This window comes from Schistocerca piceifrons, chromosome 1 (genome assembly GCF_021461385.2).
Source record: "Schistocerca piceifrons isolate TAMUIC-IGC-003096 chromosome 1, iqSchPice1.1, whole genome shotgun sequence".
Taxonomy (NCBI): Eukaryota; Metazoa; Arthropoda; class Insecta; order Orthoptera; family Acrididae; genus Schistocerca; species Schistocerca piceifrons.
Genome location: NC_060138.1, coordinates 313,010,746 through 313,082,834, shown reverse-complemented (window position 1 = coordinate 313,082,834; position 72,089 = coordinate 313,010,746). Strand labels below are relative to the sequence as shown.

At 42.9% G+C, this 72,089-nt stretch overlaps 1 protein-coding gene across 1 annotated transcript; it reads right to left on the bottom strand.

The window, feature by feature from the left end:
* Positions 1–37,798: 37,798 nt before the first annotated feature.
* LOC124714814 (cuticlin-4-like) lies at positions 37,799–65,244 on the bottom strand. The gene is made up of 6 exons (XM_047243055.1): positions 65,239–65,244; positions 64,587–64,857; positions 52,248–52,522; positions 51,281–51,661; positions 44,124–44,720; positions 37,799–40,099 (listed from the first exon to the last, which is right to left on the bottom strand). The coding sequence occupies exons 1-6, from the start codon at positions 65,242–65,244 to the stop codon at positions 39,740–39,742; spliced, it is 1,890 nt and encodes a 629-aa protein (XP_047099011.1). The 3' UTR covers positions 37,799–39,739.
* Positions 65,245–72,089: the final 6,845 nt, after the last annotated feature.

Here is a 72,089-nt window from a genome sequence, read left to right as displayed (position 1 = left end):
AAAAACAGTCTATTGGCACACAGTCAACATGGGTTTAGAAAACATCGTTCTTGTGAAGCACAACTAGATCTTTATTCGCGTGAAATGTTGAGTGCTATTGTCAAGAGATTTCAGATCGTTGTCGTATCTCTGGATTTCCAGAAGGCTTTTGACACTGTACCACACAAGTGGCTTACAGTGAAATTGTGTGCTTATGGAATATCGTTTCAGTTATGTGGCTGGATTTGTGACTTCCTGTCAAAGAGATCACAGTTCGTAATAATTGACAAAGTCATCAAGTAAAACAGAAGTGTTTTCTGGCATTCCCCAAGGTAGTGTTATAGGCCTTTTGCTGTTCCTTATCTATAAACGATTTGGGAGGCAATCTGAGCAGCCGTCTTAGGCTGTTTGCTGATGACGCTGTCGTTTATCAACTAATAAATTCATCAGAAGCGCAAAACAAACTGCAAAACTATTTAGAAAAGATATCTGAATGGTGCGAAAATTGGCAGTTGATCCTAAATAACAAAAAGTGTGAGGCCATCCACATGAGTGCTATAAGGAATCATTTAAACTATAGTTACACGATAAATCAGTCAAATACAAAGGCCGTGAATTCAACTAAATACCTAGGAATTACAATTACGAACAACTTAAATTGGAAGGAACACACAGCAAATGTTGTGGGTAAGGCTAACCAATGACAGCTTTTTATTGGCAGGACACTTAGAAAATGTAACATATATACAGAGGAGACTGCCTACACTACGCTTGTCCGTCCTCTTTCAGAATACTGCTGCGCGTGTGGCATCCTTAGCAGATAGGATTGACGGAGTACATCGAAAAAGTTCAAAGAAGGGCAGCACGTCTTGCATTATCTCGAAATATGGGAGAGAGTGTCACTGAAATGACACAGGGTTTGGGCTGGACATCATTAAAACAAAAGCGTTTTTCGTTGCGACGGAATCTGCTCACGAAATTCCAATCACCAACTTTCTCCTCCGAATGCGAAAATATTTTGTTGACGCCGATCTTCATACGGAGAAACGATCACCACGATACAATAGAGAAATCAGAGCTTGTACGACAAGATATAGGTGTTCGTTCTTCCTGCGCGCTATACGAGATTGGAATAATAGAGAATTGTGAAAGTGTTACGATGATCCCTCTGCCAGGCACTTAAATGTGATTTGCAGAGTATCCATGTAGACATAGATGTAGCTGTAAATCTATTATTACCAACACGTATTTCGAGAAAAGGGACTACGGAAACTGGCAGAGGGAGCAGTCAAACTGGACTACGCACTGTCTTCTCCTTAGGTGTTTCGGTCTGTAAAGAATTCGTGTTAGTATTTCATTTCACGGTATAAGATACAACTATCTTAAATATTTAAGACCCTAGCGAAAAAATAATATCACAACAGAAATGATGGTGGAATTCTAGTCTTAATTCAAGTGTAATACCGGTGGTAGCCTCCCCCCCCCCCCTCCATGAACCATGGACCTTGCCGTTCGTGCGGAGGCTTGCGTGCCTCAGCGAAACAGATAAGCGTACCGTAGGTGCAACCACAATAGAGAAGTATCAACTGAGAGACCAGACAAACGTGTGGTTCCTGAAGAGGGGCAGCGGCCTTTTCAGTAGCTGCAGGGGCAACAAACAGTCTGGATGATCGACTGAACTGGCCTTGTAACATTAACCAAAACAGCATTGTTGTGCAGGTACTACAAACTGCTGAAAGGAAGGGCAAAGTACAGCTGCAATTTTTGCCAATGGCATGCAGCTTTACTGCCCTCTTGGGTAAAATATTCCGAAGGTAAAATAGTCCCCTATTCGGATCTCCGGGCGGAGGCTCTCAGGACGTCGTTATCAGGAGAAACAAAACTGGTATTCTACTGATCGGAGAGAGCCCGTAATCAGGCAGATAGATCAGAAAATTTAAAATGGGAAATGGATAGGTTATAGTTAGATATAGTAGGAATTAGTGAAGTTCGTTGACAGGAGGAACAGGACTTCTGATCAGGTAAATACAGCGTTATAAACAAAAAGTCAAATAGGGGTAATGCAAGACTAGGTTTAATAATGAATAAAAAAAATAGGAACAAAGATAAGCTGCTACGAGCAGCATAGGGAACGTATTCCACCAAGCCCACGCCTACCACAGAAGTACAAGTTTATATGCCAACTAGCTTCGCAAATGACGAAGCAATTGAAGCAAAATATGAAGGAATAAAAGAAATTATTCAGTTAGTTAAGGGAGACGAAAATTTAATGCTCATGGGGGACGAATTCGATAGTAGGAAAAAGGAAGAGAAAGAAAAGTAGTGGGTGAACGTGGACTGGGGTAACAAATGAAAGAGGAACCCGTCTGGTAGAATTTTCCACAGAACGTAACTTATTAATCACGGCCAATACTTGGTTTAAGAATCATGAATGAAGGTTGTATACGTGGAAGAGAGATCTGAAGACAGCGGAAGGTTTCAGATTGATTATACAGGGTGATTCAAAAAGAATACCACAACTTTAAAAATGTGTATTTAATGAAAGAAACATAATATAACCTTCTGTTATACATCATTACAAAAAGTATTTAAAAAGGTTTTTTTTCACTCAAAAACAAGTTCAGAGATGTTCAATATGGCCCCCTCCAGACACACGAGCAATATCAACCCGATACTCCCAACTCGTTCCACACTCTCTGTAGCATATCAGGCGTAACAGTTTGGATAGCTGCTGTTATTTCTCGTTTCAAATCATCAATGGTGGCTGGGAGAGGTGGCCGAAACACCATATCCTTAACATACCCCCATAAGAAAAAATCGCAGGGGGTAAGATCAGGGCTTCTTGGAGGCCAGTGATGAAGTGCTCTGTCACGGGCTGCCTCGGGTAGTTTGGTTTTCAGCCTACTCAACAGCGCCTCAAGCGAACAAATGTACAACTAAATGAAACTTTATAGCTCCCTTAATTCGCCGACAGATAGTGCTTAGCTCTGCCTCTTGTCGTTGCAGAGTTTTAAATTCCTAAAGTTGTGGTATTCTTTTTGAATCACCCTGTATAATGGTAAGACAGAGATGTAGGAAAGAGGTTTTAAATAGTAAGACATTTCCTGGGGCAGATGTGGACTCTTGACCACAATCTATTGGTTATGAACTGTAGATTAAAACTGAAGAAACTGCAAAAAGTTAGGACTTAAAGGAGATGGGACCTGCATAAACTGAAAGAACCAGAGGTTGTTGAGAGTTTCAGAGGGAGCATAAGGGACAAGAACAGGGGAAAGGAACATAGTAGAAGAACAGTCGGTAGCTCTGAGAGATGAAATATTGAAGGCCGCAGAGGATGAAGAAGTAAAAAGACTAGGAGAAATCGTTGAGAAACACAAGAAATATTGAATATAATCGATGAAAGGAGGAAATATAAAAACGCAATAAATGTATAAGGCGAAAAGGAATACAAACGTCTCAAAAATGAGATCGACAGAAAGTGCAAAATGGCTAAGCTGTAATGACTAGGTGACAAATTAAAGCATGTGGACGCATATATCACTAGGAGTATGATAGATACAGCCTACAGGAAAAAGTAAAGAGACCTTTGGAGAAAAGAGAACTGCCTGTATGAAATTCAAGAGCTCAAATGGAAAACCAATCCTAAGCAAAAAAGGAAAAGCAGGAAGGTGGAAGGAGTACATAGCGAGCCTATAGAAGGGTGATGGTACTTGAGAGCAATATTATGGAAATGGCAAGAGGATGTAGATGAAGATGAGATGGGAGATACGATCCTGCGTGAAGACTTTGACAGTGCACTGAAAGACGTAAGCCGAAACAAGGCCCCAGGAGTAGACCACATTCCATTATAACAACTGGTAGCCTTGGGAGAGCGAGCCCTGACAAAACTCCACCATCCGGTGAGCAAGATGTATGAGACAGGCGAAATACCCTCAGACTTCAAGAAGGATATAATAATTCCAATCCCAAAGAAAGCACGTGTTGAAAGGTGTGAAAATTATCGAACGATCAGTTTCATTCTTTACAGACGAATGGAAAAACTGGTAGAAGTCAACCTCAGGGGAGATCAGTTTGGATTCCGTAGAAATGTTGGAACACGTGAGGCAATACTGAGACTTGGAGAAAGCTTTTGACAATGTTGACTGGAATACTCTCTTTCAAATTGTGAAGGTGACAGGGGTAAAATACAGGGAGCGAAAGGCTATTTATAATTCTTACAGAAACCGGTTGGTAGAGATAAGAGTCGAGAGGCATGAAAGGGAAGCAGTGGTTGAGAAGAGAGTGAGACCGAGTTGTAGCCTATCCCCGATGTTATTCAATCTGAATATTGAGCAAGCAGTGAAGCAAACAAAAGAAAAATTTAGAGTAGGAATTAAAATCCATGGAGAAGAAATAAAAACCTTGAGGTATGCCGACGACATTATAATTCTGTCAGAGACAGTAAAGGACCTGGAAGAGCAGCTGAACAGAATGGACAGTGTGTTGAAAGCAGGATATAAGATGAACACCAACAAAAGCAGAACGACGATAATGGAACGTAATCGAATTAAATCAGGTGATGCTGAGGTAATTAGATTAGTAAAGGAGACACTTAAAGTAGTAAATGAGTTTCACTACTTGGGGAGGAAAATAACTGGTGGTGGTCGAAGTAAAGAGGATATAAAATGTAGACTGACTATGGCAAGGACCGGCAGGTGTGGCCGTGCTGTTCTAGGCGCTTCAGTCTGGAACCGCGTGACCGCTCCGGTCGCAGGTTCGAATCCTGCCCGGGACATGGATGTGTGTGATGTCCTTAGGTTAGTTAGGTTTAATTAATTCTAAGTTCTAGGCGACTGATGACCTCAGAAGTTAAGTCGCATAGTGCTCAGAGCCATTTGAACCATTTGACTATGGCAAGGAATGCGTTTCTGAAGAAGAGAAATTTGTTAACACCGAGTATAGATTTAAGTGTTAGGAACTCTTTTCTGAAAGTATCTGTATGGATGTAACCATGTATGGAAAATGTAACATAGACGATAAATAGTTTAGACAAGAAGAGAATAGAATCTTTCGAAATGCGTGTGCTACAGAAGAATGCCCAAGATTAGATGGGTAGTTCACGTAACTAATAACAAGGTACTGAAAAGAATTGGGGAGAAGAGGAATTTGCGGCACAACTTGACTAGAAGAAGGGATTGGTGGCAGGACACGTTCTGAGGCATCAAGGGATCATCAATTTAGTATTGGAGGGCAGCGTGGAGGGTAAAATTCGTAGTGAGAGACCAAGAGATGAATACACTAAGCAGATACAGAAGGATGTAGGTTGCAGTAGTTACTTGGAGATGAAGAAGCTTGCACAGGATAGAGTAGTATGGAGAGCTGCATCAAACCAATCTCTGGACTGAAGACAACAGCAACAACCGTGAACTAATCAAAATTAACACTGTTCATAATAATCAGTTTTAAACCTAATGAGAATAAAACCACTACAGGAAGATAATGTAGTCTATTTTCTAATACTGACGCTACACATATTTTTATGAAATTTATTTTGCACTCAATCGAGTTCTTTCGGCCAGAATCAACACTACGACTCAGAAGTCCAATTATATTGATTTAATAGAAAATCTGGAGCTGTTTTCGGTAGTGCTGTTTAAGTGCTGCTAGTTGACACATTTTTCGTTTAAATCCGTAAAGGCATTTCGATATTATTACTAAGTAATATCGTCAGACCAGATTCTAAAGTACTACTATATCCACAGAGTGAGTTTTTAGACGTGTTTGCTCGTCTCATTTTTCTCTTTCACGTGTTGCCATTGCCTGTTCTTCATGTTTACTAATATGGATTTTAGTAATGTGGTTATCGTGAAATTACTTGTGTCCCTGAGTTTCCACCGTAGTGGCACTCACACTCGTACGAGGAAAACCACACGCGGTTACCCTTCAGGCCAATGCCAGTGTACTAACCAAGCGACATAAGCAGCCGCTTGTGGCGCTAAACTGAGAGGGGCGCCCTGATCGAACAATTTGCACGCAGGGTATATCATAATGAGTAGCGAAAAGAACCTATTTCCACGCTCACTAGATTTATATTTAATGTAAAAGTCTTTCGGGGCACCCAAGGAACGACAACTAACGTATGAAGCAGATAGGAAAGGGGAGACGGTAAACGATGCGTCGCTTGTGTGGTATAATGCAGGGGGGGGGGGGGGGGGGGGCGCCAAATGATACGTCGTTTTTATGGAAAATTGTTCTCAAACCATTCCTGCCACAGATGCCTGCTGGTCAGACGGACAGTTCCAGTCTACACGCTACGCCCTCGTGTTTCGGGATTCACGGCACATGCGTCTAGCTGCGGCTGTTATTTGACAAATGCATCAGTTAGTTTGCAATTAGGCCTATAGCACACCTATTCGGTGAAAATGTGGCAAAATGCTGGCCATTTACATTAATCTTAAGCTACTTTTTTGGTATTTCAAGATGGCTCGTGATTAGACACAAGGATTATACGTAATTTGCTTATATCACATTTGCCTGTATTTTTGTTGTCTTCATGTTCTTTTTCTGATGTATTTTTGTGTATTGGATAGAGGCTCCACAATTTCCGAGTCTGACACACAGGCTGTACCACATAAAATAGTAAATGAGTTACGCTATTTGGGAAGCAAAATAATTGATGGTGGTCGAAGTAGAGAGCATATAAAATGTAGACTGACTACGGCAAGGAAAACGTTTCTGAAGAAGAGAAATTTGTTAACATCGAGTATAGATTTAACTGTCAGGAAGTCTTATCTGGAAGTATTTGTATGGAGTGTAGCCATGTATGGAAGTGATATGTGGACGATAAACAGTTTAGACAGAAAGAGGATAGAAGCTTTTGAAATGTGGTGCTACAGAAGAATGCTGAAGATTAGATGGGTAGGTCACGTAAATAATGAGGAGGTACTGAATGGAACCGGGGAGAAGAGGAATTTGTGGCACAACTTGACTATAAGAAGGTTAGTAGGACGCATTCTAAGGCCTCGAGGGATTACCAGTTTAGTACTGAAGGGAAGTGTGGAGGGTAAAAATTGTAGAAGGAGACCAAGAGATGAATACAATAAGCAAATTCAGAAGGATGTAGGTTGCAGTAGTTACTAGGAGATGAAGAGGCTTGCACAAGATGGAGTAGCACGGAAAGCTACATCAAACCAATCGTTGGACTGAAGACCACACAACAACAATCAATAGTAGTGATAAGTTTAATACAATTTTTATTCGTCTTGAAGATCGTAAATAATGAAATTGTGTTAGATTTAGTGGCAAAATGACAATCAAATAGGCATTGTTAACAGCTCATCGGAATCAGCGTGCAGTGAGAGTTTAGATACGTAAGCTTATAGTAATATCCACAGTATATGTCACTCTTTGAGTTTTGCAGCGACAGATTGAAGCTGTGTATTGGAAGTGACACTGTTGGCCAAGATCAGTTCCCTTGGAGAGGCTCATGAGAGAAGACATGAGCTGATGAGCAACTTATGTGTATTGTTGAGAATGTTTAAATTTTGTTGGGTGAGCAGTCTAGCGAATCTTATAATTTCTGCTGGAGTTCTGGATATTACAGAAATTTTTCAACAGTCGCACTCATGGACTTTAGCTCTTAACTGCACTGTCGTGTTTCAAGACTTGCGAAATTTAACCACAGGCATGGACTTTGAAAAGTTGTCTATAACCAATTTTTAGAACTTTAACTTTGAACAGCTTTGTGGTGAACTGGACTTCCAGATCGAGTTTGCAGCTCAGTCTGTCACTGAACTCACAGGGTTCCAACAGGAAGTTCAGTCAGCACACATTTTGGAAGAAAAGAGCTTTTTTCGAACAAATTCACTGCGTCGATAAACAGATTGTAAGTTGAAACTTTCTTAGTGGTCCTTAGGTAAAAGAGAACAACCATACCATTATTGCAAACGCAGCATTTAAAGCAACTGTGCTATGGGCTATCATTAAAGTGCAGTACTTGAGAAAAATGACATAACGTTGTTGCAGTTACGGTGAATCAGACAAGCACTACACGTTACAGTGGGATGAGCTGATTCAGCAGCTGCCGCTGCGAGACACAAAGTAGGTGCACAATTCCAGTATCTCAACTGTCCTCGAGTGTTTCCTTCCTTTCTTATATATTATTGCTTGGCATGTCTTTGACGCCGGAAATGTTGTAAGTGGAACACAAGCAGATGTGTTAGTAAATAGCGCCACAATGTCGAAGGACATTCTCCGGCAAAGTGTATAGGGGATCGCGAAAACAATCAGCTGGTGTCGAAGAGCAGTCTTCTTGACCATGAATAAAATTTTTTTGATTATAGTCCTTCTTTCTTGATCCCACTTGATCAACCGCTACATTATAACCACCCAAATAGCAGAGTAGCTCGCGTTTGAAACACGAAATAGCAACAATTCATCCTGCCCGTGGACTACAAAAGTAATTGTTTCGTGGATAGAGATAGATGGTTCCAGATGTCAATACACTGCTTGCAAATCCTATAGGCTACGAAGAGATGATCTACAAGCTCTAAGCTGTCGCTCGTAGGGTTTCCAGCTTTGTTCAATGGGATTCATACACTGTGAACTTGGGCCTCCAGCACCTACTAGAACTCCTAATCATGTTCCTCGACCGATGTTACCGCGATTGTAGGTGTGTTTTACTTATTTACATATTTTACATCACTTTTTTTAGTTTGGGCAATTGTTCTGCTAGGAAGTACGATGTTGGGTACGGATGGCATCAACCACGAAAGGACTCAAGCAGTCATTAGTGATAGCCACCAGTCCACAGCAAAGTGGGAAAGTCTGTAACAGGCACAGGTTTCAGGAAGCAAAGATGTGTGCTAATCATATCCTAAAACTGCCATCATCACTCTATGCATGTGTCAGCATCAACATACACACTCCTGCAGGGAACTGTACCGTATATAAGAGAGGGTACTTCGTACCAGTATTATCGATTTTCTGTTCTGTCCCATTTTGGTGCAGAATGAAGCTCTTTATGCACCCTAATCTCTCTTATCTTACTTCCTTGGCTCTAAGCGACAAATACAACAGAAGCAGCAGAATTGTTGTGCAGTCTACCTCGGATATCGTTTCATTAAATCTTACCCAATATGACACAGCGAGGAAAAAATCGCACTCCTTTCAGAAAGTTTCATTGATGCTCCCTGATCATCATTGTTACACATTCTAATCGACAGTATCGAATTGTTACGATCCTAGTAACCCATTTCGGTACCGTAATTTGTCCGCTGTCGGTTTTACTTGCAGTTTCCTGTTCTTGAGTAGTACGCTAGAATTGGTCGCACTAGTTTTTTCTATGTGTCAGTAGTTTCCTTAATAGATACATTACGGTTATCCTTAATAGTTCTCCCAAGAAATTTAAGTCCTCATTTCTAATTCTGTACTACTTATTACACATATTTTCTGCATTTCATTTCGTATCACAGTAATACTCCAAGATATTCCACCCTGGAACCCAATACAAAGGATACTAGTATACTTCATCAGTTTTTTATCTCTGTAAATTCCTGAGGGCGCTGTAGGTTCGTATTTCACGTAAACTCGTGCGCGGCTGTGTGTGTGTGTGTAATACACAGGGTGTTACGAAAAGGTACTGCCAAACTTTCAGGAAACATTCCTGACACACAAAGAAAGAAAATATGTTATGTGGACATGTGGCCGGAAACGCTTACTTTCCATGTTAGAGCTCATTTCATTACTTCTCTTCAAATCACATTAATCAAGGAATTGAAACACACAGCAACAGAACGTACCAGCGTGACTTCAAACACTTTGTTACAGGAAATGTTCAAAATGTCGTCCGTTAGTGAGGATACATGAATCCACCCTCCGTCGCATGGAATCCCTGATGCGCTGATGCAGCCCTGGAGAATGGCGTATTGTATCACATCCGTCCACAATACGATCACATTTGGTACCGGGGTTGCGTAGACAAGAGCTTTCAAATGCCCCCATAAATGAAAGTCAAGAGGGTTGAGGTCAGGAGAGCGTGGAGGCCATGGAATTGGTCCGCCTCTACCAAACCATCGGTCAACGAATCTGTTGTTAAAAAGCGTACGAACACTTCGAATGAAATGTGCAGGAGCTCCATCGCGCATGAACCACATGTTGTGTCGTACTGGTAAAGGCACATGTTCTAGCAGCACAGGTAGAGTATCCCGTATGAAATCATGATAACGTGCTCCATTGAGCGTAGGTGGACGAAACTAAAATGAGCTCTAACACGGAAATTAAGCGTTTCCGGACACATGTCCACATAACATCTTATCTTTATTTGCGTGTGAGGAATGTTTCCTGAAAGTTTGGCCGTACCTTTTTGTAACACCCTGTATATGGGGAAACGAGACAGATGGAAAAAGTAAGTAAACTGTTTATTATTTCAAAAGGAATCTCAATAACTGTTAATAACCTACATTTATTCCATTGTGAGACAAGACAGCCAGTGTCTTCCTGGAGCTTCCATAGCTTTTCTAAACGGGTTCAGACGAATGTTGAGAAATTCTTACAGAAAGGCGAAACATTTTCCGCCCCATCTCCAGAAACCTCAGACTAACCTTTCTTACTTATACATTTACCACTAATGGATTATTTCCTGTGACAAGGCCACATGTGTGAGGCAGTCTGCTGTGGAAAACCATCTGCAGGTACTCGTGATGAACCTTGTGGTACGCTATAATTCTAGCTTCCTCAGCGCTGAAGTACTGTTTCATTTGAAGCATAGATTATCTTTTCTTTTACATTACAGGTACGCATGGTCTTGGGAAAAGTATTGATATCAAATAGCCTATTGGCTGCTATCTATTCCACAATCATTCATTTTTTATGTATAATAGGGACACACAACTGAAGAACCTCGTGAACCACCACAATCTGCTCTTTGTTAAAGTCACTTGGAGTAGTGGAGCAATGGGGATACACGCACAGTGTATAATATCGTATACATCGTTCAATTACCCTACACATAATGATTTCATAAAGGGAGGGGGTAGTCCAATTGTCATATGTATAAAAGGACAGAAAATTCAAAATAGTCCAGTTGCCTTACGTATAAAAAACGGGAAATATTCAAGATGAGTAGTTGTCATATCGGCTGTAAATCCAAGAAAATGAGGCATGAAGTGCCTTCAAGTACCTAATTTCAACTACTTTTCAGTTTCAGCCAGCTATCCGATTTCCTTTTGAAGATCGCTATCCAAAGACACTTGTAGATTACTATAAATATGAGACTTTCAATGTTTAAACAGTTATCACTGTGTGTGTGTGTGTGTGTGTGTGTGTGTGTGTGTGTGTGTGTGTGTGTGTGTGTGCACATGTTTGTATTGTAGGATAGGATATGACAGTATGACAGGAGCTTTTATTTATCCAAACAATAATGCCAAAGCCCCAGCCGCTCTGCTGGCAAGTGCTGACAAATACCTCTGCAAGGGGTCGGTCACCATCTGTATGGGCTCGATGCATCAACGCTTGACTTGCTCTGTGCTGCTGGGCTTGGGTCAGCACTGGAACCGCCTCCAGCCAGCAAAAGCATACACTGGTCACCACATCTTGTTGTCTCAGAGATTCAGAGTGCAATGGCTATAAGACTACAGTTACTTGCTTTCACTCCATGCAACATACATCGGGACGTTCTGTAGTTGGTATTTGGGCAGATGCCAGTCACCTATTTTCTATTTTATGGTACGGGCAGTGTGCACCCCCCCCCCCCCCCCAGACAATGTGATTAGATTTAAGAAATAGCTTTCACAAGAATTCTTAAGACTATATGATTTTATACTGTAAGACATCATGGTCTCCTGACCTTCATTGCTTACATATTCCGCTCTCACAATCATATTCCGCACATCAAGACGCTTCATTCGAACCTGAACTCGATAAGATAAAGTCAATGTTGTATGAATCCATGTAAACGATATGCAAATAACAAGTGCGCACTGGGGTGAAATACTCGAGGCTGGCGTACACACATACATTCCAGACATGACGGTCACAGGAGCTTTTAGTTTGAGAGAGGCAGACCACACAGTGGGAGGCCGGTACCTTCTGAGGATGAGTCAACCTCGGCCGCCCGTGGAGCAGACAGCATGCGCCTGAGTGAAAGGGGGAACGACCCTGTGTTTGGCTAAAAAGCAAATTCCACTACATTGTGTGGGAGCATCCAACCTATGCATTATTTACACATAGCACGCAGTTTCAGAGATTTTCACAGGGAGACAGCAAACACCAAATGCCGATACTAGAGATTTACATATTGGTCACCTTAAACGAAACATCATTCTTCCATTTTAGAAGAGCAATGCTGATTGGCAGACGATGTTTCTGACGCCTTGAGCTGAAGGGGTAATGGAAGAGACCGAAAGATATACCCCTTCACATCTGGCGTGGAGAGGCGCCGTTCTGTTGTTGCTCTTGGAGCGAGGAACAAGTCTCTTCTCAGTACTTCACTGGGAGAGCACCTCTGTTGAGAGCGAATCGAGGTGCGACTCTATATTGAGTCCTTGCGATTAAGCGTTGTTCACTGCGTTGCCCGACACAATTACTGTGCGGTGTGAACGGACAGAGTTATAGTTAAACGCCTGTGAGCGAATTTTTGAGTGGAATCGTGGTTGACTGGTTATCTGACTGGTGTACCACGCCAATAGTTAGACTAGAGGCGAATAGGAATCCTTTACTTCATCAAGGCATAGGGAGAGTTTGATTGGCGAAGTTCAATCCAGATAGAATGAGAGTTATCTGATTTGTCAGCAGCGAGCGGCGCAGACAGCAGTCATCGCAGCTTATGGTATTGTGTGCTACAGCTATTGCGAGCCCCATATTTCCTCCACAACAGTACACTTCACTGCATTTCACATGCGACAGCCTCGACTGTACTAGCAACATTCTAAAGGATAATTATTCAAGTTGAGTAGGCGCGCCTCTCAGCCATTCTGCCAAGTCAATAACAATCTTAAACTTTGTATAGAAATTTTTATTAGCGGATCCTATCCTTGAGAGGTAACTTCACATTCTGAAAAGAACCAGGATATAACTTGTTCACTTCATAACTAAAAGTGCCATTGTGATTTCCCAGAATTTTTGCAAAATAAATAATAATTTTCGTTAGTTTCATGTTTTTCTTACACTAACTAGCACTACTCCAGTACCCAAGTATCCCACTAGTTACGTAAGAAATTTTGTGAGTTTTTGTGTCATTTCCTTACAGCGGACGACTGCAGAAGATATTTATTGCCGAAAGTTTTTCAGGCATTTCTCTTTAGAACGTTAGGAGCGTCTGTCTGACTTCTGTAGTAGTGTGGGGGTGGAAATTGCATCTTGCAGGAGCCACAGGGTAAAGGGTACATCTCAGATTAATTCGTTGCGCAGAATAACAGAATAGCAGATCAACCCCACCCTCACAATACTTACATATAATCTAATTTTATAACTGGACGGTTTATGATCTTTTAGTTATCTGGATTGTGACATTGTCAACTTTCCAGTGTAGGAAATCTACTTCGAACTACTGATATACATTCGCTTAGCAAGGTTCTCCTGCATAGAGCTCCACACATAATGCCAACAAACTTCAACAAGATGAAAATGCTGTTCAGTACCTGCATAGCACTGCAATGACCAAATACTGTTTTTATATATGAGAGTCTAATTCTTTAATTAACGTTGATTTTGATTGTTGAGTGTAGGCTTTTCATGAAATAGAAATTTCTCAATACTTGTATCGAAGTAGAGTTGTAGTTGGACAGTCTGGTTAGTGCAAGTGAAGTTCCACTAAGTAGTGCATTGGTATGCATACATACAACGCCAACTCTGTGTTACACACAGGCCCTTGATTGTTTTCCAGACGTATATGACGCCCAATGATTACAAAAGTCGTATGATTCTGGTTCGGCAACTGCGGTATTTTTTTTTTTTTGCATCCTTCCAGTAGAATGAATGTTGGTGAAAGTCCAAATTTAAACACTAGCATCTACTGCTTTTAGGGTCTCAAGGACGAACAGAACGAGCTGGGTTTTGCATAAAGGTAAGAAAAGGTTTCAGCTACCTTTTCATGTCACCCAGCTACCCAATTTCAGCTACATTTCAATTTTGCCATCGAAAGACATGTAGATTTTCATAAATATGAAATTTTTAATGTTTAATCAGTGACTGATAAATGTGGTTGTAAGATATGATAGGACAAGAATGTTCATTTATCCAAATAAACACCATTCAGGTCTCATCTATCTGTGCGCTGAGGCATGTGGAGAGATCACTACACACCATTCTCATCAGATGTCGCGTACATTGAATAATTGCAACAGCCGGATGCAATCCTACAGAGACGCCCTAAACATAGCTCAACACTGCACACGTCATACTGCATGTTATCTCCTTCTACACCACCAACTGAAGAAATGCGAACCATATTCACATTGTAATGTCACAACTGTCGCTCAGCGGAAGCTGTAATGCAGGCCACAGCTACATCGCTACAGGTCTGCACTAATTGCACTGCCCCAATATAGTGAATACACTGATACAAGCCAGAGTAACGCAGACAAAACGCTGTCAGGCAACAACTGTACAAGCAAGTGACAGACTACAGATCAGAGGGTCTCAGTTTTCGATACCGTGTCAGTCAGTCGTAGGATTTGTATCGACTACTTGCCAAGTCTTTCATCTCTGTTGATCTTTGCTTGTGTAGAGTCATAAGCTTGTGTACAGTTACAAGTTGTAATTTATTACCACGTTCTCTTTTAGCTGGGAAATGTTACAAATTCCATAAGGTTTCATGACATTCGCAAATTAATGGTTGTCTGCCAGTTTACACCACCATAGAAGCTTATGGCAGACCTGCGTTGTAAATACTGCATGTTAGGCTACTTACAATTTGTACGGAAACCAGATGGCAGTTATAAGAGTCGAGGGGCATGAAAGGGAAGCAGTGGTTGGGAAGAGAGTGTGACAAGATTGAAGCCTCTCCCCGATGTTATTCAGTCTGTATATTGAGCAAGCTGTAAAAGAAACAAAAGAAAAATTCGGAGTAGGTATTAAAATCCATGGAGAAGAAATAAAAACTTTGAGGTTCGCCGATGACATTGTAATTCTGTCAGAGACAGCAAAGGACTTGGAAGAGCAGTTGAACGGAATGCACAGTGTCTTGAAAGGATATAAGATGAACTTCAACAAAAGCAAAACGAGGATAATGTAATGGAGTCGAATTAAGTCGGGTGATGCTGAGGGAATTAGATTAGGAAATGAGACACTTAAAGTACTAAAGGAGTTTTGCTATTTGGGGAGCAAAATAAGTGATGATGGTCGAAGTAGAGAGGATATAAAATGTAGACTAGAATGGCAAGGAAAGCGTTTCTGAAGAAGAGAAATTTGTTTACATCGAGTATAGATTTAAGTGTCAGGAAGTCGTTTCTGAAAGTATTTGTATGGAATGTAGCCACGTATAGAAGTGAAATGTGGACGATAAATAGTTTGGACAAGAAGGCACTAGAAGCTTTCGAAATGTGGTGCTACAGAAGAATGCTGAAGATTAGGTGGGTAGACCACATAAATAATGAGAAGGTATTGAATAGAATTGGCAAGAAGAGGAGTTTGTGGCACAACTTGACCAGAAGAAGGGATCGGTTGGTAGAGCATGTTCTGAGGCATCATGGTATTTCCAATTTAGTATTGGAGGGCAGCGTGGAGGGTAAAAATCGTAGAGGGAGACCAAGAGATGAATACAAAAAGCAGATTCAGAAGGTTGTAGGTTGCAGTAGGTACTGGGAGATGAAGAAGCTTGCACAGGATATAGTAGCGTGGAGAGCTGCATCAAACCAGTCTCAGGACTGAAGACCACAACAACAGTATGAAAAATGCCTAGCAGACCCATAGAATTACAATTAACAGGCATTATTTGGGCATTTAATTCGCCCAGTAGTGATGTCCTGTGCTGAGTACCTAGGCTGATGTCAGGAGTGACTGTCCCATCACAGCAAACACCTCCGAGTGCTACACTTCAGGTGAAGTGCATAGCTATGACTTAATTGTTATAAGGAGATGCTATTTGTGGCACTCTTAAGTTTATATCTATGCCATCTCATCCCATTACAACATGGATCCATTTCATGATAGGAAAACGAATCCATCTAACAAGCACTTTGGTTTGTGGTTATTATTAAAGAAGTTGGTCAGTCTTGTTACTGATAATGACGGCACAAATCACGCCTAAAATGGTGTGTTCTTTAGCAAGAAGAAGAAATTAAATATGTTACAGAGCTGTTTTGTGATGATACTATGGTGTTTAAAACCTATGATCAAGTGGAGTGCTGCGAAAAATTAGGGATGGGACTGTCTGTCATTTTAAAGGAAGAAATATGCATGGTATGTTTAACAGCTGTTTACGTGTTAAATTCTCCAAGTTCATTGTGCGAGAGAGAGAATCAAGGCTGAAACATCATTTGTCTTACATGGGAATGACAATGTGATAGCAAGAGGAATACTCGCTGAAATTAGCAAAGAATCATCTAAAAAACACGTGGACATTATAATTGCCTGACAATAAATTGGGTATGTTTGGTGGTAAAAATGTCTGAAATACCGCGGTAGCTCTTGGTTCTTTGATGTACAGGTTAAGCTGTAGCGTAGTAGCATTCCAATATTGCCTTACCTATTTACAGTCTGAGCACTTCTCATGTGGACTTATATTCATATGGTTCCCTATAGGGTCTTTTTCATGCTTTTGTTATCATTCTTTCCCTATAGCCTATTATCATTTTTTCTTAGAATTTCAAACTTCTGTCCGCTATCTTGTCATAAATCCTATCATTTTACGGTCAAATGCATTGCAAACTCCTTGCACCACTGTATGAATGTGATAGGAAGATTCCCAATAATTGTCAACTCTTAGATGAAAATGCCAGCAGCTTTACTACAAAAACCCTTTGCTCTGGAAGTTCATGACGGTTTTGGATATTATTTATTAAAGTACTTAAAAATTTGTTCTATAACATTATAAAATATATATTACGCCATTACTACTGACATCAGTTACGAGTTAAAGCACACTTATTCACAACTAGCTTATGCTGCCATACGACAGATACTACATAACAGTTTGAAGAAATAGTATGCTGAACTCTAGTAATACACATTTTTATAGGTCAGAAATGAAGACTGGTATGCTTTCAACTACCCACCCTAACGTTTCATTGATTCTAAGCTAGGATTTTAACTTTATCTTGCAGTACAAAACGTTCGTCATCTTCTGCTGATAATGGTAACTTATGTTATCGTACAGTGAAGACTACGTGACAATTTGCCCCATTCATCATCATCTACAGGAAAATTGTAACAAAATGCTTCATTTAGCGCTAGGTAACGCCAAAAGTGTAGCTAACCGCCCCAAGTTACAGCAATATTATAACAAATTACTCCACATGTTTTCTGCAGTTCCTGTCTCCTGTTTTCATTCACACCATCCTCTAGACGTATTTTTGGCCTAGCCAGCAGCTTGTTGGTATAGACCAATCACAATCTTCTTTATCACCATTCTGTGTCTCTAACTAAATTTAGTTGTTCTTCCTATATTACGTTTAGCATATAAATTTTTCCCATGATCATTGTATGTTGTAGCACTTCATGTAGTAAATTTAGTCTGTAGTAGATTTGGGAGGATTGTCTCTCATTTGCCCTCAGTCAGAGACTGTTAGGTCCGATATTAAAGATAGACACTGACGGCTATACGACCAAATTTGTGGCTAAAATGTATCAGAAATTACACTCCAGAGAAGAGATTGACTATGGTCATTTGGTGGATAAAACTGCAGGAACCAGTAAACCTTTTGTTTGATGACCATGCGTATACATATTGACAATAGTCAGTTTTGAGAGTTCTTGATAACGCTACTCAGTAAGCATTATTCTATATGTATATGACCTTTTTTTTTTTTTTTGAGTGGTTGGAGTCACTCCTACTGGTGGTGTTTTTCTTGTAGCCTGGTGTTCACCTCCCTTGAGCCAGCACAATTTCAGCATAAGAACTGCATTGTCATTCTTCCAAGGAATTTTGTTTCAATTCCCAGAGCATTTCTGTTACGCTTTCATAAGGGTATTTGTTATTGCCATGACAGTACATTTTGTCCTTGATTCCCTGCAGTTCCTTGCAATTTTCTGAGAGTGATACTTTCCTCTATACAATAGATCATCGAACAATCTTACAGTGCTTCTGATCCTATCTGCTGTATCATTTACTTATAATGAGATGCGTAACATTCGCCATATAGTAGAACACACTGTCTGCCATTACTTAACTGTCTCTCAACTGAAGACGTAAAATGTTCTAGATAGGATGCTTCAAGCTACCTCTGTATGCTGCACACGGAAGAACAATTGCATTTGAGTGTTTGAGACTACACCATAAGATTTTTTTCAGCCTTCTGTGATGTGCTTACATGACGAACCACAGAGGCATGGCAAGCTGTGGCATGAAGACATGGGACGTCACTGGTCCAGTGCTGCTAGCATGTGACGTCTGATGTGCTGCTGGTGCCACTGAATAACTTTGTTGGTTTTGCTGGCATGGAGTGCTGAGACAAAGCTGTTTGTACTGCAACTGGTAGCTCTGGGACTGATGATGCGGCCAAATGGAACTTCCGCTACTTCTGGCTTGAGGCATAGGGCGTAACTGACAGCACAGTCCAGTGTTGACTTAAATAGTTGGGCGCAGATGGATATCTGCATGGTGCTGTGAGACCACGTAACCTGGCGTAGCAAAATAGTAGCCCGCTGACAGCGCGCTCTGCTGCAAACGGCACGCTGCTTTTCAGCGAGGTTGCCACCCCCAGATAATGTGGGGGTGACATGTAACTCGTGGTAAACAGCCCAGGCCATAGAAAGAAAATATCTCAGTTTTGGTGAGGATTGTTTACACACGTCATCCTGGCAGGGCAGCTGCCTGCCTGGTGTTCAGAGGAATTAGCTACATGGAAGATACAACAAATAACATTAAGTTTTATTGCTAGAAATAATTCCCATGACAGTTATATTGCATTCTTTGAGAATTAAGACTGCTATCCACTTATAAAATAGGAACTGTGGAAATAAATTGTAGCTGTAGAAATGTCTGTGTTGTAATTGGGAGCGCGAGCTTAGATCTAAGCTTAGAGTGCCGGAAGTAGCGTCACTTTCTAGTGTTATGCATTCAATCTGATCTGCAGCTGTTGGAAGTGTTTGCTGCGGTGGGATGGCCGCTCCTGATGCCAGCCTAGTCTCTAGCACAGAGCAGCACTGTTGAAGGAGGGCTGAGTTCCGAGACAGTGGCCGCCATTGATAGAGAGATAAGTGTACATTGTGGCTCGGTGAGACACTCGATGTAGCGACTGTGCACATAATTGAAATAAAGCATACAAATGAATAAAACAATACCCTAATTCCAGAATAAACGCCAGCCCACATCCCCACCCTACTGCGTACAGAGGCAGTAACACCATAAATGTTTATATATAACGTGATATAACATTTATGACTAGGTAACCATCTTGTCAGTCTTATAAAATGTACTGACATGTGTCGTTCAGACAAAAGAACATGCAGTTAAGCTGCTTTTTATAACTGCATTATGGCGTTAGGCATTTTTCATACTAACAGACAATATTTACAATGTTCCCCATGCCATATGCTTCTATTCTAGCACGAACTGGCCAGTAGCTTATCGTTAGCTAAAGTCATAAAAACTTTTGGTCTGTACGCTAGAATGTTGCGAAAGGAATTGGTAACGCGATCCCAAGAAATTATGTGTTCTGTCCACTTATACTTTTAATTGTTTTCCTGTGAACTAGGTGGCTACTCCAATGCTATTATGATTTGATAACCATGTTATTGATTATATAAAATGTCCCAACTAAAGAAGAATGTGGTCTGAACCTACAATGTTTGACCTTACACAAACAAACATTAACAGGGTTGAAAGACATACTGACAGACATAAATCCTATGAGTGGCAGACATGGGATCGACAACGAAGACCTTCCTATCCATAGGCTGACATTTGCTAGCACATTTGTCTGGTGGTGTAGCTGCACTGTTGTTGCTGGGAGCTATTCATAGGCATACATCTTTGTGACCGATATGCTGGTGCAGCAAAACTAGTGTGGACTTGCCATGGGATGCCATACATTTTACACAGAAAAGCAGTCATGGCAATGGAATGTGAATACAGTGCGCGCTTTGTCCAGTATGCAGCGTTGAAGTGGCTGATGCACCACATGTGGTCTGCCAACATGGCAAAACCAGCTCTTGTGCTGCCGCTGCTTTCAGACCCATGATCGGGGTGACCTCGTGTCTGCACATCGATTGATGTTGCGGTTGCTGATACCCCCGCAGTTTTTAAATAAATATAAAGACGTTCATATCTACTACACACATAATAAAACAACTTCAGCAGTGGTGTGGAGCTCTGCGGTGGTTGACGCCAATTGTAAGCAATCTTGCCACACGTCTTGACATGCGGGTGGCTGAGGCCCATGTGGCAATTGTTCAGATAAATAAACGTTTCTGTCCTGTCGCATAACAAACAAAATTTGGTGATTGTTTACACTTTAAAAGTCTTGTACATACGATTATCTACATTTGCCTTTGCATGTCGATCTTGAAGATAAGATAAAAGCGAATTTGAATAGTAGTTGAAACTGCATGCCTGGTTTCTTACCTATAAGTGAAATCCAGATCGCTCGGTCCTGTCTCGAGACTCTGAAGGCAGCGGATACCATTGCCTTGATCGATACTTTCGCCAACGACCATTCTGTCACAATGAACGAAAACACACACACACACACACACACACACACACACACACACACACAAATGGACTCAAAACTGTGCTCGTACACCAGGTCATCCATCTTGAATCGCCATTTTCGATTGTGATGTCACAGACGCTGTTCTCATTTCTTTAGGTCGACCGTCTTAGATCACTGTCTCGGATTGTGACATCACAGAGCTGTGCTCGTATGCTGTGCTCTTGGATAGCCAACCGATAGGATAACTGCCCATCTTGAATTTCTCGATATTTTATTTGTAAGACAACAGGACTATTTTGAATTTCATGTACAGCAACTGACAGATCTACACGACATTTTAGATTGCATTTGCATCTCAGCACCTACACTACTACTTTCCCTTCGTTTCCCTATCACGCCGGCCGGGGTGGCCAAGCGGTTCTAGGCGCTACAGTCTGGAAACGTGCGACCACTACGGTCGCAGGTTCGAATCCTGCCTCGGGCATGGGTGTGTGTGATGTCTTTAGGTTAGTTAGGTTTAAGTAGTTCTAAGTTCTAGGGGACTGATGACCTCAGCAGTTAAGTCCCATAGTGCTCAGAGCCATTTTCCTTATCACGTGTCGTACTCCAGTAGTCTTCATCCGTGGCCCCAGCGTGCTCATTACGACTAAAAAGTAGTAGCCATAAGGTTCCTATATGGTTTTCCTGCATAAAAGTTGTATTAAGTATCTGTCTCGAATAAATCGTATTGTATTAGGTAAGTGTGAGATTCAAATATGTTAGAAGGTGCCAACGAAAGTCCCTGAACTACGTCAGTAGCTTGTGTTGTTGCTAATTGTAAGATCAGTGTGTCTTCTGCAGATATACAGGTTATAAATACAGGCTATGGATTTCAGAATAATATGTGTGACGGCATTTTGCATAGTGATTCAGTATCGATTTTGAACTACAATCAAGGAGCTCTTTATCGTCTTGTTTCTTAATCCAGTTTGCAAAAGTTATGTATGAAATATATGTATTACCTACATAAATCACTCAGGTTTTAGAAGCCCCGTACTTTATATCAACAAAGCATAAACTCAATCCCGAATGCAGTATCGGATACAACTAGTGCACGATTTACGACGCTGCAATAACGTCTGACATTTGTATCTAACACTCCACTATATTCCCTCCAGTTTACTAAATGGCGACATGTGTGCCTGACACAACCGTGATCAGTTATGACACTTTTAATTTAACGTTTGAGCAACCGTCTTATTACACGGGTTACATATGTACCGTGTCTGCAGTAGTATTATTAGCACACATTCTTCGGGAATTCCTGCACGGTATCCTGTTTAGGACCCAGAGAAAATGGCATGCAGTCCCTTTTGTTTTATTACAAGTGGGTAAATTGTCAGGTAGCATGTAGCCGTAACGAGTAACATTGTTAATAGTAATCACTCCTCCAAGGCGATGACGGAGTTCGGAACGTGTAGTTGTCAAGAGAACGCCATAGATAGCGCCGCGTAAGTAGTAGGACTAAATGGCAGTAAGATTTGCTTCACAATTTCGGCTATGCTGTAACGTCTTCCCCATAATCGTTTTGTAAGGGTTAGATAAGTGCAAAGGAGTTGTGGAGTTTCTTTACGAGAGCTGTCATGTAATTACTGAGCGGTTGAGTTACTTAATAGTTGCAAGCGACGCCATTACATTAAGTAAATGAAAGTGAAATAGGGAATTATCAGTGAATTAATGTCGTAATTATTTCTACCGTCGTGAGGCTGCCGCTGTGGCGATTGAAACCGAAAGCTCAGCGGGCACTTTCTATGTAACAAAATCTTATATCCGGGCTGTGTATTGTTTCTTCTGCGCATCTTTTCAGCGCTTTACCCATGATTTCTGGTCCAAAGTTATTGCGACCGCTATTGTTCGGATTACTTCAAAAAACCTGTCCGCTTTCTCTGAGGTCTTTTTTTTACTGTTTCGTGTGATTTTTTTTACTATTTCGTGTGGTGGTCCCTCCATATTTCCTACCAAGTTGTAAGGTAGCAAGAATTTCGTTCGAAAATGGAACTGATGGTAGCTCCTTTCTGACCGTCTGACTTTCAATGATTTTGTCAATTTATGTTTTCCGTAAGATGTGGAGATGTTAATTTGCGCCCAAGTTTAAATTTCTTAAGATTATGCAGAGCGCCACTTGAAGAGTACAGCAGATCGTATAGCAGCAAGAGTGATATCTGATTAGCTTTGGGATGTTTGCCATTTCCGAAGAAAATATTTTTTATATTACTTGTGTTCATTCAACATTTGTCAACGGCTTTGGACCAACATCTGTTAGTAACTATGTTTACATCTACTTTTGTGAACTTTTTATTTACTGGTAATGTTTACTTCATTAAACTTTTTTTGACATTGTTTAACATTATTGTTATAAGCGTCTTTTTCGACTCGTGGGGAAACGAAAAAATGCTGTAGCAGCGTGTTGCGAAAAGTTTGTCATTAATGTGTCATTTCGACAACAAGAGCATATTTATGCGGTCTATTGATTGCTTATGTTATTTGTTCGTAACAAGGAAACAAACAATGAAATAAAAGTTTTAGCTTTCGAATTATATCTTTAGATAAACATCACAAAAGTGCAGTTCTCGCTTTTATGTTGGTAATGACCACTTTATGCTAAATTTTTGAAGGTAGCTATAGATTTCAAATGATAGAAGTAAAGGGTCCACCCAGCTTACCAAAAAAGAAGGAAATTATAGCTGCACCTCAAGTAACCGTCACTACACTCGGCAAGCTGAGCATAGATGAAGATACAGGTGATTATGTGGAACTTTGCAGAACATGGCAAGCACCGAAACCCGATTACCTAGAGATTTTTTGCGGAGGTTGAGGGGTGAAAGTAAGCAAACATGTGTCTCGGCTTATCCGTAGTTGTTGGACCGTTCCTAAGTTTTCAGCTTACTTCAGGCGTCTATTAAGAGTGTGACAAGCTCAATGAAGCGAGGGTGAAGCGGCTAGTGTCGCGGATTCACATGTTTGCGCCCAGACATCGAAAGACGATTATTGTATTTTTTTTTTCATTTATCTGCCCACGTCCGCAGAAGATTACTACACGAATGGTTTCTTCCCAATGTATGCTAAAATAATGCTATTATTATTCATGCATTAATTGTCTGTCTAGTGAATGAATTAAAAAAGTGAATGAGAAAATTATTTGGAACTGTTTTCGGTGAAATTCCTGTGGTGCGTCTTGTCAGTAACATTGGTGGCGTGCTTGTTCCGGAGAATTGGGGTTTGGTCGACGAGCAAGTACATCCGTTTATATCTGCAGCCTCCAAGGAAGGTTTTGTATTAAACCGATTCTGATCTGCGCAGCTGGATTTGTTTCCTTGAGGGAATCAATAACGGAAATACATCATTATTGAGTTAGTTCCAAAGCGAACAGACAGCAATGTAGCCTCCTGCAAAATCAAAACAAAGGAATAATGAAACCGAGCCCGTAGTGGGGCCCTCGGAGACCGATCTTTAGGACGAGAGTAATACGGAAGGATCTGTGGATATTGTAAACGAGTGTGACACCGTTAGCCCTGAAGCAATAAATGACTGGGTTACTGTACTGCCTTATTGTACTGAACTGTTAGAGCAATTGCATATAATTAAGACACAAACAATAAAATCCAACCGATTGAAAATCTTGGACAAAGAAATGGCGAAAAAGTTATAGATCTTCTCAACTTCGGGGTGTTTGCTGGTGGAACAGAAATCTTGACTGCAGAAGAAATTGTAAGGAAGCAGGTGGTTTTTGCTGCACATACAGTCGTCGAAGAAAAGCCTTCCAGCTGACCAGTAAAAAGTGAAGACAAACAAAAAATTGACCCAGTCCCACTAGAATTGAAGATAAATTTAAATCTATATTTTTATAATTGTATTTACAAGACTTTCATGTAATGTTAAAATTTTTGGGCAGGAACTTCGTGTGATAAAATACCAGTTTTCCATTTTTAACTACAGTTAAAGGCAGTAAGACTTACCGAACTTAAGCCAAAATGAACAATGCAAACGATTGCGTGAAAAAGCAAGCGTAAACTAAATAATAGTAAACAGCTGTTACGATGGAAGAACAAAATGAAGGGGGTGGAACAAACCACGAAAAATATAAAATCTGTTTGTTGTTTTACGATCGTTTTTAAGAAGCTGTAACCTGATTACAAACCGAATGTTGCGGCAGTGAGCGATAACGGTTTCATTATAATCCGAAGATTTTCAATTTAAAACATCGCAAACGTGTTGTGTTAGCTTCAAGAGAAAGCAAAAGATTTGGTACCGACATGTAATTAAATATGTCAAGACAAAGAAAAACCGTGCATTCTAAGAATTACTACAAATCGCACAGACGTTTCAACGTCAAATCTCGACTATAATTCTACACTTCGATCTTGATGTTGCGATCAATATGGATGATGGTTCAAATGGCTCTGAGCACTATGCGACTTAACTTCTGAGGTCATCAGTCGCCTAGAACTTAGAACTAATTAAACCTAACTAACCTAAGGATATCACACACATCCATGTCCGAGGCAGGATTCGAACCTGCGACCGTAGCGGCTCCAGACTGCAGCGCCTAGAACCGTGCGGCCACTCCGGCCGGCCAATATGGATGAAACAATGCAACAAACATGATTAAATGTGTCATTTTGTTCAGGTGTTTCCCAAATTACATGAATCACGGACTAATTTTGTCGTTACTAAAAAAAGGTAACTCGGAGATTATTGAAAAACTGAGCAGTTTACGAATTTTGTTGTTGCTGAGTAACAGCCGTACAATAATTTTTAAATGAACACTCCGCCATTTGACTGTACTGTTGTTTATTTAATTAACACCCAGGTTTCGACCTTTCATGCCGTTTACAAGTGACTGAGTTTATGTTATTAACATATACTACAGGACATTAACATATACTACAGGACAAACTAAGAAAAGTATTCGCTCCCCAAGAAATGCCAGATGTAAAAATCATTATCTTGTAAAAAACTCAATAAATAATAGTGGGAGCCCGTCATATTTAATAAAAATAGTTTTACTTGAGTAAACCTGTGTTTCAGACAAGGGGAAAAAAGTTCTCTTTGCCTATGACAGCAATATCATAGTCCATGATAAAACATCAGAACTCTTACTAGAGAAAGCAAATGAAACCCCAAGGATGTTAACGATAAGGTAATACGTAATAAATTAACATTGAACGTAAACAAAACAAAGAGTATGCACTACAGCACAAGTCTCTCCTATTAAGCATAGACGGTAAACCTCTATATTGTACATCAAACATAATTTTTTTAGGGATGAATGTTGATTGTCAGTTAACATGGAAATAACACACAAAGTACTGACCAAGAGAGCGCTATATGCATGTTACGCTCTTAAATTCTATCATAAATTTATGAGAGCCAACGTCTTTTGCTGAAACATTGTTCCTATGCACTCCCAAATCTTAGCTATGAAACTCTTTTTCTGGAGACCTAAAGCACAGAACATGAACACAGTTTCTGAACTTTAGAATAATAACTAGAAGACTGGAAGTAGTAGTCGGGCTCAGTGTAAAGAATTATTTAAAAATTCGGTATCGGTGCTGCACAAGAGTAAAACAAATGAAATGAGCGTATGGCATCGTTGGCCAGGAGGCCCCTATTAGGGAAAGTTCGGCCGCCAAGTGCAAGTCTTATTTCATTCGACGCCACATTGGGTGACCTGCGCGCCGGAGATGTGGATGAAATGATGATGAGGACAACACAACACGCAGTCCCCGAGCGGAGAAATTCTCCAACCCGACCGGGAATTCAACCCGGGCCCGCTTGCGTAGGAGGCGAGCACGTTACCACCCAGCTAAGTAAGCGGACACAAGTTCAGTAAATCCACAAGTATATTGTGCATATCAGTGAAAACGTTACTAAATTTTTAAGTAATATTGTATATACGCTCAAGGAAGAAGAGTCAGTTTGGATTTACATTTACCAAGAAAAACAAACATACAATCAAAACAGTTTTTTCTACCATGGAATAAAACTGTTTAGTAAATTGCGCAAGAAAATTAAAAAGAGTACTAAAATTTTACCTGTTTAAAAAGGCATCTAAAACTTGTATACGACATCTGAAAGCTACTTATATGACTCAGATTAGTGGTTGATAAATAAAACAGGCAACATGGGCATCCTAACACATTTCAATAAATAATCACAGTGTAATGCTTTTACAAGAAAATCATGTGCCAAGATCTTAGTGCATGATATTAATGTCTTGTCAGTGTCCTGAACTCAGCATATCATTCATCAGCGGGCCATTCTTAATCAGTTTTCCACGCCGTCTGAGGGGAGGACATAAAGACGTGCTTGGGTACTATCGCATACTCGTATTCATGGGCCTGAAGTAATTTTTCGTAGCATACTGTGGGTGTGTCAAGGGGCTTAGCGGCATGCTCCTAGTCCAGCAGTATGTTCGTGGTCATGGAGTCTTCAACGGGTGTCCTTAGTGTATGTCGTGATGCGGTGTAAAACTATGTTTTATAAGTTTTTTGTGCAAATAGCTTGTAAATCAAAGAACATTGTGCAGTATGGACTAACCGATCGAGGCTGTGCAGAGTTTGAAACACTGCTCTCATATTGGGGAGGATGGAGTTTGCCCTGATCGCCGATCCGCTTTCCGTAGCTTTACTAAATGATTTCAGGCAAATGCTGAGATGCTTCCTTCAACAAGGCTACTGCCGACCACCTGCGATATCCTAATAAAATCACACTTTTATGTTGTATGTATATTTTGACCTATTTATTTTCACTGTATTATGATGACAAACCTTGTATCATTGGGAGATGGTCCCTGGATGAAGAAACAAATTAAATCAGGAATAAAATGCTCATGGTGGCACAAGTGTTTCGAAGGACACCGTTCAGCGAACATTGTAGAACATGAGGTTCCGCAGCAGATGACCCCTACGTGTTGACCTAACGGTGTCAGTTATGATTGTAGTGGCCACAATGTCATCGAGATTGGGCCGTGAGTCTGTGAAAACGTGTAGCCTGGTCTGATGAAACACGCTTCTTGTTACGCCCATGATCCTGTCGGAATACGCTGTCATCCAGGAGATCGGCTGCTCGAAACTTCCACCACAAAATGGATGAAGGCCGGTGGGTGCAGTATTACGCTATGGGTCATATTCACGTGTTTCTCCATGGAATCTGTGACAGCAGTCGAAGGTACAATGACGGCTGTGGTTGATGTCTTGACAGTCAACTTCGCCTGATCTAAACCCGATGGAACACATCTGAGTTAGTATCAGGTGGCAATTTGGCACCCATAAACGACCGCCCTGCAACTGCGTGACTTGTACATAAACATCTCGTGCCACATCCCTCTAGAAACCTAGGAAGAAATTGTAGAGTCTATGCTATGCAGAATCGCTGCTGTACTGCGTCTCAGAGTTGAACCAAAACGCTATTAAGTAGGTAGTCATTATTACTTTTTGATCATCGGTGTATGGCACGGAAGGAAATGGAGTGTTATTTTAGACATTTGTACTTCCGTATACAGAGTGTTACAAAAAGGTACGGTCAAACTTTCAGGAAACATTCCTCACACACAAATAAAGAAAAGATGTTACGTGGACATGTGTCCGGAAACGCTTAATTTCCATGTTAGAGCTCATTTTAGTTTCGTCAGTATGTACTGTACTTCCTCGATTCACCGCCAGTTGGCCCAATTGAAGGAAGGTAATGTTGACTTCGGTGCTTGTGTTGACATGCGACTCATTGCTCTACAGTACTAGCATCAAGCACATCAGTACGTAGCATCAACAGGTTAGCGTTCATCACGAACGTGGTTTTGCAGTCAGTGCAATGTTTACAAATGAGGAGTTGGCGGATGCCCATTTGATGTATGGATTAGCACGGGGCAATAGCCGTGGCGCGGTACGTTTGTATCGAGACAGATTTCCAAAACGAAGGTGTCCCGACAGGAAGACGTTCGAAGCAATTGATCGGCGTCTTAGGGAGTACGAAACATTCCAGCCTATGGCTCGCGACTGGGGAATACCTAGAACGACGACACCTGCAATGGACGAGGCAATTCTTCGTCCAGTTGACGATAGACCTAATGTCAGCGTCAGAGAAGTTGCTGCTGTACAAGGTAACGTTGACCACGTCACTGTATGGAGAGTGCTACGGGAGAACCAGTTGTTTCCGTACCATGTACAGCGTGTACAGGCTCTATCAGCAGCTGATTGGCCTCCACGGGTACACTTCTGCGAATGGTTCATCCAACAATGTGTCAATCCTCATTTCAGTGCAAATGTTCTCTTTACGGATGAGGCTTCATTCCAACGTGATCAAATTGTAAATTTTCACAACCAACATGTGTGGGCTGACGAGAATCCGCACGCAATTATGCAGTCACGTCATCAACACAGATTTTCTGTGAACGTTTGGGCAGGCATTGTTGGTGATGTCTTGATTGGGCCCCATGTTCTTCCACCTACGCTCAATGGAGGACGTTATCATGATTTCATACGGGATACTCTACCTGTGCTGCTAGAACATGTGCCTTTGCAAGTACGACACAACATGTGGAGCTCCTGCACATTTCAGTCGAAGTGTTCGAACGCTTCTCAACAACAGATTCGGTGACCGATGGATTGGTAGAGGTGGACCAATTCCACGGCCTCCACGCTCTCCTGACCTCAACCCTCCTGACTTTCATTTATGGGGGCATTTGAACGCTCTTGTCTACGCAATCCCGGTACCAAATGTAGAGACTCTTCGTGCTCGTATTGTGGACGGCTGTGATAGAATACGCCATTCTCCAGGGTTGCATCAGCGCATCAGGGATTCCATGCGACGGAGGGTGGATGCATGTATCCTCGCTAACGGAGTGTTTGAAGTCACGCTGGTACGTTCTGTTGGTGTGTTTTCCATTCCATGATTAATGTGATTTGAAGAGAAGTAATAAAATGAGCTGTAACATGGAAAGTAAGCGTTTCCGGACACATGTCCACATAACATATTTTCTTTCTTTGTGTGTGAGGAATGTTTCCTGAAAGTTTGGCCGTACCTTTTTGTAATACCCTTCATGTAGAGGAGAAGAGGGAGCCGTGAGCCGTGCGTGGCTCATGTTCGTGCCGTATCTCAATTGAGATCCTGTTTTTACTGCACTACCACCTCGTTATGTTAATTTCAATTACTGGTGTCACTGAGTTGCCGCCTTACCTGCCCGTGATTGGCAGCAGTGGCGCTTATTGACATACGCATTGGCGTATTACCTTGCTATTACTTCCCGATTGTCGTGTGTTCGGAGTTAGTCCGGATCTGCCTGGAGTTGGGAGGCTCCAGCAGTGCAGTTCGGACCTGGTAGTGTTTGACTTAGGACGCGGCAGAAGTTCATTCGGGGCGCGGCTGCCAGTGAGGTACGGATAGCCATGACTCTCCCGACGGTTGCCGATACGTATCACTTGATTGCGGACCACCTTGGTTGGTCGTCGGTCGGTGGTCTTGTCGGACGAAGTGTATGTTGGCTGGCGATCGCTTATGGGTTCCCTGCGTGTGCCGACTCGTCATTCGTCATTGTTATTGCACAGTCGCTGCCTGCTGTCTCCCTGCTGATGTGTGGCTGTCGGTCGGTCGGTGTGCATCAGCCAGGAAATCTGTGCGGCGTGGTGGGCCGGGCCCGCTGGCAGTCTCTACGCAGTGTCGGAGTGTGTGGGAACTGCTCCGATTGCTACGAGGTTCGAGGCTCACCGACCCAGGATATCAAAGTTGAGTGGTGATTTAATTACCGAAGCCAGACTGTTCACATTGTGCTGTTGGTTTTCATGGTTGTCTGTTGGGGGTATTCCCGTGAGCAACAGCGAGTGTTCGAGTTGGCAAAGGTTTGGCCACCATCGGGTGGAGTTTAACTGTATTTTGGTTATTTGAAGTCCAATTGCACCAGCGGAATTTTCTGCCTTGTGGCCGCTAGCTTTCCGGTTACCTGCCCTGGCCGCTGACGTAAAATTCAGGCAGTGTCCTTAGCGCCGACCGGAGTGGCCGAGCGGTTCTAGGTGATACAGTCTGGAACCGCGCGACCGCTACGGTCGCAGGTTCGAATCCTGCCTCGGGCATGGATGTGTGTGATGTTCTTAGGTTTGTTAGATTTAAGTAGTTCTAAGTTCTAGGGGACTGATGACCTCAGCAGTCCCATAGTGCTCAGAGCCATTTTTAGTGTCCTTAGCGTGTTGTCGCTGTCCAGCACGTGTGTGTAGTTTCGACAGCTTACGCATACTTGGTTGTGGGCGGTTACGCCTCTTACGTTTTGACTTTGGATTTCCTTGTGCACTGGTCGGTGGAAAGCAAGTCGTTTTGTCGGTGGGCTCGTTGACTGTTTCTTTGTTGGGTTGCCAGCGGATCGGATATAGTTGGGCCGACTACCAGTCTCCCTTAAGCGAACGTTAATATTTCAAGTGCACACCGACCCCCGGAAACTTCTGAGCGTCGCTGGCTATACTGCGTTTTCTTATTGGTGTTTGAGTGTGTATTTTAATGGCTTATGGCCGATGGTTTGAATTCGTATGCTTTTAGTTGGGTTTTAAATAATGGGGCTTCAGCCGCTTTGAAACTTAAATTGCTTACTTGTTAAATCTTATATTGTTTGGGCCTTCAGCCTGTGTAAAATATTGTTTAAAGAAAAAGCTTTGGGCCTTCTGCCTACGAAAAATTATTTTAGTTGTTTTAAGTAATCAGCTTTCAGCCGTTTTTAAATTAAAGTTTTGTCTTCCAAGTATCAACCTAATTGAAGATAAGGCCTTCTGCCTTGTGCTTTTTTTTAAGTAATTTTACCTGCAGTCTTAAGTCATGGACCTTCAGCCGTCTTTATATTAAACTTGTTTGCTTTTCAAGTGTTATATTTGTTGGGCCTTCAGCCAAGTTATAAAACTTACTTACGTGAGGCCTTTTACCATCTAAATATTCTGTTTAGAGTCTGAATTATAAGTTCATGGCTTTCAGCCGTTTTTAAATTTAAATGGTTGTGCCTTTAAGTCATAAAATAGTGTGGCCTATTCAGCCGATAACTAACAAGAGAACCTCCCCATCGCACCCCCCCCCCCCCCCCCCTCAGATTTAGTTGTAAGTTGGCACATTGGATAGGCCTTGAAAAACGGAACACAGATCAATCGAGAAAACAGGAAGAAGTTGTGTGGAACTATGAAAAAAATAAGCAAAATATACAAACTGAGTAGTCCATGCGGAAGATAGGCAACATCAAGGATAGCGTGAGCTCAGGAACGCCGTGGTCACATGGCTAGCGTGAGCAGCTGCGGCACGAGAGGTCCTTGGTTCAAGTCTTCCCTCGAGTTAATAGTTATTTTCAGACAATCATCGCCACACGTACTGTTTATCAACAAATGTAGGAAATAATCATACAAAATTTTCGACAATCGTTCGATCCCTTAAGGAACTTTCCGATTCCTTACAGTTCGGAAAATATTCATTGACCTTTTTATTGAAGTCGCGAGTTATATTTGCTGGATTCATATTGCCCACGGAATATATCTCACGTATTTAATGCACTCTCGTCCAAAGTAGCGAACAGTCAACTGCCAGCCAGGGAGCCTCGTTAGCAAGAATACTCTCTCTTCCGTGCGCTGTAGTCGACTGACGTCGTGTGTTTTGATGTTTGTTTAGGTGTAGCATCCCCATACTACTGCGCAGTTACCTCGCATCGGACGGACGGACAGATGGACAGATAATAACTGTCTGAAAATAAAAAATTAAACTTTTCACTAGAGGGAAGACTTGAACCAAGGACCTCTCGTTCCGCAGCTGCTCACGCTAACCACGGGATGACTGCGCTACTGAACTCACATTATCCTTGATGTTGCCTATCTTGCGCATGGACTGCTCAGTTTGTATATTTTGCTTATTTTTTTCATAGTTCCACACAAGTTCTTCCTGTTTTCTCGATTGATCTGTGTTCAGTTTTTCAAGGCCTATCCACTGTGCCAACTTATAACTAAATCTAGGGGGGGGGGGGGGGGGGTCGGTGCGATGGGGAGGTTCCCTTGTAAGTTCAAAAGTTTTTGCTGTAGTGTTTAAACAACTAAATAAAGTTATATTTGTTTGAGTGTAACTGACAGCCCCCCTTTTGGCCCCTTTCCACAATTCCAACTACCTGTTTTGTCCTGCGGACAGGGCGTCTTAGGCCGGAAGGATTCGACTCAATTCTCGTTGCCTTTCCTTGGCCCAGAGAACTCTTCGGCCGGAAAGTTCAGCTTTATTTAGCTCTGAGGAGACCGCAGCCGGCCTCTAGCAGGCGTCGAAGGATATTAGTAGGGACAGACGCTGAGGGACGGGTGGTTTCCGCTCTCGTTACGCTGTCCGCGTGAAGGGACTCGCGAGGCAGAGGCGGACTCGGCGCCGGCACCTGCGCAAGTGGGGCAGCAGGGGATGTGGCGCAGTGGAGCGCCGCAGCGCGCAGCCGTGGACGCGCGCGGCCAGTTCACTGGCAGAACCAGCCCGGGCCCCACGCCGGTGGCACACTTCGCCGCAGAGCCTCGCAGCGACCGGACGTTTCGTGCACGGCCGAGGAGCGCGCACCCATCGCTCGCCATCTCTCCAAAGTCTGCTCGCGGGCTGAGGCGATACCGCACAGTAGTTTCGTGCAAGAGTGCAACACTATCTGTGACAGCTGAAAATTTACTCACACCAGTTGTCAGTGTTGTCGTACTGGAATAAAAACAAGCTCTCCAACAAAAGGACAGTTTGGCATGAATCGATAAATTGATAACTAAACCGAACAGCGATTGCAGACTGTAACTGTCTTCTCTCTTTCCCCTTTCCCTTTGCAATGCACTGACTGAATAACTGAAGTAAGGTACACCAGTCTTCAAGTTTTAGGTTGATATGAAGACTCCAGTGATTTACTAGACATAATGATAATGAAGGTGCAACGTTCTTGCCTTCCAGACCTGAGAACTGGTTCGTAATGTTATACAAGAACCTACAGTTCAGAGAGAAACAATTAAAATCTCTCAAAAGAGGAAAGGCCGCAGGACCTGATGGGATACCAGTTCGATTTTACACAGAGTACGTGAAAGAACTTGCCCCCCTTCTTGCAGCGGTGTACCGTAGGTCTCTAAAAAAGCGTAGCGTTCCAGAGGATTGGAAAAGGGCACAGGTCATCCCCGTTTTCAAGAAGGGACGTCGAACAGATGTGCAGAACTATAGGACTATATCTCTAACGTCGATCAGTTGTAGAATTTTGGAACACCTATTATGTTCGAGTATAATGACTTTTCTGGAAACTAGGAATCTACTCTGTAGGAATCAGCATGGGTTTCGAAAAAGACTACCGTGTGAAACCCAGCTCGCGCTATTCGTCCACGAGACTCAGAGGGCCATAGACACAGGCTTCCAGGTAGATGCCGTGTTTCTTGACTTCCTCAAGGCGTTCTATACAGTTACCCACAGTCGTTTAGTGAACAAAGTAAGGGCATATGGACTATCAGACCAATTGTGTGATTGGATTGAAGAGTTCCTAGATAACAGAACGCAGCATGTCATTCTCAATGGACAGAAGTCTTCCGAAGTAAGAGTGATTTCCGGTATGCCGCAGGGGAGTGTCGTAGGACCGTTGCTATTCGCAATATACATAAATGACCTTGTGGATGACATCGGAAGTCCACTGAGGCTTTTTGGGGATGATGCTGTGGTATATCGAGAGGTTGTAACAATGGAAAATTGTACTGAAATGCAGGAGGATCTGCAGCGAATTGGCTCATGGTGCAGGGAATGGCAATTGAATCTCAATGTCGACAAGTGTAATGTGCTGCGAATACATAGAAAGAAAGACCCCATATCATTTAGCTACAATATAGCAAGTCAGCAACTGGAAGCAGTTAATTCCATAAATTATCTGGGAGTACGCATTAGGAGTGATTTAAAATGGAATGATCATATAAAGTTGATCGTCGGTGAAGCAGATGCCAGACTGAGATTCATTGGAAGAATCCTAAGGAAATGCAATCCGAAAACAAAGGAAGTAGGCTACAGTACGCTTCTTCGCCCACTGCTCAGCAGTGTGGAATCCGTGCCAGATAGGGTTGATGAAAGAGATAGAGAAGATCCAACGGAGAGCAGCGCGCTTCGTTACAGGATCATTTAGTAATCGCGAAAGCGTTACGGAGATGATAGATAAACTCCAGTGGAAGACTCTGCAGGAGAGACGCTCAGTAGCTCGGTACGGACTTTTGTTGAAGTTTCGAGAACATACCTTCACCGAGGAGTCAAGCAGTATATTGCTCCCTCCTACGTGTATCTCGCGAAGAGACCATGAGGATAAAATCAGAGAGATTAGAGCCCACACACAGGCATACCGACAATCCTTCTTTCCACGAACAATACGAGACTGGAATAGAAGGGAGAACCGATGGAGGTACTCAAGGTACCCTCCGCCACACACTGTCAGGTGGCTTGCAGAGTATGGATGTAGATGTAGATGAAATCCAGGATTTTTTTGCACATTCACAAGAAATTTTGTAGAGAAACAATTTCAGGCGAAATGTTAGTACCACTGGACCAAACCCCAATGAACATTACGTAACTGTCGTCACTTTCTGCTGTTCGATGTGAATGTGACGATGGTTCTTCGAGACGGACGCAGCTTCTCCCTTTTTCCTCATTACGAAGTGCTTCATCATTAATGATTTTGCTGATCTTATGCTTTTAGACCCAAAAGTTGGAGGCAACAATTCCCCAGTATCTTACTCAGTTCTGACGACAACTACTTTTATTTGACAATAAAAAAAATTAAACCTATGAAGTTATCCCGTAAAAATATGCAAATAGGCAAACGATGGCTTCATCAGATTTGTAATAAACACAGGCTATCAGTTATCTCAGTTGAACTCTTATGTTTGTTTTAAAAGTCTTTTCGTTGATTGCTACAGAGGGATTTATCGGACTTTGAACGACAAACGTTCATTTCGAAAGTTGTTAAGAAAATGGAGATTTATTATTCACTGTCTCCAGCTTCAAGACTGCAGGAAGTGTACCTACTTGGAGTCATTATCTCACACAGTGGAAGACATAGTTGTTGACTACGTCGACCTGATTATGGTGAGCTTAAAAATATGAGCAGAGTCGTCCTTACTAACAGACAAGCTAAATAGGAGTGTCTGGCATATACGAACGATATGTGAGATGTGTTGAATCACTGAGTGAAAATGGCTACGTTTTAATTGCATCGCGACGGTGGACATCATTTTATGGTCTCATTGTGCCTTACCAATAACTAAATATTCGAGAATTATAGTATTTCCTGACATGACAGAGATAGTATAGCATGGGTTTGAAGTATTCTGAACGGTATCAACGAATAATTTGATCATCACACAGGTCGAAACACGAAAGCGCATTTGGAACATAAAGCGAGCCAGTTGCTACCAGAATCTTCCAACTGAAGCATTGGGCGGTGGTCAAGACAGTATGTATGTAATTACCTTTCAAAGCGTCGAGAAACTAGTGGAACCCATGTTACGTTGAAATATTGAGCTTTGGCGGACTGAAGAAGGTTCAAATCGTAATGAAATGCCTATGAATATTATCTTCATTTGAAGATAATACCTTCTATGTGGCTAGGCTGCGCCAGTTTCTGTTTACACACCCGACGTTTCGACCCCTCTGCTGGGATATTCAGATTCTTATAGTGTCCCTGGTTAGCCGAATACTATCATTTGATTTACTATAGGAGCTTTAGCTTTTAAAGATTACCATACAAACGGTACTTGTCAAAATAATTCGCCACGAAATAATTCGCCCAAAAGTATTTGGCTCTTCACGTGCTAAACACGACGTTGTCTGCTTTTACTACTACGTATGTACGTTGCAATTGACTATTGGCAGAGGATAACTGACGCAGGACCATCGATAAAGATTTCTTCACCGTGCCATTCATGTATAAAGTGTAGGATGTTCTTTTGTACTGTACGGGTAAGAGACTGGAAAGGGCATTAGTGATCATTTCGCGATTATAAGATTTATGTCATACTGAATTTCATGACCACCAGACGTCGTTAGACTAATGTGTTAACTGATGATCAACTACGCTGTGTTCTACTAACTGCGATCATGAGTCACCTAGCTACACATCACTCCTTTAAAGCTTTATGACGGACGTAGATCATCGTTCCTTCCTTTTTTCCTGATTTTGAAGTATTTCCCACAGTAAAGCGTATTGTTCATATTCAACTCTTTTAAAAGTAGTCCTGCATAGTAGTAAAGGACCGTAAAAAGTCACAGTGCAGCAAGCTTCGACGCTGAAAATAATGTCATGTATATACCATAGCAGATAGCAACCAAGAAGCGAATTAATGGCATCTCATTTGTTTCCGACTATGGCATCCAATGTTCTAAATCTGTTTCTCTTTTAATCCAGTCTTTACTTCAGTACTAACTGGATTTTGCTAGAAGAAATTTCTAGTGTCCGCATCAAAGGAGACACTCAGTTGAACAGATTTACAGAAGCCACTGACAATGTAAACCAGAAAGGCAGAAGTTGAATTGAATCAAAACCATCCTGAATATGAGTTCAGTGACTCTACCACAGTCCAACTTCACTCGATATCTTTGTTTTCTCACGGAGACCGAAAATAAAGTTTTTGACAAAAATCACAGACTCTCTGTCATCGTCACCTCTCTCAACATAATAAACACTGAAACTGTTTTGTCTTTCCAGTTTAAGAATTATACAACACTCTTGCCTCAGGCACATTTAAACATCACCTTTTCATACAAAAACTGATGTCACCTGGGAACAAATTTAATGTTAAAAGTTCAAATAAGAGTCATGGCGGTAGAATCAAGTAAGAGCAGGAACATGATAGATATAAAAGGAACATTAGAAATTTTTGTCGTCTTAAAGTTATTTTCATGTGCCAGTACTAAAAGTAAACACACAGATTCTTCTGGTTTATCATATAATGCGGAGATAACTTTTGTTATCCTCTTCTTGTTGCAAATAATCAAGGCAGTTACATATCTGCCAAAAGTGCTTTATTTCAACGCATATTCTTTTATATCCATCGCACATTCCTCAACTGATAATACTGACTTAATTCAACAGAGCAACATTAAAGGTAAACTTTCGTAGGGAAAACACTGTTTCCCCACACTATAATTTACCGAGCGTTGTTTCTTTTGTCTAGTTACCTTGTAACTACAGTTTCTTCCTTTATGGAAAGTTAAAAATGTTAATATTAATTACACACTTGGATTAAACTGTACAAAAATGTATTTTGATTAAAATAGTGGACACTGACTATTACATTGGTCCCTTCCTGAGAGATTTCACATTTGAAAGGCAAAGATTTTTCTAGTAATAAATCTCACAATATGAATTATGTCCGGAATCATACATAATTAGATGCTTTTCAGTAATTACTACTGGAATAATTACTTTAGGAAAGCTAGAAAATTTTTAACGAGAGAGTGCTAACCTTGTATCACTTTGGTCAATAGGAGAACAACAGCTGGACACTGGAGTGTTTTACTGAACTGTTCTGACTTATATATAATAGTTGTGTCATTTGTTACAATTAAAATATAAATAACTTAAATTATAAACGATAAATTATGTTCATATAAATAGGAGCATTGTAATGATTTACATATAATGCGTGTAAAAAATGACGTGTCATAGTGGCATGAATAACATCAACTGAGATGAAAAAATCCTAAAGAGGAAGCGCAGAGAATTCAAGCGCATCCAAAGATCGATGTACTTTCGTATTTTTTTCTTTTTTTGGAAAAATAACAGAAGTTCTTTTTTCTCGGAGATTAAAACAAAAGAAAGAATGAACTCTGACAACACGTAACAGCAGCGCTGTATAGAACTACTATTAATAGTCTGCAATATTGACTTACTGAATATCTCGCTTTTCTAACTAAAAGTAGAAAAGGTGTCAATGACACACAATTACGAATCATTCTGAAAAATGAGGTTGTGCTTAATTTTAGGATAGTCTTAAATTAAATGACTGATCTGCCGTTAAGTCATTTTAAAGTCCATTAAAATGGCCTAACTGCAGGTAAAATGCTAAGACTCTTTCAAAAGGTAGGGCAGTTGCAACAGGTCAGTTCAGTCTTTTCAGCCCTAGGCGGAAAGGATTTCGAGTCTCACGACTGTAATCCTTTCAAGGAAGTCACGTTTCCGAAATGCTGGCGAGATACCTCCCGTGCTATCCGAGCAGCACCTTTCACGTTTCCCACACATCTCACTTCCCTATGAGTTCGTAAGGGCTCTTGCTGCCACCTCAACGTCGTAACTGAAATCTACGTTGAGTTACTCACTTCCTTCTAAGCTGCCAATGTGTTTCTTTTACAGTGAACTAAACTGGAGCTACAAATTGCTATGTACCCTGAGGTATTTAAAGAAAAAAAACCGCTGTATTTGTGGACACACCGCTAAATATCCCAAGAATTTTGCTTGCCCTGGCCCTAACACTATGTACCGTACGGACGGGAGCCCAAAAACTTGTTACCAAAGAAAGAAGTGAGTACTCAGCACAGAAAACCATCGCGAAACAGGTGAACACAGTCCGTCGCACTTGTGGTCGTCGTTGTAGTAGCTGACTTACGGCGAAAGTGTTTTATTTTTATCCAGCAGAATCTTCAGTAGAGCACCCTCTTCTTGACGTCATGCGTTCTTGAATTGCTGTAAAGTGCTCATTGCCAAACTCAATGAGACTTTTAGTACGAAACAGACGAGACTGACGATGGTCCATTGTGTGAGGTGTAAACTGGTCTGCAGATGGCTCGTCTTACAGCTACGACGTTGCCGGTTCCCAGTGATGGACAGCGCGGTCGATTTACGCCCACAACGGCGCTGCCCCACTTGCTCACTGCATCAGAACCGGTGAGGTGGGCCAGCGGGTGGCGGAGACGTGGCGGCAGCGGGGCTGCGGTTACGTCTAGGAGCAGGCTAGAAGAGCTCAGTTGGGACAGGGGCCCGCGGCGACCTTGACGAATTCCGCGGCGTGCTCGAAGGGTCCCGCAGGTGCGGAGGGCCGGTGCAGGAAGGCGGACACGGAGGGCACGAAGCCCAGGCCGGACGACCCGGCGCCGGCGCCCTTGCGGTCGATGGCGCGCACGCGCACGAACAGGAAGGCGGCGACCAGCGAGGCGACCACGAGCAGCAGCAGCAGCATCACCAGGCCGCCCACGAAGCTGGGCACCGACATGCAGATGTGCTCGCCGTCGGCCGCGCGCGGCGCCGCCTGGATCACCACCGTCTCGTTGGCTGTCGAGCCCGAGCCGCCCAGAGCGAAGTTCACGTCTCCCGGAGCCACAACCTGAGATAGAGAACAAAATTACTGCCCAGATCACATCTTACATATATTCATCACCATCGTCACCATCAACGGCCTTGCCGCAGTGGTTACACCGGTTCCCGTGAGATCACCGAAGTTAAGAGCTGTCGGGCGTGGTCGGCACTTGGATGGGGGACCATCCAGGCCGCCATGCGCTGTTGCCATTTTTCGGGGTACACTCAGCCTCGTGATGCCAATTGAGGAGCTACTCGACCGAATAGTAGCGGCTTCGGTCAAGAATACCATCATAACTACTGAAAGAGCGGTGTGCTGGCCCCATGCCCTTCCTATCGGCATCCTCCGCTGAGGATGACACGGCGGTCGGATGGTCCCGGTAGGCCACTCGTGGCCTGAAGACGGAGTGCTTTATCATCATCACCACGACCATTATCACGAAGTGGTAGGCCGTTTGGTCTGTTCCGTCTCCTTCGAAACTGATCAGGTCTTCTATTGATTAGTGCTGGTTAAGATCTTTTGATACTGGCTTTATATCGTTTTACTTTTTAGTGATTCTTGCATCTTGCATATGCTTTACGTGTCCTTTCCATCTTATCTGATACTGTTTTATTTTTGTCAGTTATGTTTTACATGTTCACCTCAGCCGGAATTTCGTCAGAAATTCATCAGACACTTAACTACTTTGAATTAACAGTATGCTCAGACCACTGGCGGCTAGTTATCATGTCCTAATGTGCTACAGCACACTGCGAATACTGTGCTAAAGTTATGCCATTTCTCTTCGGTTGCGAGCTGGAAACTGAACTAAGTTTACGCTGTTTCTGTTCGAACGCGTTCCGGTAGGCAAATAAAGCGGACGAAAACATGTTTTGTAGCGTTCTCTCCACGATAAGTTTTCTGCTACACACATGTTCTGATGTGACGTCATCCATGCTGGCTCTAAGGGCTTGCGTAAAGTATTGTGGAAGCAATATGGCGAATTCTGTAGATGACCTGCTGAAGAGGTCCTTTCCAGTAGAGCTTTGGAGGAGAATGTGAGAGTTAAAGAGTTAGGTTGATCTACTCTAAATCTGACAGGGGAAAGGCGTGGGACGGGGCTCACTGATTTGGCTCAATTTATGTGAGCAGGGACAAGTAGATGCCCTTTTCGAGGTGTTTTAATATTTCGCCTGAGTGAGCCACAGCAAAAGTAAAACGCTCTCTAAGGATTTACAAGTAGAGTATGGTGGATTCTTGAGCAGTACTTCATGTACTGGCACCGTGGTGCAGTGGTCAATTTCATTAGCAGACAGTTTGTTGGCTCAGATTCTGTTCTCACTGATACAATTTTTTGTCATCTTTTTTATTCCTCACAGTGTTAAACTAGTAATTACAAAATTATTCTGTATAAGATAACTTTTTTATCTTTAAATTCAGTTTTATCTTTTTAGCAAATACATATGTTATTATTCCCGTGTACTTTCACAGTGTGTGTAACATAAAGCTTTTGAGATCTTTTTTTTTTTTTTTTTTTTTTTTGTCATGCGAAGCTGGGACACGTTTTGTAAATGTTGATCACAGTGGGTAATGGTGTTCATTAAACCGGTAACTGCACAGTATTTGAATAGTGCACATGTAACATTACGAAATTTGGGAAGATACAACAGAAATATTCAATGGAAGTGTTGCTTAGGACCATTCATCATGTAAGTTTTTACGAAATTACGTATTACTTGATCATTATCCGCATAATTCCGCAAACTAAAAATGTTTTCTATATACTTAATGAACTCTAAACAAATTAAATTAATGATTCTGTAGTACCAAATAGCTAACGACTACAAAGCGAGGCAACTGTTAACGGCTAAAAGTAAATGTAAACACATTTTTTTTATTTTGTAAATAGAACCATCTAGACCATTCAATATATTTCTGTATTTATAACGACTTTTCGGCCACTGCCATCATCAGATCAAAACTTAGCATCTGTAAGACCATGTTCAGCGTCAGTCAATAAGACCTATGCCTAAGTGGGACGTCAGCTATAGTAAAAGAGCCCTCTTAGCAGTTGATTTTATTGATATAAAATGAAATTGTTTTACAAGTTCTAAGTTTTGATCTGATGACGGTAACAGCCGAAAGGAAGTTACAAATACAGAAATACAATGAGATGACAAAAATCATCGGATAGACATATGCACATATACCTATGACGGTAATATCGCGTACACAAGGTATAAAAGCGCAGTTCATTACGGAGCTGTCATGTCTACTAAGGTGATTCATGTGAAATTGTTACCGGCGTAATTGTGGCCGCACAATGGGAATTAAGACGTCGATCGCTCAATGGCAGCTGGAGCCAGATGTATGGGATATTCCATTTTGAAAATCGCTGGGGAATTCAGTATTCGGAGATGCAAAGTGTCAAGAGTGTGCCGAGAGTTTCAGACATTGCTTCTCACCATGAGCAACACAGTGGCCGATGGCCATCGCTTAACGGACGAGAGCAGAGGCGTTTGCTTGGAGTTAGTGTAACAAACAAGCAACACCGCATGAAATAACCGCTTGATATCAATTTGGGACGTTCGACGAAAGCGCCCGTGAGGACGATGGGGCGAATTTTGGCGTTAATGGATTATGGCAGCAGACGACAGACGCGAGTGCCTCTGCTAACAGCACGACATCACCTGTAGCTCCTCTCCTGAAATCGTGACTGTATCGGTTGGACTATAGACGAACGGAAAAACTTGGTCTGTTCAGATGAGTCCCGATTTCAGTTGGTAAGAGCTGATGGTACGTTTCGAGGGTGGTACAGACCCCACGGAGCCAAGTTGTCAACAAGTCACTGCATGAACTGGTAGTGGCTCCATAATGGTGTGCTCCGTGTTTGGCCATTCATTAACTTCACGTTCGCAAATAACGATAGAATTTTTATGGATGACAATGCGCCATGTCACTGGCCACAATTGTTCGCGATTGATTTGAAGAACGTTGTGGACAGTTCGAGCGAATGATTTGGGCACCCATCGAACATTTATTGTAAAATCTAGAAATCATTCCGTGCATAAAATCCGGCACGGGAAACATTGTCGCAATTATAGATGGGTATAGATTTAGTATTTGTGTAGGGGACTTCCAACGACTTGTTAAGTCCACGCCCTGCGCCTTGTCAGGGTGCTGCACAACTCCGGGGAAAAGAAGGTCCGATACCATATGAGGAGGGATTGCATGAACGGTTAAATGATTAGAGTATCCAGAATGATCACAGACTCATTAATCATTTCACTACCAATTTTTTCGGACTGAAAGATATTTGTGTGATTATTGTAATTAATGTCGTAGACAGAAGTATCAGTAGGAAATAAATATTCCCCACCGTTTTGTTTCGCGATACAGGGAGGGGCTGGACTTACATGAGCATTCGTAAGTGCCACGCAGGGCTTCAAAAGTTGATCGTGCAATAATTAGAAGACATACAGAACACTGACACACATCTTTCCAAGGTTTTAAATCAAATTACAGGCGCGCAGTATAGGCTCCATTTGTGACGTCGCAAAAGTCAATAACTGCGAGACTTTCACTGACACGAATTGTTCGGGTGGACGTGACAGCAGCCCGCTTTGCAAATCTGTTCATTGGGTTGCCTATTGCAGGCGCCAACTAATTCGACGCGACAATTCGGAGCGTAGTAGGTGTTTACAGTGAAACTTGAAGACGGCACAACCTGCAGGTGTAAGCTGTAATTGTAAGACTTCTGCAAACCATTAGTAAGGGTTGGGTTGGGTTGTTTGGGGGAAGAGACCAAACAGCGAGGTCATCGGTCTCATCGGATTAGGGAAGGATGGGGAAGGAAGCCGGCCGTGCCCTTTCAAAGGACCATCCCGGCATTTGCTTGGAGCGATTTAGGGAAATCACGGAAAAGCTAAATCAGGATGGTCGGACGCGGGATTGAACCGTCGTCCTCCCGAATCGTTTACATCGTACTTGTAAGTGGTTGCTGTGTTCAAGTCATAATCCTTTTAAATATGGGTGACACTGGTCGGAGGCAAGTGTGTGGAGGCAAGCGCACCTGTATGACGCGGCTGGTGTTGACGTCGAGCTCCTGGGTGGTGGCCCTGCGGCGACGCGCGCCGTGCAGCAGTTCCAGCTCGACGGAGCGCGGCCGGCCTCCGAGGGTGGCCAGGTTGCCTTCCAGCTCGTCGACGACGCTGCCCCCGGTGCCCTTCCTCTTGACGGTGGTGTAGGCGTTCTGGTAGCCGGGCGGCGGCGGCGGCGGCAGGTGCACCTCGTTGTCGTTGGGCGCGGGCGACGACGGCGGCTGCTGGTTGCCGCCCGAATTGGGCTGCTGGTTGCCCGTGGTGGCCGGGTTGGACGTGGAGGAGGCGGGCGCGCCCTGCTGGGCCGACGCCTGCGGCTGCGGCGCGGGCACCACGTCGGGCTTGGGCTCCGAGAAGGCGCCGGCTGGGCCGGAGGGGTGGCGCGGGTCCGGGAAGGCGGCGGCGGGCAGCCCGTACTCGCCCAGCGACGGCGGCAGTGGCGGCGGCGGGCCGTACTCGGCGCCCGGCAGCGGCAGCGGCGCGCCGTACTCGGCGCCCAGCGACGGCGGGCCGTACTCCCCAGACAGGCCTCCGCCGCACTTGGGCTCGGGGCAGTTGTAGCGGCACACCTGCAGGACAACAGCGTGTACATTCAGACTTCCTGAAAGTCGTGTGAAACCGAGTAAACATACAGCTCTTGGGAAAAAAAAGTACAACAGAAGCTACCATACCAGTATTGTGCACGTGTGGTCGTCTCATGTCTTAAAACGTTCTTGTCTCTCTTGGTACAGACATTCCTCATGGTTACACGATACACTAAAATTCTGTACACTATCTGATGAAAAGTATCCCGGACACACATTAGTGGACATTAATTTTTAGTGGTCCATCCTTCAACTTTAAGACGGTTCTAACACTTATGGGCTCGCCTTCAGTGAGGTACCTGAATGCCTGTGGAAGAATGGCAGCCCACTCCTCAAGAGCCGAAGCCAGTGATGTTGGGAGCTGGGATCTGAGGCGGAATCTAACTCATCCGAAAGGTGTTCCATCTGATTCTGGTAGTGACTCCGGACAGGTCAGTCCATTTGAGTGATGGTATTGCCCAGAAGCTACTGGCTTGATGTTCACAAGTGTGTGAATTCCTAAGGGACCAAACTGCTGAGGTCAGCCGCGCGGGATTAGCCGAGCGGTCTAGGGCGCTGTAGTCATGGACTGTGCGGCTGGTCCCGGCGGAGGTTCGAGTCCTCCCTCGGGCATGGGTGTGTGTATTTGTCCTTAGGATAATTTAAGTTAATTAGTGTTTAAGCTTAGGGACTGATGACCTTAGCAGTTAAGTCCCATAGGATTTCACACACATTTGAACATTTTTTTGCTGAGGTCAACGTTCCCTAGACTTTCACACTACTTAAACTGAGTTAAACTAACTTATACTAAGAACAAAACAAACACCCATGCCCGAGGGAGGTGATGATGATGATGATGATGTTTGGTTTTTGGGCGATCAACAGGGCGGTCATCAGCCCCCATACAAATTCCCAATCTATACACTGTCCAATTTAGCCACTTACACAAATTATGATGGAATGATGACAACAGAAACACCCAGACCCCGAGCAGAGAAAAATCCCAAACCCGGCCGGGAATCGAACCCGGGACCCCGACCCGAAGGAGGACTCGAACCTCCGGCGGGAGGTGCCTCGCAATCCGTGACATAGTGCCACAAACCGCACGGCCACTCCGCGCGGCCGCCACTGGCTTACAGATGCTGTTTTATGACGTGGTGCCCTGTCATTCTCTTTCAAACAGCTATCGTTTCTGAACTGTTTTTCTGTTGGTTACAGTACACAGTGCTGTAAAATGGGTTCATATCCTTCCGCATTTAGTGTATTTGGGAACACAACTTAACCACGAAAACACATTCATACGATAACGTCACCTCCCCTGTACTCCCTTGCTAACAGTACACGTGCTGCCAGGTCAAGCTCTCCAGGCATTCGCCAGACCCAAACGCTTCCATCAGATTGCCACAGGGTTAGCTTAATTCACCACTCCAAATCACTCGTTTCAAGTCATTCTCTGTTAAGTAACGTCGCTCTGTGCACCACCTCAGGCGTTGCTAAGCAGCGTATGAGGAACTGCTCGGCCAGTGTACCCCAATCTTTTGAACTCCGTGGGCACAGTCTTTCTGCTAGCTGGACTGCTGATGGCGCTTTGGAATTCACGAGTGATTCCACTGATCTAATGCGATTTATTAGAACCACCCTGGACTGACCCTCTCCGTCAGTATATGAGGTCTGTTTAGTCTTGATTTAGCTGTGGTTATTCATTCGCGTTTCCAGTTCATAGTCACGTCACCAACTGTCGACGTGGGCAGCTTTAAGCATTGTAATGTCTCTCATTGATTTGTTACTCAGGTAGCATCCAGTGACTAGTCTCCATTTGAAGCCACTAAGCTATCCTGTTTGTGTTGTTGCTGCTTCTCTTCTGACAACACTTCTCACTTTCTTTTATAGTGGCGAGTTCGGCTCAGGTCACATCTAGTGGTGAATTCCGCATTGCATAAGGGTGCCCGAATAGTTTTTGTCAGATAGTATGTACAGGACGTCCCGTTTATACTGCCATTCCGAATAGCAAAACCCTTTTGTCCAAAAGCAAAATCAAAAATGTGTCAGCATTTGTTGTTTACCTACAAGGCACATTAACCAGCATGATTGCCTTTCTCGTAACTTTGTTTGTAATGAATATCTGAAGAGCAGTACGTATTTTTAAACAGCACCCTATTTTTTTCGATAATGCACTTCTTCTCCTGAAAACGTGTTCAGAAACGTATTGCAATGTATCATTCATGTAAACACGAAATCATTAAATACGTAACACAAAATTTAATTTGACTCTCCTGCACTAGCACACACTTCACCGTCCGCGGTGATGTAACTTGTTCAGTTGCTGGAGTCTACAGTAAACATCGGGGAACGAAGAAGTTGCAGCCCAGTCATTCAGTCAACCTTCAGTTGAAGCTTTGTATGAGTACAGCGTACGCCAACGAAGAGAAAATGCAAATACTATATACATAAAATTACTGCACTAATGTTCTATGTATGCAGACTGCAGCGGCGAATGAAAATTTGTACCAAGGTCAGAATTCGATCCCGGGTCTCCTGCTCACTAGGCGGATGCGCCAAGCACTACGCCACCCTGGCACAGTGGATTTGCAAAACTGCACAGGCTATCCTAGCACGACTCCCTCCTCAGTCCAAATTCCCATTCACTCTTCAGCCCACTTGGTATTTCTTCTAAACTCGATCATCATTGCAGAGCTCTCCAACTGTACTGCAATAGCACCTCAGCATCAAACGAAGTGGGGGATACTGCTGGAAACCCAGGCATAGCTGCTTTGATCAAATGAAGCTGTATGGTTCCAGAGACATTTTCAACTCCCAGTTTGGACTGAGCAGGAAAGTATGCTAGGATAGTCCGTGCAGTTGTGTAAAGCCACTGTGCCAGGGTGGCGTAGTGGTTAACATATCTAGTGAGAAGGTTACCCGGGTTCGAATAACGACCTTGGTACAAGGTATATTGAGCGAGGGGAAAATAACTGGTTGAACGCCTCTCTACATGCCATAATCTCCCTTATCTTATCCTCATGATCCCGGCCCAGATGTCTGGTGTTCACACTGGCGCTGCCCGAATAAAGGTTCACTGAATTTTTTTACCAACAGGGTTGGGCGAGAACTACGTCGTCGTCGTCTTCTTCTTCTTCTTCTTCTTCTTCTTCTTCTTCTTCTTCCATTTAAGCTCCCCGAGTTATCTACGCTCAGTGTATGAACAGATTTTTTTCCACAGATGTCGCCACAATTTTGTCTCTAAAAGTGTTCCCATACCTCGGCAATGTCATTCTAAAAACACCGAAAAAACTTTAGTGTAAAAGTGTTACCCAGAGAGGGCTCGTTTGTGTTGTTGTCGGAAGAAAATACACTCCTGGAAATGGAAAAAAGAACACATTGACGCCGGTGTATCAGACCCACCATACTTGCTCCGGACACTGCGAGAGGGCTGTACAAGCAATGATCACATGCACGGCACAGCGGACACACCAGGAACCGCGGTGTTGGCCGTCCAATGGCGCTAGCTGCGCAGCATTTGTGCACCGCCGCCGTCAGTGTCAGCCAGTTTGCCGTGGCATACGGAGCTCCATCGCAGTCTTTAACACTGGTAGCATGCCGCGACAGCGTGGACGTGAACCGTATGTGCAGTTGACGGACTTTGAGCGAGGGCGTATAGTGGGCATGCGGGAGGCCGGGTGGACGTACCGCCGAATTGCTCAACACGTGGGGCGTGAGGTCTCCACAGTACATCGATGTTGTCGCCAGTGGTCGGCGGAAGGTGCACGTGCCCGTCGACCTGGGACCGGACCGCAGCGACGCACGGATGCACGCCAAGACCGTAGGATCCTACGCAGTGCCGTAGGGGACCGCACCGCCACTTCCCAGCAAATTAGGGACACTGTTGCTCCTGGGGTATCGGCGAGGACCATTCGCAACCGTCTCCATGAAGCTGGGCTACGGTCCCGCACACCGTTAGGCCGTCTTCCGCTCACGCTCCAACATCGTGCAGCCCGCCTCCAGTGGTGTCGCGACAGGCGTGAATGGACGGACGAATGGAGACGTGTCGTCTTCAGCGATGAGAGTCGCTTCTGCCTTGGTGCCAATGATGGTCGTATGCGTGTTTGGCGCCGTGCAGGTGAGCGCCACAATCAGGACTGCATACGACCGAGGCACACAGGGCCAACACCCGGCATCATGGTGTGGGGAGCGATCTCCTACACTGGCCGTACACCACTGGTGATCGTCGAGGGGACACTGAATAGTGCACGGTACATCCAAACCGTCATCGAACCCATCGTTCTACCATTCCTAGACCGGCAAGGGAACTTGCTGTTCCAACAGGACAATGCACGTCCGCATGTATCCCGTGCCACCCAACGTGCTCTAGAAGGTGTAAGTCAACTACCCTGGCCAGCAAGATCTCCGGATCTGTCCCCCATTGAGCATGTTTGGGACTGGATGAAGCGTCGTCTCACGCGGTCTGCACGTCCAGCACGAACGCTGGTCCAACTGAGGCGCCAGGTGGAAATGGCATGGCAAGCCGTTCCACAGGACTACATCCAGCATCTCTACGAACGTCTCCATGGGAGAATAGCAGCCTGCATTGCTGCGAAAGGTGGATATACACTGTACTAGTGCCGACATTGTGCATGCTCTGTTGCCTGTGTCTATGTGCCTGTGGTTCTGTCAGTGTGATCATGTGATGTATCTGGACCCAGGAATGTGTCAATAAAGTTTCCCCTTCCTGGGACAATGAATTCACGGTGTTCTTATTTCAATTTCCAGGAGTGTATTTTGCTTGCGTCGTTTTTGCGCATGTGCATATGTAATGTTCAGAGAATCAGTACTAATAACCCTACAAAAGTAACATGTTATTATAGGTATATTCGATTAAACTTGCAACAGATTTTGAAAAAGTCGGTCCTGAGGTTCATTACATGCTTGATACCTTGGCAAGAATGACCGTCCTACATAGCAGAATATGGAAATTTGTGGTAAGTTCCTATGGGACCAAACTGCTGAGGTCACTGGTCCCTGGGGTTACTCACTATTTAATATAATGTAAACGTCCCGAGGGAGAACTCGAACCACCCTCTGGCGGAGGGGGAGGGGTGGGGGGAACCGCTCGAATCGTGCCAAGGTGTCTGAGGCCGCACGGCCACCCCGCGTGGCAATCGAGTATGTCACGATAGTGTTTCACATTGCAAAACGTGACACTGATTCAGGAAATAATCCTAGCCGTCGTGACAATTAAGTTAATGCATACTGAGCTCTTGAGATACCTCAATAATTATCGAAGCTTGTTAAAACAAACGAACGCGCTGATCACACTACTGGTCATGTCCAATCTATTCTACATGGTCGAATTCGCCACTTATCTGCGCCACCTCATCGATGTTACATCGTTCTGTGAACAGAGGTTTCGGTACACAACAAGCAGTACTGAGTCCAGTACTGCCTAATGTTTGTTTTTAACTTATTTGCTTAATTTCCGAAATAGTTATGCTATTTTTGGGTCCCAAGCTTTAAAAAGACACCCCAGGGATCTGAAGAATCACAAAATAAATGTAAATAGACCCCAAACTCATGAATGAAATGACATAAGCTGTATTCTCTTTAAAGGAAATACTCTCGAAATTACGTATAATTGGAACTTATTTCACTGAAAACAAGGCAATACAAACACAGCATTTCATCCTTAAGAAGAGTATGTTTCTGTTGCTTACTATCCTTAGGACGGGCACTTTCTTTGACACGAAATAATTTTACAAGAAGTCTAAAGATTTATTCATTGTTGCCGTCCACTCGAGTATACATTTTACGAATATTTGTTTAATATAATTACCTCTTCTTCAAAAGACAGCTATACTGAAAAATTGTGCCGATTGTGGCTATAATGTAACAGCAGTTGTTGGACAGGTTCGTCTTGAGTTCGTTTCATTACGAAGCCTTTGTTGTAGTTTTCTCTTCATCTACAGTAACGGTGGCCTATCTGAACACTAAATGATGTAGGTATTTTACGCATTCATAAGCTGTATTTTTTTCACAAAACGCCGTGTTATTATGTAAATATATGAGGTCTTTCTGCAATTCATCGTAGCTTCTGCTGTTTGCTATTTATTTCTTATTCTTACAAAGTAACGCTATTCTTCAGCAATCGTCTGTACGTAACAATAAAATGGAAACTAAACAATACTGTAATGTGCTCATTCATATCGCTTGTGACCTTTTGGTTGTCCATAGCATGAAAATGCCATATCTTCTATCTGTTATTTGTGTAATTTATTGTACTACATATGTACAAATGCTCTTTTTTGTGCAAACTACGTTACGAATCGAAATAAATGGTACTATCTGCATTCAGCAGTGTAGCTTATTAACTGTTTGGCGCGCTTCTATCGCAGTGTAAAATAAAAATGAGCAAGAGTGTCGCAACTGTATTCGTTACACTGTGGATCGCCTATAAATGTCCAGTTGTTAACTATTTCGTTACATGTCACTGTAACTCTGTATGGCTGCATATTATATCGTTTACAGCTGTCGAAAGCGACTGAAGTGCCATCAGATACTGCCGTATTACCCACCTGTATGACGCACTGGAAGTGCACGTTCATGGAGTCTGGGAACTTGAAGGCCTGGAAGTAGGCGAAGGAGACGACAGAGGCGGACGGGCCGAAGTTCTTGATTTTCTGGAAGCGCGACATGATCTTGGGCCTGACGACGCAGCCGTACTGATCCACCAGCTGGATGGGCGCGCGTTTGCCGTCGTGGGCCACGCAGTTGCGCACCAGCATGTCGAACTTGTTCTCGTCGTCCTTGATGGCCAGCACCATGGTCATGGTCTGGCCGATCTTGACGATACCAGACACCTCTGATGCCCATGGGCCCTTTCCTACCTGGATCTGCATCCAGCACTGCAGATTGTCGCCCAGGAAGTTGGCTGTCACGGCGTGCAGCATATCAACCTGCAAAGACCAGAAAACAATAAAAATCTATCCTACTATATAAAGACAAGGTGTTGTTTAACGTTGTTACCAAAAACCTCGAAAAATGTTTGACCGATTTACTTCAAATTTTTACATGATCTTCTAATAAACACTCATATGGACACAGGCTACACATATATTTTTTAAGGAACATTGTGCAAGTTTTCTGTTAGAACATACTGCGAAAAAGAAAATGTTGTACTGTGCTATGAAAAGGTGCCATTTCGTTTTCTTTCTCATAGTTTTAACCACCACAGCAGGGCATTTAAACCATTAGACAGATTGAAACTTCCTGGCAGATTAAAACTGTGTGCCCAACCGAGACTCGAACTCGGGACCTTTGCCTTTCGCGGGCAAGTGCTCTACCATCTGAGCTACCGAAGCACGACTCACGCCCGTGCACAGTTCCTTCCCGGAAAAGGTGTTCTGAGAATGGTGATTCCAATCGGGACGGAAAGCTTAAGAAGACTACGCATGTTCCAAGAGTTACTCCACATTCTACTGCGAATGTGCGATTTGCTGCAAGATATACCGATGCACAGCTTGAGAAGACTGCTGAACTGACCTGGAAGGGCCTGAAGGTGACGGCCTTCTCGTAGAAGTCGTACCACGTGCAGCGCAGCTTGCGCGCCTGGTCCCACACCTCCTGTACGTAAGGGTCGTACTGGATGATGATGGTGTTCTCGACGTAGCTGCCGCTGGGCGTCGGCCCACCGTAGCCGCCGCCGCCGTGGTTCGCTGACGAGGACATGCCGCAGCTGTTGAGGAAGATCTCGAACGTGGCGCTCAGGTGGCCGGTGCCCGGCTTGAGGTGAACGCAGTGAGGGTCGCTGTAGAAACCTGCGTAACAACACAAAGTCCATCACTTAACGCCTTTTGCGTGGTATACGCCCAACGAACATGGGGTTTTCAGTTTATTTTGTCGGTCTTTAAAGGGTCAGTTCGTTCTGAACACAGCTGCTCCGTACAGGGCTATTACAAATGATTGAAGCGATTTCATAAATTCACTGTAGCTCCATTCATTGACATATGGTCACGACACACTACAGACACGTAGAAAAACTAGTTTTGTTTGGCTGAAGCCGCACTTCAGGTTTCTGCCGCCAGAGCGCTCGAGAGCGCAGTGAGACAAAATGGCGACAGGAGCCGAGAAAGCGTATGTCGTGCTTGAAATGCACTCAAATCTGTCAGTCATAACAGTGCAACGACACTTCAGGACGAAGTCCAACGAAGATCCACCAACTGCTGACTCCATTCGGCGATGGTATGCGCAGTTTAAAGTTTCTGGATGCCTCTGTAAGGGGAAATCAACGGGTCGGCCTGCAGTGAGCGAAGAAACGGTCGAACGCGTGCGGGCAAGTTTCACGCGTAGCCCGCGGAAGTCGACGAATAAAGCAAGCAGGGAGCTAAACGTACCACAGCCGACGGTTTGGAAAATCTTACGGAAAAGGCTAAAGCAGAAGCCTTACCGTTTACAATTGTTACAAGCCCTGACACCCGATGACAAAGTCAAACGCTTTGAATTTTCGGCGCGGTTGCAACAGCTCATGGGAGAGGATACGTTCAGTGCGAAACTTGTTTTCAGTGATGAAGCAACATTTTTTCTTAATGGTGAAGTGAACAGACACAATGTGCGAATCTGGGCGGTAGAGAATCCTCACGCATTCGTGCAGCAAATTCGCAATTCACCAAAAGTTAACGTGTTTTGTGCAATCTCACGGTTTAAAGTTTACGGCCCCTTTTTCTTCTGCGAAAAAAACGTTACAGGACACGTGTATCTGGACATGCTGGAAAATTGGCTCATGCCACAAATGGAGACCGACAGCGCCGACTTCATCTTTCAACAGGATGGTGCTCCACCGCACTTCCATCATGATGTTCGGCATTTCTTAAACAGGAGATTGGAAAACCGATGGATCGGTCGTGGTGGAGATCATGATCAGCAATTCATGTCATGGCCTCCACGCTCTCCCAACTTAACCTCATGCGATTTCTTTCTGTGGGGTTATGTGATAGATCCAGTGTTTAAACCCCCCTACCAAGAAACGTGCCAGAACTGCGAGCTCGCATCAACGATGCTTTCGAACTCATTGATGGGGACATGCTGCGCCGAGTGTGGGAGGAACTTGATTATCGGCTTGATGTCTGCCGAATCACTAAAGGGGAACATATCGAACATTTGTGAATGCCTAAAAAAGCTTTTTGAGTTTTTGTATGTGTGTGCAAAGCATTGTGAAAATATCTCAAATAATAAAGTTATTGTAGAGCTGTGAAATCGCTTCAGTCATTTGTAATAACCCTGTATAAAGCAGTTAATGTCTATTCTTGACTATGTTTCTAATGCATCCGCCGTTCGTTAGTAGGCAACAAATCGAGATATTTCTCTCTTCGCTAGGCACGCAGGCGTTGACAACACGAGGCTTACAATAAGAGTGATTGTTGTACTTTGTGTCGTCTGTCCACAGTATAAAAGGGTCGAGTGCTTCGACTATATTGTGATCTGGAAAATGAGAACATGGAATAAGTTGTTTGCGGTGCCACGTAATGTGTGTGTGTGTGTGTGTGTGTGTGCAAGGACATTTGAATTCATATTTACCGTTTGTCTTTTTATTTTACCTGCACTTGTCTGGATTATGAAATACTGCTTGGTTTCTAAAAAGAGGTTCCTCACGCTTCATTATAAGTTACATTAAAAACATTTGCACTCATCTAGCATTTTATTTCTAAATACTGGTTGACTACGTGGCCGCTCTTTCCGAGCTGTGTGGTGGAGTGGATTAACATTCAGTCGGAAACGGGGTTCAGTTTTCCAGCCAATTAACATGATTTATACTTTCCGTGATTTACGTGAACTTTTTACGACGAATGGCAAAATAGTTCCTCTGCAGTACCTCAGCTGATTTCACTTTCTTCTCTTGCTCTTCTTTAATCAGATTTTCCTTCCTGTTCCTAACGACCCAGGCATCTATGTGACGTTCAACGCTAATCTAATATTTATTGTTTTAAAAACCACTATTCTCTTTGTATACAACTAGATTTTTGTCTCATGTCAACGAAATAACTCTACAGTAAATACTAAACAATAGAATCCAGTAAATACGTTTCCTGTTCGCCACTGTGGTAGAAGCGATAAGGAACTCGGCTTCTTATAAAGTGTAAGTACTAAATCAGTCACCTTTCTTTCAGCTTAATGTACTTTGCTCTTAAATATCTGCCGATATCAATAAGACAGACAGTTCATGCAGTGAGAAACGAAACGACCTCATAAACAAATGAAGATTTATAGATTCTATTTTCCACACACAGTAGAAGTCTTCTATGAAATTTGTGTACCGTATGTGGATTAACCAAATGAGATCTAAGTGTGGACTACAACTTCCAGTTCCCCTTTCTATCTATTAGTTGCAGGTCAAGCTAGCGAAAAGCAGCATCCATCATTACCAGTTGCGTGTGCTATTGAATGTAGCTCCATACGCGATCGACTGTCGGAAAATGTTCAAATGTGTGTGAAATCTTATGCGACTTAACTGCTAAGGTCATCAGTCCGTAAGCTTACACACTACTTAACCTAAATTATCCTAAGGACAAACACACGCACCCATTCCCAAGGGACGACTCGAACCTCCGCCGGGACCAGCCGCACAGTCCATGACTGCAGCGCCCTAGAGCGCGACTGTCAGAGAACCAGGACTTAGTCATTTATTTGAATGTGAAATGTCAGCACCTTCAAACTGATATGAACCTCTTCAGTACTTGATTATTATATTTACTTGGTTCACTCACGTCCTAAGTAGAATTACAGTGTGAAACGAACGTGACATTATCGGAATGTTCCTAACTCACGGATTGATAATCACCTCTATTATTGTAAAACCGTGTCCAGAATAAAATTTCAGTACATATTGTTGCTTGATAGTTAATTGTATCTATGTTGCCTACAGATCGAAATGTTCAGGGTTCAATCCTCGATTGTTGGTTGTATTTTATCTGTCATTTATCGCTTCTTTCGTGTCGGGCAGTGATCTGTGTTTGTGCAAATGACAAGTTGCACCGTGCATGAACCTGTACGTCACCTATTACAACCGGACAGATAAGTCGGTTTAAAGATAGGAGAAAGGCATGAGTATACCATCTCCAAGAGAGCCATACCTAGTAAAGCACTGATGTATTGATACCAACCTATCAGTTCAAATGGCTTTGTTGTTGCTCTAAATTTCGATATCTTTGCTTAAGATGGCAATATCCGTTTTGTTCTTTTTAAGTACTTTCATAAAATGCACTTTTACATTAGGATTACAGCCGTTTTTAATTGTTTTTTTTTTTTTTTTTTTAGTTTTGCGTATTGCATCAGAGAATTTATAAAAGTTGTCATCACGATTATGGCAGAGTCGCGCAGTGGTAGCTCACTCTCCACATATGGTTTGGCGCCAGTTCTCGACCGACACGTAGCCTATAATCGGACATAGTTTCCTTAGTCATAAACTTAAATGTTATTTAGAAAGTCTCAGAAGTAAAATGCGTTAGGCTCTTGGTGACATAAATTCCAAGTAGCTTGTCTGGGGTAAACACTTGTTGGGAGTCAAACTGTTTTTTCGTATAGTACCGCTACGCTGCCTTCTCGCCTGTACCGAGCCGGCCACTTTCACCAGTGGTGCACGGGAAAGCCGGGAGGCCAAATGCCTGTCCGAAACAACTCTCCGGACACTGTACAAGAGGGCCGCGCTAAATGAGATGTAAGCGGAACACGGCTGCGTTAAGGCCTGTGCAAGCAACTTTCGAAGCATCACCGACAAAACCGACGTTTAGTAGGTCGACAAAGTTTTAAGAATGTTAAACTCAAATAAGATTTAGAAATGCACCGTGAAAGCTCTGTCTCGGTGGCCTGTCTCGTTTCCTGTAATTATGGAGTGTCACCATACATAATAACTGAGAAACGGGTTAAAAATTGTGCCTTTCACTAATAAATGTGTCTTTATCGCAATACGAAAAAATCACTGAGTAAAGATCAGTGCAAAATTAAGCACAACCGTATGTTTTATTTGACAATCTTGTCGTCCGTAACCCAACCGAAGCGATACAAGATATGGACACGTCGCAAATCTGGCGCATATAATAATAAAAGTTCGAATTCGGAATAAAGGTAACGTTTGCTACGGTATCTGAGTTTCGTTCTTTATACCTCCAGCGTAACAAGTTCATTTTATTACGATATAATTTGTAGATGTTGTCCTCTGTGATCTATAGCAAGGCAGAGAAGTATTTTTTGCTAACTAGTCGTTCAATTGTCTTCCTCTCTGCAGAGATGGAGACAATACAATAGTGTACAGTTCTCGTTCATCAGCTAATAGAATTAGACGCACTTACGTAAAACTCTTACATCTTGCCATCAACCGATATTACTATCGGCACAATTACTTATCATTAATATATGAGCACATGTCTAGTCCTACAGTACTCAAGTGATCAAATAATAAAAGCAAAAAGGTAAATTCAACTCTTTGTCTGTTAATTAGTTATCATAACTAATCACCTAGAATTCTGTGTTTTCAGAGCAAACTGAAAGTAGCAACGGAAGTAAAGAGTCACATTCTAGTGTTTCTCCGCATTTAAGAGGTGACACGGTAACCGACAAACGATGTAAATCAGCCGGCCACATAAAGTATAATAATAATAATTTTTTGTCATTGTTTCTTGTGGAGGAACATTAGAAGTGGCGACCTCTGGAAAGGACACATGGATACATTATCTCCAACAGACTTTCAATTAACTATTACTGTAATTTTAGCTATTAACAGCGCACATATTTTCTTGGACAAATAACTAATCTATTTTGTACATGTACATCGCGGATCTGAACGATGACCTGGAATATAAAACCCAGAGATGGAATACCAAGATCCAAAGAACTAGCCCGCCTGGATTCGACACGCAAGTTGACAAAACTTTTTATCTCTATCCTAACAAATTCTAGATTGATTGGAAATTTTCGTTTAGCTACGTTGAGGTTTAGAACTAGTTGTAGCGCGTAGAATTTAATTATATGAAGTAATTTGCATCTTTCCGTGAGCTTAGCGCTTACGTTACGTTATTCTCACTGGCACTGCGTGATTGCCTTTTGTTTGAATATAAATTTTATCAGCCGTTGTTGCATGCAACTAGCAGTCACGACCAACCTTCTTGTATTTGATCTCATTAAGTGCCTTAAATACCAGAAAGAAATAAGTTCTATTAATTTTTGTGAATTTACGAGCATTTAAATTTTGCTATAGACTTACGCAGTCGCTGTGGATCTAGATCGGATGAAGTGGATTCACCAGCTTCCAAACCTGAAGCTACACCTAAAAGCGCATCTGTGCAGGTATTCATGTAATTTATTTGTATATGTGCGAAGTATTGGTTTCAAACCTTGTAACTTACTACTGATCGTTGACTGAAAAACTTTAAACAGTAAAATGTAAACGTATGAAATGTAAAACCGAAGCATCTGTAATTTTGTGATACGTGGATATAAATTTTCACAGATAATCTTGGACGGTTCAGCTTACCAGTTCACTCTCTGTCAAAGTAATGTAAACAATGTCAATCTGAGGAATTTCAATCTAAACGTAGGTCTTAACGATACTACCTGTATAATTTCTCCTACGTTGGGGATAATATTGTATTTCAGTTTAATTTTTACGCTTCCAGCGTGGCAAATTCATTTCATTACGATATAATTTGAAAATGTTGTTCTGTGCTGTCTGTATCAAGGAAACTACTTTTTGTTTTCCCTCAGGTCGTTCACTTGTCTTTCTCTCTACGGAGGCGACCAGAGAGGAGAATTCTCGTTTATCAGCTAACGGAGCATATGGTTCCGAACGTAACTGCGCAGAATTTGAGAACTAAGTTAGTTCTAACAGGGGATAGCACTTTCGTGAAAATTCTTTTAAAGGGGGAACAGTACAACGTGTGTCTACAGTCTAGAAATGCACGTGAAATTAGCGATATCTAAACAACAATGTCTGCTAAAACAACGATTGGCGTTACTTGCACATTGAGAGAATGTTTAGCTCATTAAAATGAAATAGGTTGATTTCAACAATAGCTAGAGAAAATTAAACTGTCCACACGGATAAAAAATGTAACCATCATTGCCACTCGTGACCGAGATCCATTTTTTCTACAAAGCATCCTTACAGGGGATGAGCCTCGGTGCTACCGATTTCTATTAAGAGCATCCGTATGATCACAGTCCGTTCCAGCTCTCACCAAACTTCGAATGATATTGTTATTAGAGGTAATTACTTTGAAAGGGAAAAACAGTATTTTACATTCATTTTCGTTTTATTTGTTTTATGACATCATCCACACACTTTTTAGACACTTCATTTCTTCAGTAACAATAAAATTATCTCAGAGAAAATCTGATAGTCTATAGCACCTCATTTCCCGGCCACGTGAGTAAGCTATGCCCTTGACTGTTGTGTATTCCAGAGCCGGTTTCCAGTATCCAGAGAAAGAAGGCTTTTGTCCACTTGGAGATGATGCGACAGTCTTTCTATAATCCTTCTAAATAGATGGTGGTCGGAGCCTAATATGCTCGCTTTCCGTAGCGAGACGGGTTTTCCAGCATCTCTTGGAAAGGATGTTTTTAAAATCCTGGTAGGAAGTAGACCTATCCAGAAAAATGCTTCGTTGTAACTTGAAATGCATTGTTCTTGTACATCCTTCTCGCTCTTTTTAATTGTCATCCTTATTTCATTTTTGATGTAGATCGTTGGCAGATATTGATAGAAGCTAGCTATGAACGCTTAGTGGTGTACGTTTCCCAATCCGGTAGGCGCATAGCAGATCTTTTCTCGAAATAGCTATGTTATTACAATGCATTCATTAGTGGTGTAGGTGCGGTGGCATTTTGAGCCCTGTCTCGCACGCAAAATCGAGGCATAAGACCTTATTTACACTGACTTAACAGTGAAGCAGTGCAGAGGACTTACCCGTGTCAGTCAATAAAGGTCTGCGGGTAAATCTGAGGAGCAGTACGTCGCATAATTTGTCTCGGGCTTCTCATTTCGCCAAAGCCGTCCTCACGAGGGACGTGTATTTCATGTGGTTTACATCGTGGTTACTGCACGCATAGAAACGAACTGATGCATCACATGGAACAAACTCCTCATGACTTGCGATCGCAGCGCTTACCAGGCCAGTTTTCAACTGTATTTTCCTCACAAATCACACAGTTTGTTTACGAAAATGGACGGGAGTAAAATTCCTACCTTTGCTCTATTAAAACACCCATTTCTTCCCTTGTCCATATGCTAGTCATGTAGTTTTGTCTGTACTATTCATAAATAAAATTTTCAATATCCATGGACATTTTATAAGGCAAGGAGGAATGTTTCATATCCAGCCAGCAATGACGACAGCTTGTAAAAATTTTATTGTAAACAGTGCGATATAAATTTATAATAGTCTTCCTCCTAATATAAAAGTTATTTCGTCGTTCTGTCTTTATTGCCATTCTGACTACATCGAGGCCCTATTCAGAAACAGAACCTTTCGAACATGTGAAATACAAGACTTGGAGCAAGAAAGTGCAAAAATATCTTAAAGCTAGTAGTGCAAGCTCTCTTGTACATAAAGTAAAAAAAAAACTCATTTATTTACTGCATTCTCTACACTGAAGGAAAAGTTTCTCCGAGACAACTCCTATTCCGTAGGAGAACTGTTTTTATTTTTGTAATGTGTAAAAAGGCGGTAGGTTGGGATTAATACCTTACATCTGCATTTTTAAAAATTCAAATGATCAGTAAATAGCCATATTCAAATATGACCGCATGAAAAGAATGTAAAATGACGCGTACCACATCATTACAGTTATTCGTACAAATGATCCATGGCTGCCGTCCGCTGTGACCGAGCGGTTCTAGGCGCTTCGGTCCGGAACCGCGCTGCTGCTATGATCGCAGGTTCGAATCCTGCCTCGGGCATGGATGTGTGTGATGTCCTTAGGTTAGTTAGGTTTAAGTAGTTCTAAGTCAAGGGGACTGATGACCTGAGATGTTAAGTCCCACAGTGCCTAGAGCCATTTGAACCATGATCCATGGAACATGACACGTAACTGTAGCTAAGTAGTTAAGAAAACTCATTTCCGCTGTTTTGATCTTATTCATCTGCTTCTCCACAAGCCGCCGTATGGTGCGTGGCGGAGGGTACTCTGTACCACTACTAGTCATTTCATGTCCTGATCCATTCGCAAACCGACCGAGGAGAAAACGACTGCTCCATGCCTCCATGCGAGACCTAATCTCCCTAAGCTTATCGTCACGGCCTTTACACGACATGTACGTTGGCGGCAGTAGAATCGTTCTGCAGTCAGCCTCGGATTCTGGTTCTCTAAATTTTCTCATAGCGCTCCTCGAAAAAAACGTCGCCTTCCCTCGAGTGATTCCCATTTGAGTTGCCGGAGCATCTCCGAACACTTGCACGTTGTTCGAATCTACCTGCAACAAATCTAGCACCTCACCTCTGAATTGCTTCGATGTCTGTCTTTAATCCGATCTGGTACGTAGTACTCAAGAGTAGTTCTCACAAGCGTCCCATTCGCGGTCTCCTCTACAGGTGAACTACATTTTACTAAAATTCTTCCAATAAACCGAAGACGACAATTCGCCTTCTCTACCGTGATGCTCACATGCTCGTTTCATCTAATATCACTTTGCAACATTACGCCTAGATATTTAATCGACGTGATTGTGTCAAGCAGCAACCTAATAATGCTGTTTGTTTTTATTAATCATCTGCATTAACTTACATTTTTCTATATTTAGGGCTAGTTTCAATTCGTCACACCAACTATAAATTTTGTCTATTCCTGCCCGCCAGATCATTTATGTGTACATAATATAATAGCAGTCCTATAACACTTCTCTGGGGCATTCCTGATGATACCACTGTCTCTGATGAACACTCGCCTTCGAGAAATCATATGGGTTCCGTTACTTAAAGAGCCTTCGAGCCACTCACATATCTGGGAATCTATTCCGTATACTCGTACTTTCGTTAACAATCGGCAGTATGGAACCATATCAAACGCTTTTCGGAAATCCAGGAATATCGAATCCACATGTTGCCTTTCCTCCATAGTTCTATGTACATACCCAAGTCTCAAATCCATACATTAAAGTTGATCTTGCCATGTTTCATAAATTTTGATTCTGGTGCTCTTTCTTTTCTTATTAGTCAATGTTCTGTTTATAGTATCAGAAATGTGTTCAAAACGTTGAATCTTGGTTTCTTCATCTCGATCTTCATTGTACGAGTAACTTAAATCTGTCCCTAGCTGGCTGGAATAAAAGGTTTGTTCTTTGGGTTTTCTGTCGATATTATTTTTTACGAATTGGATATTTTCCCTGAAATGATAAAACTTTAGTTTTTGGTACCGGTATAAAAATGTCTAAGTTGTATTCTTCGGCAGTTGTTCAAGTGTATATAGGGTGTCTCTCCGAATAGTCGTCAGGCGCATTTTCTCTGATGTTTTGATAGATAGTTTCAGTTTCTTCTATTGCATTGTGTAGCTGGAGTAGGCCAAAATAAATACTGCTCATAAAGTCTTTCAGGAAACACCCAGTGGTGGCGGAAGCCGTCGGTTTGTTTTTCATTTCAAACTAAATGGTTTTAAAGCGAAATTTTATGTGCTCAATCGATAGAGTGGTACCAAATTAGTCTAGTGAGATGTTAGTATTGTCTATATGCATTAACGGGAGTAGTTAAACTCGAGGAATGACCGTTGCTCCTACAGCAACCCAGTAGCGCTCATACATGGTGGTAGCAGCCAACGCGTGCCAAGGCTACTTACTCGTCATTCTTCGTGTTTAACTGCCCCTGTTAATATCGATAAAACGAATATCTCACTAGACTAATTTGGGCATGTAAAATTCTGCTTTAAAAATCATTTTGTTTGTAGCAGGAAACAAACCGACGCTCCCTGTCTATAATGAGAGTGAAAGCCGTGATGGGCAGCATTTGTCCTAGATGGCTCCAGTTACTCATTTCAAAAATGACACTGTAAATATCCACCGAAACATAAGAGAAAATGCGCCTGATCACGCATAGGAGGGCCATCTTGAATGTAGATGTCTGAAGACATTTTGTCTTTCTTTGTATGAGTCGTCCGCTAACAATAAAGTATTTATTGTTGCATGATGATTTACTTTTATCCCGGGGTTTTTCTGTTTACCATTCTTCAACGATATAGTCAAGGTATAAATCAGATATTGTGGGTGATATGCTGCACCTTTGTCTTAATCCTTGAGTAGTCGTTAATTTAACATTCTTAATCCTTCCGGTATTGATTATATTGTTAACTGTTTGGTAGATTCTTTTTAGTAGCTACGGTCTACCAAAACTACGATTCTGTAGTTAGGGGTACAGTACATAAATGACAAAGTAAATGTAGGACCACCGGTAGTACAGGTAGCATTGATGGGGAAACAAAGCTAAATGAATGTGTGCGAGAAGAACTGGGAGCCGACGACTTCTCATTGTTTTTTGTTTCTTTGTTTTGCACATAATTAGAAGCGTACATACTTCACCTTAATCCACTGTGTATTTTACATTCTTGCAAAATATTAACTACATTTTACAAATAAAAAAGAATTAGCTCTTCGCGTAACTTCAGCACTTTTATGTACACAAAAGGTTTACGTTTGATGCAAGTACAGTTAGTTGCACAAACACAAAAAATCCTAATAATTGTTGTTGTTATTTTGTACTCAATAGAACGTTATTTATCATGATGAAAAGCAAGAGTTTCCTATTATAACTGATACGTGCGAAAGTTGTTTAGCAAGATAATAACCAGTTTGATATAAACTCGACGAAGTATTGAAGCGATGTTTGTCTTTTTTTTAATTTTGCCTTTTTTGAGTTAATTCTTTTTTCCAGCAATACATGATAACTCTGTCCTTTTTTTAGTTTTACTAAAACATCTCTCTGTTTCACGTTACAAATCACAAGTCTTCGAATAACACCTGAAATACACAAGGACAATTTCAGTTTTGCTTTAAATATTGGTTATTTTTAAGTAACAGACAGGAAGGTAACTATGTAAAACAAAAATGTTCCATAGGTTGCGGAACTCTTTTTTTATATTCAAACTCAGTTTCTAGACAGTTCAACACTTCAAGGTTCTAGAGGAATCTAGTACGACACTGATCATATACGCAAACAAAGAGATCAAAGTGGGGTAACGCCTGATGGATATACAACACACCTAACATACAGGTAAAGCGATTACGATCTTAATCGAGGAAATCTAATAGGGAAACTAGCATGTTATGTTATGTTATGTTAACCGGGGACCTAGAAACGACGGACAGACTCCGTCCCCGCCGTAGCCATAGTGGTCCGCAACCCCACGACGACTATCGCAGTCCACTTCACCCCTCCGCCACCGCACACCGAACGCAGGGTTATTGTGCGGTTCGGCCCCCGGTGGAGCCCCCAGGGAACGTCTCACACCAGACGAGTGTAACCCCTATGTTTGCGTGGTAGAGTAATGGTGGTGTACGCGTACGTGGAGAACTTGTTTGCGCAGCAATCGCCGACATAGTGTATCTGAGACGGAATAAGGGGAACCATCCACAGACTGGCCGGCTCACCAGACCTCAACACAAAACCGCCGGGCGGATTCGTGCCGGGGACCGGCGCTCCTTCCCGCCCGGAAAGCAGTGCGTTAGACCGCACGGCCAACCGGATGGGCGAAACTAGCATAGTCTACACTTACTTATGATAGTCTACGGTAGCGTGAGGTAGTTTTACGACTTTATGCGGCAATATCGCTTTAGAGTCATTTCGTTAATTTTGAGGTCTGTGAAACAGTAAAACATGTGACGTATCAGAAAGATCAGTGGGCAGTGCTCACCTTTAGAGAAGATCATGCCGTAGAAGGGCCTGTCGAACTCGATGTTGACGCGCATGTGCGTCTTCTCGCACTGCACCTGGAGGTGCTTGATCTGCGGCATGTCGGGCGTTGCGAGCGGCCAGGGGTCGTCGGGCCCGGGCAGGCCCGGCAGTGGGGGCGGCGCGCCGTAGCCCGGCCCGGGCAGCCCTGGGAGCGGGGGCGGCGGCCCGTAGACGGCGCGGTGCTCCAGCGGCAGCGACGCCGAGTCCACCTCGCCGCGCGACGGAGCCGCCTGCAACACACGGGCCGTGTCTCCGCGCCTCAGTCTCGCAGCCTCTGCACGCCACACCTGCCTTCCTCAACCTCTTCAACCCCTTCTTAGGATGATTAGTGAAAAAGCGAGGTAGCATAGCGGGATAAATTCAAGCAGCTACGAATCACAAACCGAACGTTACTTACACCTAAGCGAAAGAGGGCCAGTCTTAATGGGCTACACCAATGAACGAGCAAATAAAAGATGGTTAACACACTGGACAGGTGGCGATCCTCTACTCTGTATTTTGGGTGCGCGTGATGTTGATTCCTCTCCTGTCGGTATTAATGATCGTCTTGCACTGATCGGAATCAACAGGACATCACAATGAAACTAATTAGTGTTGGCCGGGAACCTTACAGCCATGCCCCCTGTACAGTTTTAACAGACCAAGACGCCAAGTTCTTGGATTCGGGTCATACTTCCAGAACCAAGCTAGTTACTATGATCAACTAGCTCCAAACCTAAAACTGAATATACCGGATGATCAAAAAGTCAGTATAAATTTCAAAACTTAATAAACCACGGAATAATGTAGATAGAGAGGTAAAAATTGACACACATGCTTGGAATGACATGGGGTTTTATCAGAAAAAAAAAAGAAAACAAAGTTCACAAAATGTCTGACAGATGGTGCTGGACAGCAAAACGTCAGTGACTGCGCATGACAATCGTGTATAAAAGGAGCTGTAATGAGAGAGAGAATCAGATGCGCCAGCAGTCGCAGCATGTTGACGTTACCTGAAAAGGCGCTTTTAGTGAAGCTGTATTATCAGAATGGGGAATGTGCTAGTTCAGCGTTACGATCCTATCGCCATAGGATTCGAACGGGTAAAGGTCCGTTGACAAATGCAGCTGTGGCGAGAATGATTTCGAAGTTCGAAGCCACGGGTTGTTTAGACGATAGACCCCGTAGTGGCCGACCGAGCACAAGGCGTAATGCTGCTGAGACAGTTCAGGAAGAAATGAAGACTGTAGCGGATTCGTCTATGCACGGGGAAGTCAGCGCTCGCGCAGTCGCACGTCGCACCGGCATTCCATACACAACTACTTGGTTGGCACTTAGGCGTACCCTCCGATGCTATTTGTACAAAATCCATCGGCATCAATAACTGTTACCTGGCGATTTAATGAAGCGGGGGGCATTTGCGGTGTGGGCGTTTCAAAAGATGGTGGAAGATGACGATTGGTTGAGTAACGTGTTGTGGACCGACGAAGCTCATTTCATGCTCCGAGGATCTGTCAACGCCCACAACTGCAGAATTTGGGCAACCAAAAATCCTAGAAATGTCGTGGAAACTCCATTGCACGACGAGAAAGTCACGGTATGGGTTGGGTTTACCAAATCTACCGTTATCGGGCCTTTTTTCTTCGAGGAAATGCGTGATTCTGGTTTTGTAACTGCTACCGTGACGGGTGAGAGGTACGCCGATAAGTTGCAGAATCGCATCATCCTCAGCCTGGCTGATAAACACCTGCCGGAACGTACGATGTTTATGCAGGATGGCGCTCCACCCCATATTGCTAGACGCGTGAAAGGTCTCTTGCGCGGGTCGTTTAGTGATGATCGTGTGCTCAGCCACCACTTTCGTCATGCTTGGCCTCCCAGGTCCCCAGACCTCAGTCCGTGCGATTATTGGCTTTGGGGTTACCTGAAGTCGCAAGTGTATCGTGATCGACCGACCTCTCTAGGGATGCTGAAAAACAACATCCGACCCCAATGCCTCATCATAACTCCGGACATGCTTTACAGTGCTGTTCACAACATTATTCCTCGACTACAGCTATTGTTGAGGAATGATGGTGGACATATTGAGCATTTCCTCTAAAGAACATCATCTTTTCTTTGTCATACTTTGTTAAGATATTTATTGCTATTCTGATCAGATGAAGTGCCATTTATCGGACGTTTTTTGAATATTTGTATTTTTTTTGGTTCTAATAAAACCCCATGTCATTCCAAGCATGTGTGTCAATTTGTACCTCTCTATCTACATTATTTCGTGATTTATTCCGTTTTCAAATTTATACTGACTTTTTGATCACCCGGTATGTTCCAAAGAACAGACAGTCACTCGTCATTACAGTGCTAGACGAGAACGACCGTCTTCTCTCCACACGGTACATAAATAACCTTCCCATACATTTGGAGGAAAGAAAGGTTATAACTTAGTGTACCATCGACACTAAACCGAACAACAACAATAAAGTAATAGGGGAATTACCTTGAGGAACCATTCTAGAACTGGTCTGAAGTGATTTGTTGAAAGGAGAACACCTTTCCAAGTATTTGAAACCTCCTCCTCCCAAAGGCAAGATCGATAGCTCAACCGCTGCACCTACTTATCCCATGCCCGACACGAGTAACGTGTTGTGGACCGACGAAGCTCATTTCATGCTCCGAGGATCTGTCAACGCCCACAACTGCAGAATTTGGGCAACCAAAAATCCTATCGACTACAATTTTTACGGCACGGCGATTAATTCACGCAAAGGAGCGTTGACACTAGTGTCTGTGCACGGAGACAGGTAGCGTACAATCAAGGGGCGCGTTGATACCCGACGATGGACGGACACGGTGGTCTTGAAAAGCATTAATTCGATGTACGCGTCTTGCTAGCAGACTACAACTAAGGTCGCCTTGGCACTATCGCATGGTAGATATTTACGTGGTTTGAACTGGAGCCATATTTCCATACAGATCAACGCTCAAGAATTTTTCGGCCAACCACGTGCCCCGTTCGATCGCGTGCAACACCAAAAGACATCTGAGAACAGAAAGACAATAGATCGCCCAGTCACTCTAAACAAAGGGCTTCGATTAATACTCCACGGACATGATGGCAATCGCCAGTGTACTGTAGTGTACTGTCATTCACGCAGCTCGTCTGCTAGTATTACGAGACTGAATGCCGCTTGCCCTCCCCGCCTTGCCACTCCACATTCCCGTTCAGTCTTCTCTCCAAGGAAAAATCCTCGGCAGTACTGGCGACTGAACACGGGTTCTTTGGATGTCAATCAGATATAATGACCGTTCGGGTGGGAGGTGGGAAGACAAAAGTATTTCAATTCTTCTCAGAGTAACACTATGAGAGATCTGTCAGTCGTCTACTTAAATCGCTTACAATCGTCAATTTCGAAGTATCGCGTACATCAATTTTTCGATTAACTATGTTCGTGTATGTCTAAGAAGTGCGTGTCAGCATGCCATTAGACACGTGTTGTCGTTAAACGATTTTGTGTTGTAATGGGGACGAATTTTTATGTTTACATTGTCTGTAAATGAACAACAGATATTTAGCGCGATGTGATGGCAAGAGGTGAAGGTGGAACATACACTATTTTCGTAGCACCCACATATGAGCGCAACCAATTAAATTCAGCTTTTAGTTGTCTGACTGTTCGCCGAAGCCATTGTCAGTGCTGTCAAACCTGAACTGTCACCCGTGGTGAAGTTCTGTTTCCTACACTCATAACAGTCCAAGCCTCCACCATTGACGTCTCGTTACAGATTTGGGCCGTATCAATCGTGTTGCGCCCTTATATTTTAATGAGGAGGATTTGCAGTTGTCGGCATGGGATTAGGAGAGGCAAAAGGCGTTTGTGGTGACAGCGACTTTCGCGGATTGGGAATGGAGAGGAGGGAAGCTAGATTTCTCGTGTTACAGGAAACGAGATCATGGCGCCGCAGCCGGACGCTGGGGGAAGGCGAGGCGATCGCCTTTGCCGCAACGTGGCCTGACCTCGAAACAGGGACGTTACCAGCGGCAAAATATGGCGCCATAAAGCGGCGGCTACTGCTCGCCCCGTGTCACTGCCGCGGCGCCCGATTTACGCGTAGCGCAGCTGCCGTAATAACATGCGAGCGCTTTTACGTTCCTCAGCAATGGCCGGCAGGTGCTATTAAGGTTTCAGTGTCGCCGCTCTCATTCTAATGAAATGGGAAGGTCTGTGGAGCAGCGCTGCTGCCCCAATGTCGAGTCGGTGGCAAAGATGTTTCTCAGCGCTGCGTTTCTTGCTGTGGAGTGAAGTTGTATTTCTGGGTAACCTGACAACAGGCTGCCGTTTTTAAACGCGATTAAAAGGGCAGGTCGATCAGATCTACAATCTTGTGCAAAGCATCTTTATTACGTCAAGTTTCGGCAATCTTTATTACGTTGTCGGACAGAAATTTGTGAAAAGGACACAGACTTCCTGCATTTCTGTCAAATTCTGTTTCTACGGAGTCGTGAATGACAGCCATTTGAGCGAGTAGCCCGTGCCCAAGCGAGATACCGCTGCATCTTCAGTGGGCTTGGTTTCTATGCTGACGATACATTAACATCGTCGTAAAATTAAAACTTCAGATACGTTAACAGATGGAACGAATATTTCGATTTTTTATTCTATCGAGGGTTCTGCAAACAAAATTTAACAACTTATCCATGTTTGGCATCTAAAAGCCTTTCGAAATATGGACGATGGAGATAGTGAAAGACAGTCGATAAAACAATTAAAAACAACTGCGACAGGAGAGAACTGCGGTCGCACACTGAACATAAAATCCTACACTTTGTATTTTGTGTGTAGCCTCATTTCTATCACAGATTCACTCGCCTTCGTAGGGAACTGTATTTCTGTCCGTTGTTTTGTGTTCTCTTACCCGTAATAACGACAGAGCTTCTTGGTGCTGTGGTTAAAGCACTGAACTCATATTCGAGAGGACCAGGATTCAGTGTTCCATTGCCTGCGCGGCCATCATGATACAAATGTCCCACCATTTCCATAAACCAGTTCAGGAAAATGCTAGCACAGTTTTTTCAAGGTTGTATTTCTCGACGTCTTTGTTCAAATTTCTTGTGCATATTGTAAATTACCTCTATATCTTCACAGCGCTAAACTCTATCCTGTGCTCCTGAATTCTGTTTCCGCTTCAATTATTCTCGCTTCTCTTCCTTGTGCTGGTAGTAATGACGTTTGCTACGTCTATGTAATACAACATTTGTAGCTGTCTCACTTTTCGTCAGAATTTAGCGATGTCAAGAGAGCAAGTGGTAGTGACATGCAGGACTGTATCGTGTTAAACAGCGGCGATACGCATCAGGCACAGTTACCATCTGGCATTCGCCCAATTGCGTCCGTTGGAAGGGGGACTAAAAAGTGGGTGCTGTAATATTCCTCCGGAATGTCTCATATTATATTAAGGGAATTAATGCTCGGCACACCTGAAGCTAGCAAGACGACATAACTTCGGCAGTTAACGCTGGAGCAAGAACGTAACCTAAATAAATCGTTGCCGGTTCTTCGGACATTATAGCCGACTTCAGTTGACACTTACGACTGCTCTTTCACACGCACTAAACTTCAAAGTCAAGCTACTCAAGTAGTTAAATACTTTACTTATACACAACCCATCAACTTTGACTTTATGGCTGTGGTCTTTCTCAAATTTTGCGGCAAGAGTTCACAAGAGAAAATAATTTTTGATCGTGTACAAGTCAAAACTGATTTTGTACTACTGCTCAAGGCTTAATATGGTGATACGTCTTTTTAAATTGTCAAAAATACCAATGATACATCATATCCACAAGAAGAATGTTACTCAAAAGTAGATGTTATGAAACATTTTGATCTTGTGTGGAATTCGATTCTCGGTTTAGACATTCGAAAAAATGAGGTTACTTGATGCCACGAATTTATTCACAGTGCGTCCTCGAGTCGTTTGCCATTCAAGGCACGACTATTTCGTTTCGCTATTTCCGCAGGACATCAATTTTAGTCATTTCTCGTTCGATGTACTTCATGAATGTTAAGAAAATATGAAACAAACAAAAAATGTCTTGATAGTTGATCACTGCTGATACATTGCACTCTGAGAAGCTTATAGACAGTCCTTATTTTGTCGAAATGTAACTTACGTGTCTAGTTTTCGTACATCCCTCTAGCGAGTAATAAAGGCGACGGCGCTGCAGAATGGTTATCCAGTATTAGTGTGTCCTATGTTGTACTGATGTGCCGTTCTATCCTAACAGCACCACAAGAACCATCAGTAATTTCATATTGAGACAAGTCCGTATTTTCTGTCATAAAATGGTCTAAGACAGAGTTTCTACAGATACATCTACGTCTATACTCTACGAACCACTTTAAAGTGCAGGGCAGAGGGTAACCCTACTTTACCTGTTATTAGGGCTTTTTCTCGTACCATTGACGTACCGAGTGCAGGAAAAGTGATTGTTTAAATGTCTCTGTGCGTGCTGCAACTAATCTGTTCAGTGTGCCTGTGGAAGCAGTATGTATGAGATTGTAGTATATTCCTAGAGTCGTCATTTCAAGCCAGTTCTTGAAACTTTGTTAGTAGACTTCTTGGGGATAGGTTCCGTATTTCTTCAACAGTCTGGCAGCTCAGTTCTTTCAGCGTCTCAATGACAGTCTCTGGCGGGTCAAACCAACAATCCGCGTTATTGGATTTGGGCTATTTTTAAACGCTGTTCGTCTAAAAAACGTAGCTGAAAAAGAGGATGGAACAAATTCAAGTATCGCTCCCAAATTTACGCTGCCAACTTAGCTTATGTGGTCGTGTCATGTAAGATATCTAGTAAGAAATGACAGAAAACAGGCAACTTTCCTCTAGAGAAAAGCAGCAGGGATTTAAGAATGTTCCGAATTTATTCTTGCACTCATTACAACTTTCGTGTACAATGCGTAAGGCGAAGATAAGGAAAATCAGAACGCATGTATAAGCATAAAGAGAAATTTAGTGTTAGGTATTATTAAATCAGTCTCCGAACCGTGGTATTCCATAATTGTGTTTAGATTTACACTGATAGTAGCACATCATTATCAACTCAACACGTATATTTCAGTGAATGCAGATACCTGTGTCAGACACTTATGAGTGTCATTCAAATAGATATAGGGGTACAGTCTTTACGTAGCATCAGAGATGAGTCATAGAAGGACTACAGAACACGGGATATTTCCTCAGTGGCCATGCCTAACCTTGACGTTTCTGACGATTTAGTTGCCTATATTTGTCGCATATAATCAACACAGCGTGGATTCAGGAGAGGACCAACTCGTCCTCATTATCATTTGACCGGATTTGCACTGGTGCTAGTATCAGGTTTCTAGCAGCTACTTGATAGTTGATGACACATACTGGGTAACGGTAGGAAAGCAAAGTTGGTACTCGACCTAGAGATTCAGGGAGAATGGGGGCAGTGTCGGCG

What these genes read in the sequence shown, in the direction of transcription:
- LOC124714814 (XM_047243055.1), bottom strand. An exon ending in CGGCATGATCTTCTCTAAAG is followed by an intron (nt 52,523 to 64,586) that starts GTGAGCACTGCC and finishes GTTGTTACGCAG; the next exon opens with GTTTCTACAGCGACCCTCAC. An exon ending in ACACCAGCCGCGTCATACAG is followed by an intron (nt 40,100 to 44,123) that starts GTGCGCTTGCCT and finishes TCTCTATCTCAG; the next exon opens with GTTGTGGCTCCGGGAGACGT.